Genomic DNA, 72,089 nt, shown 5'->3' with positions numbered 1-72,089 from the left:
AAACTAGTGGAACAACAGGAAACCAAAAACTAGTGAAACAGGAAACTTCAAAAACTAGTGGAACAACAGGAAACCAAAAACTACTGAAATAACAGGAAAACTATAGGAACAAATGGAAAAACTGGAAACGCAGAAAGAAACTTGAGCAATTAGTATGGCACTCCAGCGGCAAGCGTAGCAGGCAGCGGAATAACGTACAGCTGTTCGTTTCGTCCGTCGCAGCAGTCAGCAAGATCACGTGACTCGAGAGTACCGCCTCTCGTGGTGCCTCGCTTGCACCAGCCGACTGATCGACCAACTGACAAATTGGACGTGTGTCCGTGCTTTGACCGACCGACCGACTAACTTTCATTGTCGGGAAGTCGGGCGCGTCGGACCACACATACATTAATTCATTAAGTTTACATGAACATAATTTATCTTATTTGTTTTGCCTTTGCTTTATCATGACATATTTCCTCAGGAAGCTATGAATCACTTTGCAGGTTTCAAGAAACATTTTAGATAATAATTGTGGGGATCCATTTCGCCGAATTTGAGGTCTTCACAAATTATGCCAATGCCTAGAAATCTTGATGTAGCTAACAGTCTCTCTCGCAGTTTACAGCTACCAGTTTCATGGAAAAGAGTAGCAATGATCCAGAATTCTTAATTTTCTATCATAGATACAAAGAGATCTATAGGAGGGTGCTGATTACTGCAAAAAAGTCATATAATGACAAAATAATATATAACGTAGAGAATAAAAGAAAAGCAGTCTCGGATGTTATAAAAAAGAAAACGGGAAGAGGCAAACAAACACAGAATAACATATTGCTAATGGAGGGGGATAAGGTAATAAATGATCCACAACACTTAGCAAACTATGTAAACGGGCATTTTTCAAGTATTGCAGAGAAGTTACAGCAAATATGCCCCTAAACAAATATAATTCCTATAACAATGTACAATGACGTTACTTCCAACCTCAGAGAATGCAGTTAATAAAAATGATCAAAAACTAAAAAATAAAAGTTAGTAGGTTTAGATGAAGTACCGATGTGTATACTGAAACAATGCATAGGTATTATACAAGGCCCCGTAACAAATATAAAAAATGAAACCTTCACAAATGGCTCTGGTTCAAATGGCTCTGAGCACTATGGGATTTAACATCTGAGGTCACCAGTCCCCTAGACCTTAGAACTACTTAAACGTAACTAACCTAACGACATCACATACATCCATGCCCGGGGCAGGATTCGATCCTGCGACCGTAACGGTCGCGCGGTTCCACACTGAAGCGCCTAGAACCTCTCTGCCACACCGGCCGGCTAATCCTTCACATCAGGGACATTTCCAGAGCAGTTAAAACGAGCAAGAGTTGTACGTTTGCTTAAGAAAAGTAACGCAGAAGGCATAGAAAACTACCATCCCATTTCCCTGCTGCCAGCATTATAAAAATAATAGAAACAATTATGAAAGGCAGATTAATGAATTACCTCAATAAATACAATCTTTTAAGCGAATCATTTTGGTTTCCAAAGTGGCAAAAATACAGAGTCAGTAATAGTAGAATTCACAAACGATGTACTTGATGCTCTCGATAAGGATGAGAGTGTCACAGGCATATTTTTGGATCTTTCTAAGGCCATAGGATTCGCTTAAATAAATTAGAAGTATTAGGAATAAGAGGGGTAGCTAATGACTGGTTTCGATCGTATCTAGCAGACAGGTTACAGAGAGTAGAGATAACACATACTTCAGATAGATCTAAACATTTAGTAAAACACCTATCAGAACCAAAATACATCAATATAGGTGTTCTGCAAGATAGTATATTAGGACCAATACTATTCCTGATATACATCAATGAGTTTCCCAGTAGTGTTACTCATGGTGAAAAAATTCTATTTCCTGATGACAGCAATATTTTAGTCACTGAGATGACAAGAGAACTCCTTGCAGAGAAAGCAAATGAAACTCTCAAGCAAGTTTACGATTGGTCAGTAAGCAATAAAGTGATATTGAACGAAAGGAAAATTAATGCTATGAATTTCAGTTTGAAGAGGGAAAAGACAATGTCAAATTAAATGTAGCTGGTACCTCTATAGACTGTGTAACAAATGTAAAATTTCTAGGAATGAATACTGAGTCTCAGTTGAAGTGGTGTGAACACACAAATGTACTTGTAAACAGAATGCCATCAGCATGTTACGCACTCAGAATCCTATCATCAGTGTGTAACGTGCGAGGTGTTTTAGTTACACATTATTCATATGTACACTCAATTCTTCGCTACTGAGCCGTGGCTGGCTCGTGTTATGCTTTTCATTAAACCTTGGTTGCTATTCTGTGATTAGTCTCCCGCTGTTATCGTGATTATGCTGATATCCTCTCTCTCCGCGAGTCGCAGCAGCAGCGTGTATCGATATTCGCACCCTTGTACTATGTTTGGCTCGTGCTTATCGTTTCTGGCTGTGCTGTGTGCGGGCTGTTGCTCGTTTGGCATGGAGCAGCGAGGAAGTCTCCGTGTTGCATGTCTGGCTAGGCCTGCTGGCGGCGTCCAAGCGCGGTCGGAGTGTGAGGGGCTGTTCCCATTGCTACGAGGTCCGTGGCTCACCGATCCCGGACACGAAAGTTTAGTCTTTACTTAATCTACCAGCCAGCCCCAACTGTTCACAATGTGTCCTTTGAATTTCGTTGTGGGCTGTTGGGACATTCCTGTGAGCAACAACGTGTGTTTTCAAGTTGACGAAATTCTAGCCGCCCTCCTGTGGAGTTTAAATTAATTTGATTATTTCGGAATTGAAGTGCACCAGCAAAATCTTCTGCCTTGTGGCCGTTAGCGTTCCAGTTACCTGCCCTGGCAGGCAGAATATTTTTCTCGTCGTGTTGTAGCTGTCCAGCATGGTATGTAGTTTGACAGCTGAATGTGTAATTCGTTATGAGTGCCGATACCTTCTGCGTTGTTCCATTGAGCTGCCTATAGCGTGCTGGTCGGGTGGAGCGGAAGTTATCCTGTCGCTGGGACCGTTGACTGTCTGTCAATTGGGTTGCCATCAGATTGAGATGGGCCGACTGCCTGTCTCAGCTAAGCGAACGGTAGTGTTTGAATTCCAGGCTGACCTTTTGGAACTTCTGAGCGCCGTTTGATGTGCTGCCTTTTCTTATTTATCCATGTTGTTTGCTTCTGTATGGCTTCTAGCCGATTTTAAATTAAAGTTGTTTTGGCCTTACGGCGTGAGATTGTTTGGGCCTTCAGCCTAATTGAGAGAAATGTTTTAAGTGAGGCCTTCTGCCTTTTAAAATTCTAATTCTTATTTTTCATTCTTAAGTGATTGGCCTTCAGCTGGTTTTAAATTAGTTGTTTTGCTCTTGAAGCGTGAGATTGAAAGGCGCATTTAACAGGGAATTAAGTTCTAAATTTAATGTTTGGCTTGCTCTGTTTTTAATGTTTTCTTATTCCTGTAATGTTTGTCAAATGAATAAAGTAGTATGTTCGAGTGTAATTGACAGCCACTCATTTTGGCCCCTTTCCACAAATTAAACTATCTGTCCTGTGCTGCGGGTATAGCAGGGGATCTCACTGATTGGTCTTGGATTATTCCGGGCACACCTTTTCCTTTACATTCGCTCCTGAGCAGAAGTTTGGCCTTTCCGAATGCGCTAAGCCTATTGTACATCGAACTGTTGCCGCTTTGGCCGTTAAGGCTGCAGCTGACGACTATGATCTGGCCCATCTATTGCCCCATCAGGCTTCTCAGTTACGCGATTTGTTGCACAGTTTTCCCCAGCTCCTGAGTGGTCACTTGGGTGTTACTAACTGTTTTGGTTGGCAGGAGAGCCAACACCATGTTACTAGAAGCAGGCCGAAATGCACGTGTTTTAGCTCACTCAGGCTGGCGTGAGGTCTGGAACAGGACAGGGAAATTAGAATTTAGAAAAACGGACGTAGCTGGTGGAATACTTAACTTTAATCCATTAATGGTGAACGTCAGTCTTGACGGTACATGATTCAATATCAATAGTAACTGATAATGGCGCCTTGCTAAGTCGTAGCAAATGACGTAGCTGAAGGCTATGTTAAACTATCGTCTCGGCAAATGAGAACGTAAGTAGGTAGTGAACCATCGCTAGCAAAGTCGGTGGTACAACTGGGGCGAGTGCTATGAAGTCCTTCTAGACCTGTCGGTGGTGGCGCTCGGTCTGCAATCATGATAGTGGCGACACGCGGGTCCGACGTATACTAATGGACCGCGGCCGATTTAAAGGCTACCACCTAGCAAGTGTGGTGTCTGGCGGTGACACCACATTCCTCCCCCGCAAATCGGCGTACGGTGGTGGCATAAGGCTTCCGCCCGCCGTGGGGAGGGCCCATGTTGATGTATGCGACGAGGTGGCTGCCTAACAACAGGCGAGGCTGTGCCACCCGCACCCTGCCAATCGGACCGCGGGGAGCTAGGAAACGCCTGAAAACCTGCTCCAGGGTGCACGCTAACATGCGGTGTATGTGCCCGCTGAGAGACAGGAGGGTCCGAAGGGTCGACTTCCACCGGGCCGGGGCACCCGACGGGCGAAGACGACAGAAGGTCCGGAGCGGGCAAGAGTTCCATGTCGGAGGACATCTGGTCACGGGAAGCGATCGGCAGCGCGTGACCCAGGGAGGCGCCCGGCGGTTGCAGCGACGCGTCCACTGCGGGCGTCGCCGGCAGGAGAACAGGCGGCGGCGGCGAAGGCGGCGCGTCGCCATGGGGCAAAATGGAAGGCAGCGTCGGTAACATCTGGGGCTGAGACGAGCCAGTAGATGGGTCCCCAGGGTGCTGACCGGACGGCACCGTCGCTGAAAGCAGACGGGGAGCGGCAGATCCCATACGACGACAGAGGCGCAGCTGGTTGAGATGCCGGCGCACCTCACCAGAGGCTCCCAAAACCAGATACATAGCGCGTCCGATGCAGCGAAGAATGCGCCCTTCGAGCCAACGCCGTGAACCTCGGTAGTGACGATAGTAGACAACGTCGCCTGGAGCAAAAGCAGGTGTCTGCCGCTGCACAGGAACCTGATGCGGCGGATGTAGCAAAAACATCAAAGTTCGATGATGACGACCGTGGAGCAGCTCAGCCGGCGAGCGATCATCTCGGAGTTGAGAGCGATACGAGGACAAAAAGAGCAATAACGCGTCCTCCCGAGAATGCGACTCTTTTAACTTCAACATCTGTGACTTGAAAGTCCTGACCAATCGTTCAGCGGCACCGTTTGACTGTGGCGAAAACGGCGCGGACGTCAGATGTCGAATACCATTGGCGTTGCAGAATGACTGAAATTCTGCGGACATGAATTGTCTGCCACTGTCGGAAACAATAGTCTGTGGAAGACCTTCAATGCAAAAGATAGCAGATAACGCTTGGATGGTGGCAGATGACGTCATGGAAGACATCCAGACAACAAAAGGAAAATTTCTGAATGAATCTACCACAACCAACCGTCGAGCATTCCAGAATGGACCAGCAAAATCGATGTGTAAGCGTTGCCAAGAGGAAGTGGCTTTTGGCCATGCAAAGAATATCCGCGGTGGGGCTGATTGTTGTTCCGCACACACCATGCAAGAGGAGCACATATTCGTAATCGCGGCATCGATTCCGAACCATGTACAGTGCTGACGAGCAAGTTGTTTTTTTCTCACTATACCCCAATATCCTTGGCGGAGAAGCTTTAAGACAGAGGACTGTAACGAACGTGGGACCACGACCCTGGACTGATCATTATCAGAACGCAACAGCAGAACACCACGTCAAACAAAAAGTCTCTCCTTATGAGCAAAAAATCGGCGAACCAACGTGTCCCCGATCCGTGACTTTGACAAGGGCCATTGCGTAGCAACAAAACGCAGAACGGTAGCAAGGACAGGGTCACAGCTGTGGCTGTAGCTACAAGACGAAAATCAATCAGAAACGATTCGACCACGTCATCGGTTCCTGCATCAATGAATATGCAAGCAAGTTCGGAGGAATCGAAAGCTCTATCCGCAGCAACAGGCAAACGGGACAACGCATCAGCGTTTCCGTGCTTAGCAGTGGACCAAAACAAGATATCGTAGCGGTACTGCGAGAGGAAAATAGACCAGCAAATGAATTTCTGCGCTGTACGTGGAGGTACAGGCTTGTTCGGATGAAAAAGCAATGTCAAAGGTTTGTGGTCTGTGATGATGGTAAAGTGACGACCATACAAGAAATCATGAAACTTTCTAACACCAAATACGAGAGCCAATGCTTCTTTCTCGATCTGTGAATAATTTCTTTGCGCAGACGAGACCAATTTGGACGCAAAGGCAACAGGGCGACCGTGCGAGCCATCTTTGTGCGCAAGCACAGCACCGATCCCGAATTCCGATGCATCTACCATCAACAAAAGGGGCTTCTGGGGATCGAGTGGCGTAAGGCAAGTATTGGAAAGCAACGCGATTTCAACTGGCGAAAGGCGCGTTCGCATTCCGTCGTCCAGACGAACGGAACACCTTTACGGTGTAAGCGATGAAGCGGAGCTGAAATGGAAGAGGCATGCGGCACATATTTAGGATAATAATTGATTTTTCCCAGCACACTCTGTAGCTGCTTCAAATTCTGTGGCGAATGCAAGTCTTGTATATCACAGAGGTGCTCGGGACTAGGATGTATGCCTTGGGCATTGAGTACATGTCCCAGGTAGGGCAAGTCACGAGCAAAAAACACACATTTGTCCTTCCGCAAGGGAAGACCATTTTGTCGCAAGAACTGAAATAATGTTCTGATATTGGCCAAATGTTCTTCTTCCGTCTTTCCGGAGATCACAATATCGTCCAGATAATTTGCTGTAGTAGGGACCGACGCACAGTTTGTAGATATTGCTGAAACAATGCAGGGGCGGATGCACACCCGAATGGCAGTCGTTTGAATCGATACAAATCAAGATGCGTGTTAACCACCAAAACGGACTGGGATTCTTCGTCCACCATTATTTGCAAGTACGCATCTGCGAGGTCCAACTTCGAAAAATATTTACCCTGGCTCAGTTTGTCAAAAAGATCTTCCAGGTGGGGTAAAAGAAAAGTTGCAATCACTAGTTGTGGATTCACTGTTGCCTTGAAGTCCACACAAAGTCTCAATTTTCCCGAAGGTTTTGGCAAAATGACTAAGGGTGATGCCCAGAGAGAAGCCTGCACACGTTCAATTACACCTTGTGATTCCAAATCGTGTAATGTTTTTGCGACCTCATCACGCAATGCGTGGGGAACATTGCGCGCTCCGAAAAATTTCGGTTGCGCGTCTACTTTCAGTTCCAAATGTGCTTTATAGTTCTTAGCGCAAGCAAGGCCCGGTGCAAAAATGTCTGCAAATTCTTCACATAGACGAGAAACACTGTCTGAAGGCACAGTCTGGTTCACTGATTGGACCTGATTTACTATAGACAAGTTAAACAACTGAAATAAATCTAAACCAAACAAGTTCGCTGCAGAAGATGAACGAAGGACATAAAATGACACAAGTTTTGTTTGTCCTTTGTATGTTGCAAGAAGGCTGCACTGTCCTAACACAGGGATCTCTTGACCTGAATAACTAGTTAACTTAACATTTGCGGCACGCAACGGAGGTGTGCCCAGCTGTTTGTACGTGTCTTGATTCAGCAGTGAAACTGCAGCTCCGGTATCGAGCTGAAATGGTATCACTTTGCCGTTAATGTCCAAGTCTACAAAAAGTTTATTGTCCTGCTGATGACAAGAGCAACTGTCTCGTGCGACGTGAACTGACACTGGTACATAATCACTTGCGACTTGACGGGATTTCCGGCGATGTCGACGCACACTGTTTGTGGGACGAACACAGTCACTGTTAGAGAGAGTGGCACTGAGCGGTGTGGAATGTACTACATGAATTTCCATGGGCGAAGTTTCACGAGCCTGAGTATCCTTGGTTCGAATTCGGCGAAAAGCAAAGGGCCTGGAATGGTTGTGAGTTTCCGATCTGAGCTTTTTCTGGCAAACACTCTGAGCATGTCCTTCTTTATCACAGAAAAAGCAAATAGCCCGGCGTGACGGGCAATTCTCACGCGAATGTCTAGTAGCACACCACGGGCATGATTTTAGCACTGCATTTCCTTGCCTGCGCGGCACACGTGGCTGAGAGCCTGGCGGCAGCGGCGCAGCGACGGCTGTTTACTGCTCCGTGCAGCTCGCCCGGCGGGCCGCTTAACCTGACACACGGCTGGTGAAGTTTCAAATGATTCCTGAGCAAAGTCAAGTGTGTCCTGCCAATCCAATATGTCCATCACTTGTAGAAAGGAGGGATTGACTAGTTTCAAAATCTGTTCCCTTATACTAAGATCAGAAACGTTCTGTGCAATTGCATCACATACCATAGTATCTGAATAAGGGAATCCACATTGACACTCAAAAGCACAATTCCTAGTAAGGCCTTGCAAGGTTGAAACCCACTCCTGATTGGTCTGACCTGCCGTACGTTTTGTACGAAAGAAGGTATACCTCTTCGCAAATACATTGACTGATTCTTTGAAATATGCATCTAATGCAGACAAAATTTCGTCGTAGGACAAAGTTGCTATATCGCGTCGGGGAAATAATTTGTCTATCACACGGTACGTGGTCACCCCAACGGATGATAACAAAAAAGGCTGCCACTCGTTACCTTGAATTCTGTAGGCGGCGAGATGGAATCCAAATTGGCGTGACCACTCCGTCCAGCTTTCCAGTGCAGCATCAAATGGTCGAAAAGTTGGTGCAACAGCGTGTTGTGGCTGCGTTAGCGGTTGAGCAGCTGCTGCCACATCGTTTTGCATCGGACGTTGACCCTGGACGAGGTGTCCAAGGGCGTCCAAGGCCTGCGTCTGCTGATTCTGTAAGCGATAAAATTCGGCCAGTACATCTGGAGATTGTGGCGAAGCCATTACACAAGTAAATCAGGGCAATATCGATAAGAACGCGGTTGTGCCTCGTCGCAAATGTTTTGGTTGGCAGGAGAGCCAACACCGTGTTACTAGAAGCAGGCCGAAAGGCACGCGTTTTAGATCACGCAGGCTGGCGTGAGGTCTGGAACAGGACAAGGAAATTAGAATTTAGAAAAACGGATGTAGCTGGTGGAATACTTAACTTTAATCCATTAATAGTAAACGTCGGTCTTGACGGTACATGATTCATTATCAATAGTAACTGATAATGGCGCCTTGCTAGGTCGTAGCAAATGACGTAGCTGAAGGCTATGCTAAACTATCGTCTCGGCAAATGAGAGCGTATGTAGACAGTGAACCATCGCTATCAAAGTAGGCTGTACAACTGGGGTGAGTGCTAGGAAGTCTCTCTAGACCTGCCGTGTGGCGACGCTCGGTCTGCAATCACTTATAGTGGTGACACGCGGGTCCGACGTTTACTAACGGACCGCGACCGATTTAAAGGCTACCACCTAGCAAGTGTGGTGTCTGGCGGTGACACCAGACTAACTTTCTTGATTATCATATCCATCTGTGCGACAATATTCCGGTTAGGCAGTTCCCATATCGCTTCTCACCCCCTTGATTATCATATCCATCTGTGCGACAATATTCCGGTTAGGCAGTTCCCATATCGCTTCTCACCCCCTAAAGTGAAGATACTCAAGTCTAAAATATGTCAGATGCTCCAACAAGAAGTGATTAGGCCTTCTACATCTGCGTATCCTTCCCCAATATTTCTTGTACCTAAAGATGAGGGGCGCGATTTCAGACCTGTAGTTGCCTACCGCCGTTTAAACGTTAGGGTTGTCCTTGCTTTGCCGGCGCTAATTGATTTACGGTCCTTGATTTGAATCAGGCCTATTATCAGATTCCTTTGGCTGAAGAATATAAACATGTTACTGCGTTTTGTACTGATTGGAACTTGTTTGAGTTTAACAGAGTTCCTTTTGGGCTAGCGACTGGTGCAGCTGTGCTTACTCGTTTTCTGGATAATATCCTTGGCGACTTGAACTTGGTCTGTGCGTACAACTATTTTGACGACTTAGTTATCTATATCTGTTCGTTTCAGGACCATTTGGAGCATATCTAGCAAGTTCTTTTAAGTTACAGGCAGCCGGGCTGACCGTTAAGCCTAGTAAGATGACGCTAGCCAAGCAGCAGATAGCTTTCTTGGGTCATCTAGTGTCAGGTCAGAGTATTTGCATTGACCAAGAGCGAACTGAAGCCTTGCGGGCTTTGCCTTCACCTACTGATAAGCGAAGAATTGCTAAATACACAGGCATGGCGAACTACTTTAGGCGTTTCGATCCCAATTTTGCTCAGTTGGCGGCACCCTTAAATCAGTTACGGCGGAAGGGTAAGCGTTTTGAATGGGGACCCGCCCACGAAACCGTCTATGAGCACATTAAGGAGCAATAGCCAGTCCTCCGGTTCTTGGAGTACCCGATTTTAATAAAAGGTTTGTTGTTCAAACTGATGCTTTTATTGCCGGTATTTCAGCTGTTCTCCTCCAGGAGTTTGAGAGGCAGATACAGCCTCTAGCCTACGCATCGGTTAACTGATGCCGAGCTTAGGTACTCTGTCTACGAGTACGAGGCTTTGGCCGTTTTATTTGCGTTGGAGAAGTACCACTTCTACCTTGAACATCGGGTTTTCCAATTAGAAACGGACAAGTAGACTTTGAGCTGGGTGTTGGCTAGGCCACGTAAAACTGGCCATATTGCCAGATGGGCGGTACGTATTTCGGTATTTCAGTATAAAGTTAAACGTGTGAGAGGCTCTGAAAATATCCTTGCGGATGTCCTCAGCCGGATGTTCGCCGAAACTACACCTAGTAAGGGAAACCAGCTGGTAGAGGGAGTCAGTCTTAATTGTAGAGTGTCGGGTGAAATTCCCCTCTTGTTTGAGGATGTTGCTGAGCATCAGGATCAGGACTTTGTTTTGGCCCAGATTAAGCAACGTGTGTTGGCAGGAGAGCTGTCGGATAAGTATGTTGTTAAGAGTAGTATTCTCTGTAAGAGGGTGGGCGATGCTAAGCAGTGCAAGGTCTGTTTGCCTGTAGCTTTGGTGCGCCCTGTTTTTCGTTATTTAGGACCTTTACCTAGTAATAAGAAGGGTCATCGATATGTGCTAGTTATTATCGAGGCGTTCTGCAGATTTACTTGGCACCTCCCGAGCCATAACGTTATCGCTCCCACCACTATTTCTCTTTTAACTAATGTCTTCAGTGTTTTTGGCCCACCTAAATAGCTTGTTAGCGATAGTGCTCCTGCTTTCCTTTCGGCTCCTTTCAAGGCCTTCTGTTTTCAGAACGGTGTCAAGCATATCACAACCACCCCATATTATCCGCAGGGGTCCTATGCGGAAAGAGTTAACCGAAATCTTAAGTCCGCATTGATTATTTATCATCAGAAAACGCCTAGTAAATGGGACTCCAGTCTTCCTTGGCTTAGTTTTGCCTTTAATACCGCCAGTCATGAAGTTTTGCGAGCTACGCCCGCCTCCTTGATCCTTTCGTATCCCATTAATTCCCCTCTTTTGAACTTGTGGGGAATTCAAGATCTTATTCCACGAGATATTAGTCCTCAAGTTATCAAGGGAAACTGGAACCAGGCCAGACGAAATATACTCCGAGCACATAATAAACAAGCTGAGCGTTATAGTAGTAATCGAGAAATCTTTAAGGGGAGGCCAGGGGATCAAGTCTTATGTCCGCAATTTCCTGGGGAGGCAGGTGCGTGGCGGGAATCTTAGTAAATTTACTCCCCGTTTTCTGGGGTCTTGCACCATGATGCGTACGTTAGGCCCGGTAAATCTGTTGGTCAAGGATACTGTTCGGGTAAGCAGTATCGGGTTCACCTTAGCCAAGTTAAGTTCAGTTAGCTTAGGGTTTGAGTCACCCCCTCCCTGTGTTGAGTTTAAGGGGGAAGGTTGAGCTGTGGCTGGCCCGTAATATGTTTTTCATTAAACCTTGATTGCTATTCTGTGATTAGTCTCCCACACTTATCGCGGTTGTGCTGTTATCCTCTCTCTCCACGAGTCGCAGCAGCAGCATGTATCGATATGCGCACTCTTGTACTATCTTTGGCCTCACGGTTATCGCTTCTGGCTGTGCTGCAGCGAGGAAGTCTCCATGGTGCGGGTCTGGCCGGGGCCGCTGGCGGCATTCACGTGTGGTTGGAGTGTGAGGGGCTGTTCCCATTGCTACGAGGTCCTTGCCTCACCGATCCCATACACGAAAGTTGAGTCTTTACTTGATCTACCAGCCAGCCCCAACTGTTCACATTGTCTCGTTAGAATTTCGTTGTGGGCTGTTGGGACATTCCTGTGAGCAACAATGTGTATTTTCAAGTTGGCGAAAAACTAGCCGCCCGCCTATGGAGTTTAACTTAACTTAATTATTTTTGAATTGAAGTGCACCAGCGAAAACTTCTCCTTGTGGCCGTTAATGTTCTGGTTACCTGCCCTGGCGTTGGCGTAAATTCAGGTAGTGTATTTTTCTCGCCGGCCAGAGTGGCCGACCGGATCTAGGCGCTACAGTCTGGAACTGCGCGACCACTACGGTCGCAGTTTCGAATCCTGCCTCAGGCATGGATGTGTGTGATGTCCTTAGGTTAGTTAAGTTTAAGTAGTTCTAAGCTCTAGGGGACTGATGACCTCATCAGTTACGTCCCATAGTGCTCAGAGCCATTTGAACCATTTGTATTTTTCTCCTTGTGTTGTGGCTGTCCTGCACGGCATGTAGTTTGACAGCTGAATGGGTAATTCGTTGTGGGCGCCAATACCTTCTGCGTTGTTCCATTGAACTCCCTGTTGTGTGCTGGTCGGGTGGAGAGGAAGTTATCCTGTCGCTTCATCAGGTGACTGTCTGTCAGTTGGGTTACTGTCGGAGTGAGAATTGTTGGGCCATCTGCCTGTCTCACCTAAGCAAGCGTTAGTGTGTGAATTCCAGGCCGACCCTAGGAAAGTTCTGAGCGCCGTTTGATGTGCTGCCTTTTCTTATTTGTCCTTGTTGTTTGTGTATGGTTTCTAGCCAGTTTTAAAGTAAATTTGTTTTGCCCTTAACGTGTGAGATTGTTTGGGCCTTCAGCCTAATTTAGAGAAATGTTTAAATGATGAGGCCTTCTGCCTTTTAAAATTCAAATTCATGTGTTTGATTCTTAAGTGATTGGCCTTCAGTTGGTTTTAAATTAAAGTTGTTTTGCCCTTGAAGTGTGATATTGAAAGGCGCATTTGGCCGGGAATTGAGGTATAAAATTAATATTTGGCTAGCTCTGTTTTTAATGTTTTCTTATTCTTGTAATGTTTGTCAGATGAATAAAGCAGTATGTTCGAGTGTAATTGAGAGCCACTCATTTTGGTCCCTCTCCACAAATTAAACTATCTGTCCTGTCCTGCGGGCATAGCAGGGGATCTCAGCTATGTCATATTTTTTTGGGGAACAAAAATGGCTCTGAGCACTATGGGACTCAACTGCTGTGGTTATCAGTCCCCTAGAACTTAGAACTACTTAAACCTAACTAACCTAAGGATATCACACACATCCATTCCCGAGGCAGGATTCGAACCTGCGACTGTAGCAGTCGCACGGTTCCGGACTGCGCGCCTAGAACAGCGAGACCACCGCGGCCGGCGTTGGGGAACAAATGAACAAAATATGAACACAATTTTCAAACTCTAGAAAAGAACCATAAGAATAATAACCAAAAATAGTAGTCGAGCTCATTGTAAAGATCTGTTCAAAACACTGGGGATTTTACTGCTCGATGGGAATACATTTACCAGTCAGTTGTACACATCAAAAATAACGTTGGTAATTACTGCACAAACATCTTTGTCCATGACCATGGAACAAGAGCTGAGCTCAACTTACATTTGCCAAGAAAAAATAAACATAAAAGTCAAAACAGCATTTTCTAACAAGGAATAAAACTGTACAATAAAATACCAAAAGAGATTAAAGAAATTGTAAAAATACACTTATTAAATACGGCAGCTAAAATGTACCTGTTATGCATTACATTTTATACAGTGAAGGATTACTTAGATAAAACGGTAGTGGTTTAATAAAGAACAGTTATACAAATAAATAACAATAATGATTATAAAACATCCAACATTCCATATAACACCTACAAATTATGTTTTTTCCTTATTTTTTCCTTTTCTAGAAATACTTACCCCCAAGCTATGCATAGCACAATACTAACACCTCTTCCTCTTTCTGAGCTCAACATTATAGAGGGATGCTGACTCACTTTTTCAGGATTGCAGATGGGAAGTTGCAGTACAGAAAATGGCTCAGATATCACCAGTGTGTGTGTGTGTGTGTGTGTGTGTGTGTGTGTGTGTAGTAAGTGAAGTGTTATGAAACAATGTATGTATAGTGTGTGCAGTGACTGATAGTGAAATATGAGTGATCAGTGTGGCATATCATTATTTAATAATTTTTTTAAAGTATTGTATATCAGGAATAAATCTAATGATTGTCTGTGACTAGAAGTCTGTAAATGTATGTGTATACGAATTAGCTTATTTTAAATTGGTCGTAACTTGTAAATAGTTTGACATGTCCCATATCCATGTAAAACTAGATCTACAGATGAATAAAGCTACTAACTACTACTACTACTACTACTACTACAACTTCTCGACTGTATCTTCTGTATGTTCTGAAAAGCAGTTTTCATCCATTCCAAAAATCTTCGGGTCCCAGCTCCATTAGTAACACAGTGTAGGTGCATTTCTTCCATTGCATTATCCATTTCTTTACCTGCAGCTTTACCACAGCTTTTTCTGGCATTTTTCGTTCGTAAACAGCCAAGCCAAATCCAAATTCTTTTTCTGTGTAACACTAAGCGATATCTCGTAGAACATAACGTCACAACCAGCGAAAGGTGCAGGGCGGCGCTGCAGTCGTTGAGTGTAGTCGGCCGGGACGTGCGTTGTGTGGGCTGCCACGAAATTTGTCGGTCGGTCGATAAATTGTGCGTGTATGCGTTTGTGTGTGTGTGTTTAAGGTCCTTGAGGAATTCAAAACGTTTGATTCTAGAGAGAAGCGTGTGAAGAACTGTGGCTCAGGTTTAGAAGAAAAGCTGACCATGTGTTTCATGGACATGTGCCTTGTGGAATATAAGAAGTATTAGAGATAAAGTTAGTGAACTGCTTATAGATGTTGACTCTGAAATTATTGGTATATCAGAGCACCACTTAAATAATTTGGCAATTCAGAGGCCCTCCTTTACCAGGCTACGGATTAGCTGGCTGTTTCTCAAGGAGTTCCTTGTGTACGTGAAAAACAGTATTCCATTTGAGTCCATAGAAGTATCAACACACTGCACTGAACAGATATTTGAATGCTGTGTAGAGTTAGTTGAATTCAGTAAAACTAAACTTCTAACTGTTGTTGTTTATAGGTCCCCTAACTCCGACTTCAGAGCATTTCTGATCAAGGTAGAGAGGGTTTTTGATTCACTTTGTAGGGAGTACCAGAAACTAGTTACATGTGGTGACTTCAATATTAATTTTGTATATGATTGTGCAAGAAAAAGGATGTTGGTAGATCTAAATTCACACGATCTGATGCAAACTGTGTTTTTTTTCAACTACGGTGCTGGGGAACAGTAGCACAGCCATAGACAATATTTTTATTCATTCTTCATTACTAGATGGTCATTCTGTTTGTAAGAGCGTGAATGGTCTTTCAGACCACGATGCACACATTTTAGCACTAATAGGCTTTTGTACTCAAACCAGTGTCACATTTAATTACAAACTATGTAGGAAAGTTAACCCAACGGCAATAGCGAGTATTTTAAAAATTGTCAAGGAACAAGAGTGGCAGGATGTTTATAGTGCCGATAACATAGGTGATAAATACAGTTCTTTACTTAACACATTTCTAATGCTCTTTGAGAGTTGCTTTCCATTACACCATTCTAAACGGGGTACTAGCAGTAATGGTCAGCCCAGGGGGCTCACTAGTGGGATAAGGATATCATGTAGAACAAAGAGGGAATTATATCAAAATATTGTAAGTAGTCACAATCAAGGCTACAGTAGCCCATTACAAACAGTATTGTAAGGTGCTTAAAATGTTATTAGGAAGGGAAAGAGTATGTGGTATGCAAATAGAATAGCTAATTCACAGGATAAAATTAAAACCATAAGGTCAGTTGTGAAGGAAGTGTCTGGTCAGAAGCACAAGGTAGACGATATAAAGTCAGTTCACAGTAAAAATATTCCTGTTACTGATAAAACAGACATATGTACAGTATTTAACAATCATTTTCTGAGCATTGCTGGTGAATTAAATAAAAATTTAGTTTCCACAGGAAATCATATAACTTCCTTGGCAAATGTCTTTCCGAAATTGATGTCTGAAATACTCCTCTGTGATACAGACAAGAGGGACACTGAGTCAATAATTAAATCACTGAAGACTAAGGACTCTCATGGTTATGATGGAGTGTCTAGCAGAATATTAAAGTACTGTGCTGCGCATGTTAGCCCTGTATTAAGCCATATTTGTAATTTTTCCTTTACGAATGGTCAGTTTCCTGAGCGATTAAAGTAATCAGTAGTAAAGCCGCTTTATAAAAAGGGAGAACAGGGTAATGTAGATAATTTTAGACCCATTTCTATGCCACCAGTGTTTCCTAAAGTTATTGAAAAGGCTTTGTATGTAAGGATAATTGATCATTTTATATCATACGATTTGCTATCAAATGTACAGTTCGACTTTAGAAGTCGTTTAACAACCGAAAATGCTATATTCTCTTTTCTCTGTGAGGTACTGGATGGGCTAACCAAAACGTTTCGAACGACTGGCGTATTTTTTGATTTAACTAAGGCATTTGATTGTGTTGATCGCAAAATATTGCTCCAGAAGTTGGACCATTACGGAATACGGGGAGTAGCTCACAATTGGTTCATCTCTTACTTTAGCAACAGGCATCAAAAGGTCATTATTCACAACGATGAAAACAGGTGTGATGTGGGATCTGAGTGTGGTATTGTCAAGTGGGGGGGGGGGGGGGGGGGGGAGGTGCCCCAGGGATCAGTGTTGCGGCCACTCCTGTTCTTTATTTATATAAATGATACGCCCTCTAGTATTACGGGAAACCCTAAAATATTTCTGTTTTCTGATAACACTAGCTTGATAGTAAAGGATGCTGTGTGCAGCATTGGCTCGGATTCAAATAGTGCAGTACATGACCTCAATTCATGGCTTGTAGAAAATAAACTAAAGTTAAATCACAGTAAGACTCAGGTATTACAGTTTCTAACACACAATTCAACAAAACCTGACGTTTTAATTTCACAGAACGGGCATATGGTTAGTGAAACTGAATAGTACAAATTTCTAGGTATTCAGCTAGATAGTTAGCTGTCGTGGAAAGACCACGTTCAGGACCTTATTCAAAGACTTAATACTGCCATTTTTACTATTCGAACGGTATCAGAAGTGAGTTATACTTCGACAGGAAAATTAGTCTACTTTGCTTATTTTCATTCGATTATGTCTTAGGGTATTATATTTTGGGATAGCTCTTACCATTGTAGAAGGATATTTTTGGCTCAGAAACAGGCGGTTCGGGCAATAAGTGGTGCGAGTTCACGAACCTCCTGTCGACTTCTGTTCACGAGTCTGGGTATTTTGACATTCGCCTCTCAATATCTATGCTCCTTATTGTCACCAATATTAGTTTATTCTCAAGAATAAGCAACTTCCACTTGGTTAATGTTGTGTTGGCAGAAGAACCAACACCGTGTTAGTTGTGGAGGCCGAAATGCACGCGTTTTAGCTCACGAAGGCTGGCGTGAGGAGGAAAGAACTATACTGACGTGAGGTCTGGAACATGACAAGGAATCAGAATTCAGAAAGCGGACGTAATTAGTTTGATACTTAACTTACATCCATTAATGATGAACGTCGCTCTTGACAGTACATGATTCACAATATTATCAGTTCAGAATACGTTATTGAAGAATATGGCGCCTCGCTAGCAAATGACGTAGCAGAAGCCTATGCTAAACTGTCGTCTCTGCAAATGAGAGCTTATGTAGAGAGTGAAGCATCGCTAACAAAGTCGGCTGTACAACTGGGGTGAGTGCTAGGGAGTCTCTCTAGACTAGACCTGCCGTTTGGCGGCGCTCGGTCTGCAATTCACTGATAGTGGCGACATGCGGGCCCGACATATACTAACGGACCGCGGCCGATTTAAAGGCTACCACTTAGCAAGTGTGGTGTCTGGCGGTGACACCACATTCCTCCCCCGCGAATCGGCATACGGTTGTGGTATAAGGCCTCCGTCCGCCATGGGGAGGACCCCATGTTGTCGTGTGTGACGAGGTGGGAGCCTAACAACAGGCGAGGCTGTGCCACCAGAACCCTGCCGTTCGGACCGCGCGGAGCTAGGAAACGCCTGAAAACCTGCTCCAGGGTGCACACCAACCACGCCAACATGCGGTGTATGCGCCCGTAGAGAGACAGCAGGGGTCGAAGGGTCGACCTCCATCGGGCCGGGGCACCCGACGGGCGAAGACGACATATGGTCGGGAGCGGGCAAGAGTTCCAAGTCGGAGGACAACAGGTCACGGGAAGCGATCGGCGGTGCGTGACCCAGGGAGGTGCCCGGCGGCTGCAGCGACGCGTCCAATGCGGGCGTTGCCGGCGGGAGAACAGGCGGCGGTGGCGGCGGCGCGTCGCAATGGGGCAAAATGGAAAGCAGCGTCGGTAACACCTGGGGCTGAGGTGAGCCAGTAGATGGGTCCCCGGGCGCCGACCGGACGGCACCTTAGCTGAAAGCAGAGGGCGAGCGGCAGAATCCGTGCGACGACAGAGGCGCAGCTGATTGAGATGCCGGCGCACCTCACCAGAGGCCCCCAAAACCAAATACAGTTTGCTGCAGTAAGTACCGACGCACAAACAGTTTGTAGATATCGCTGAAACAATACAGGGTCCGACGTATACTAATGGACCGCGGCCGATTTAAAGGCTACCACCTAGCAAGTGTGGTGTCTGGCGGTCTCACCACGGTTAATACTCCGCAGAAATCAAATCTTCATTTGGATCGGACTTCCTTAACCCTAGTGCAAAAAGGTGTGCAGTATACTGCTGCATCCATTTTCAATAAGCTGCCACTCGAATTCAAAAATCTTAGCAGTAATCCACGCGCTTTCAAATCGAAACTGAAGAGTTTCCTCATGGGTCACTCCTTCTGTTCTGTTGAGGAGTTCCTTGAAAAGTTAAGCTGATTCTTACTGTATTCCTGATAGCGTTTACTTAAACATATGGACTGACTTTTTTCAGGTTCGTTTACATTTATTTTTATCTGTTATTACTTTCATGTTGTAATATCATGTACTGACTCTTTCCGTGAGCTTGGAGATTTGCTCCTCAATTTGGTCCTACGGAACTTGACGTGTAAATAAATAAAAATAAAAAGTGGAGACGTCGGTGATGGGACAGACCAGTCCTGCATGACCGTGTAGTCGAGCACAAAATGTGAAGTGTGCGTAACCGGACAGTCTGCCCGCGCTAGTTATAGTGGCCGAGCGTAGAGGACGTGACCGTGTCCAAGGTAATGTTTGACTATAAAAACGTTAAACGTGTCCTTATCCCTCCGCTACTACATCCAGAACAGGCTTCTCAATCGTGGTGTGTTAATAATCATGCAGAGTGCGAAAGCAAGTGCAGTAATAAGTAAAACTGTAACCAATGCGTAAATGCAGAAGAAACTATTGGGTCTAAAAAGCGAAATAAGAAATAAATATTTGTTATAAACGAAAACAGTAAGTCTACAGGATACGTCCCGTGCCTAAACTGATCTACATCTACATCTATACTCCGCGAGCCACCTTACGGTGTGTGGCGGAGGGTACTTATTGTACCACTATCTGATCCCCCCTTCCCTGTTCCATTCACGAATTGTGCGTGGGAAGAACGACTGCTTGTAAGCCTCCGTATTTGCTCTAATTTCTCGGATCTTTTCGTTGTGATCATTACGCGAGATATATGTGGGCGGTAGTAATATGTTGCCCATCTCTTCCCGGAATGTGCTCTCTCGTAATTTCGATAATAAACCTCTCCGTATTGCGTAACGCCTTTCTTGAAGTGTCCGCCACTGGAGCTTGTTCAGCATCTCCGTAACGCTCTCGCGCTGACTAAATGTCCCCATGACGAATCGCGCTGCTTTTCGCTGGATCTTGTCTATCTCTTCTATTAATCCAACCTGGTAAGGGTCCCATACTGATGAGCAATACTCAAGAATCGGACGGACAAGCGTTTTGTAAGCTACTTCTTTCGTCGATGAGTCACATTTTCTTAGAATTCTTCCTATGAATCTCAACCTGGCGCCTGCTTTTCCCACTATTTGTTTTATGTGATCATTCCACTTCAGATCGCTCCGGATAGTAACTTCTAAGTATTTTACGGTCGTTACCGCTTCCAATGATTTACCACCTATGGCATAGTCGTACTGGAATGGATTTCTGCCCCTATGTATGCGCATTATATTACATTTATCTACGTTTAGGGAAAGCTGCCAGCTGTCGCACCATGCATTAATCCTCTGCAGGTCCTCCTGGAGTACGTACGAGTCTTCTGATGTTGCTACTTTCTTGTAGACAACCGTGTCATCTGCAAATAGCCTCACGGAGCTACCGATGTTGTCAACTAAGTCATTTATGTATATTGTAAACAATAAAAGTCCTATCACGCTTCCCTGCGGTACTCCCGAAATTACCTCTACATCTGCAGATTTTGAACCGTTAAGAATGACATGTTGTGTTCTTTCTTCTAGGAAATCCTGAATCCAATCACAAACCTGGTCCGATATTCCGTAAGCTCGTATTTTTTTCACTAAACGTAAGTGCGGAACCGTATCAAATGCCTTCCTGAAGTCCAGGAATACGGCATCAATCTGCTCGCCAGTGTCTACGGCACTGTGAATTTCTTGGGCAAATAGGGCGAGCTGAGTTTCACATGATCTCTGTTTGCGGAATCCATGTTGGTTATGATGAAGGAGATTTGTATTATCTAAGAACGTCATAATACGAGAACACAAAACATGTTCCATTATTCTACAACAGATTGACGTAAGCGAAATAGGCCTATAATTATTCGCATCTGATTTATGACCCTTCTTGAAAATGGGAACGACCTGCGCTTTCTTCCAGTCGCTAGGTACTTTACGTTCTTCCAGCGATCTACGATAAATTGCTGATAGAAAGGGGGCAAGTTCTTTAGCATAATCACTGTAGAATCTTAAGGGTATCTCGTCTGGTCCGGATGCTTTTCCGCTACTAAGTGATAGCAGTTGTTTTTCAATTCCGATATCGTTTATTTCAATATTTTCCATTTTGGCGTCCGTGCGACGGCTGAAGTCAGGGACCGTGTTACGATTTTCCGCAGTGAAACAGTTTCGGAACACTGAATTCAGTATTTCTGCCTTTCTTCGGTCGTCCTCTGTTTCGGTGCCATCGTGGTCAACGAGTGACTGAATAGGGGATCTATGTTATTGTGTTTCTAGTCGGGAGCAACTCATTTAAAGAAACACAGTTGTAAGATATCCCACACTGGCACACGTCCTTCAGGGATGTACGTATTAATAATAAAAAAAAACAGTTCGTTGCAATGTGCGCTAAAGAGATGATGCTTTGGGAGTAGTTTCTGGTGAAGGTTTCAACGAAATAGGCCTACAATTAATTTATTTAGGCGCATATTATCGAGAACTCAGCGTTCCAGATGTTATGTCAAACCTCTCTAGTGTAAGTAGACATGTCGCAGAAGAGGTTGCTGCAGCCCGGAACCGATAAGGCCTTCTGTTATTAAGTAAGTTATTAATAAAACATTGGCTACGACAGTTGCTATGTGGAATGATTTGTAAAAAAGTTTCATTATTTGACACAGCACATTACATAAACACAGATTGGTGTCTTGTCAATATCGTTTTACTTACAACCATATTCCCAGGCGTTAAGCTGACGGGAGTAAATATTACCAAAGACACACAGGAGAGGATGACTGATACGAATATTTTGCTTTTGTCTCCGACCAGGTTTTCAGTACAATAACAGATTTGGAATATCGTGAAAGCGTTCCCTGTTGTGTTCCTCCTATAACAGTACTTAGCCACATTTGCGACGTTAAATGACACGAACAAAAGCGGCTTCTGCCCATGTTTGGAGCCAAAGTTCCCACTCGTCTGAACAGCTTGTGTACTACGCGAGAATCCGTACACGCACTGTAAAACGAAGTTGCTGCTTTCGTGAAGGACAAGAATTCTGCTTACAGATTAGAGGGGTGTGAGAATGAACTTGCAGGAAGAATTGTAGATTTTCCGGAAACCGTTTAAAGGGGGCAGACATGAATTAAAATCCAGGTACTTCTTCAGTTTTACAAACTCGGGAAAATCTGTAGTGTCAAAGAGAATGATTGTGATGTCAGTTGAATTACCGCAGTTGCAAGTGCCGTTTCATGACGACACGGGGAAAGAATAGATTCGTAATCAATTAGTGTAGCTGGTGCATTTTGGGAGATGTGTATTTTCGACTGAGGTACAAGGAATTAAAAACAGGGTCCTGACTTGTCACTTCCAAACATAAAATTGCTGCTTTCGTTAGGCTGTGTTTCCCTTACCTCAATATGTTTAACACAAAGGGAAAACACGAATTTCTTACCACTGTGTGATGAATGTGTGCAAGCTGTTCAGTTACAACCTGCGACCATTAACGTAGTTTTTCTGCACTTAGTGTACAGTGTCTCATAGCGAAACGGAAGTACTGAGTGCAAATTAAAATACAGCTGCCCACAGAGGACCAGTGCGGACTGCAGTTACCGTATGGTAGCGAAATGTGGTAGATATTCTAATGAGATAATGAGGAATCGATTTACGCTGGAAAAAAATACTTCCAGTTCCGGCTACCACGTGCAAATCTGGCGTTGTAAATGCGAGAAAAGGTTATGGAAATGTTTCCGTAGGTAACGGATTAGGACGAGACATGGGCGGAAAAGTAAAACAAGTAAGAAAGGCTTAGCTTTGATATTATTGTTAACCGCCGCCCACACAATTTGTTCAGTATGAGCATCCGTAGAAAGACGTGATTAACAGTTGCTCACAGCAATTCCAGTGGAATCTCAGCAGCGTGTCCCTGTGTACCGGCATTCAGATCAGGTTGAGACCGAACGTGTCTCTAATAAGAGCATTCTCTTAGATATCCCAAAAGCCAAAAGACACATGGATTCGGGTAAGGTGACTTGCAGGCCGTACATCACGAAACAACACTCCCGTGGAAGGTGCATTAAGCAGATTTTTCACTGGACAAGCGACTTCAGGTGTTGCCTCATCTTGCATGAAAACTCTGGTTTACAGACAGTTGCGCTTTCTCGAAGTAGAAATCACATGCTGTACAAGGAAGTCTCGATAGCTTGCACACGTCTCGGTACATCTGACAGGCTCTCTGCGCTTGTCCTCTTCAAAGAAGTACGGACCAACAATAAAGGTGGTTGTGAATCCACACCACACAGTCACATACGAAGAATGCAGTGGCTCTTCGTGTACAAAATGCTGTTCGACAGTAGGCAAATTCGGCAGTTCTGTGAAATCACTACACCCTGTACTGTAAAATGTCCCTCGTCACCCCATATGTCACAAACTTCGATCTGTGCCAGAAACAGAAGAGCTAAATGAGGTGCTGCACTGTCTGAATCTTCTACATGTACCAGTGTCCGATATATTGGAACACTTTCCGCACTGTGGACTATTGCATGGACAATTCTCATGACACACGTGCACTAGTACTACTCAGGACACGTGCTGCGCAGTCAACTACAGCAACAGCAACCTCGTCAGTAACTTCTACAGGGATAGGACGCCTTCCTTTTCCAGATGCCACATCAAGCTCACCCGTGTTTCCTAATTTCGTCATCATTTAATGTATACTATTTAATGACAACGGGCCTATCCTCAGACTTTCAGCCGGTTTTATCTCTCAATGTTGCACTCTACCTGTCGTCATTAGCATAAGACAGTTTCACTAACATTGCATGGTCTCTCTTCTCTAGAGTCATAATGTTCACTCACCTTATGGCTTGTCAGATGACAGCGTGAGTAGTGGGGCTGTGCCGTTTCTAGCTCACTCTGATGACAAATTGATATTATATTAACTAAGGAAATTAATTGATCAATTAAGTACCCCTACTCCTAAAAACGTCATGGGTATTCCACGGCCGGCACATGGGGCCCACTCAGACAACTCCCAGCCCCCTCCCCTCCAGTGGTGTAATACAAGATGGTCGCCTCAGAAAAAATGGTGGGAAATTCGTTCAGTCTGCGTCGAGCCGATGAACTAGAAGATTATCACAACAGCAGCTTAATATAATGTAAATCATAATGCATCAATCAATTTTCATAGCTATTATTTATTTATTTTTAACATGCCTCGAAATTGATGCTGGAGTTGAAACAATTTGCAAATATACTGATTATGCAGAATATTGTTTCACACATACATACACAAAAATTCGCAGCTAGTAGCCGATTGACTATAAAGATTAGAACTAAATGTTGTATGGACTATTTAAACAATTTGTGGGGATATTGTTTATGGAATATTGTACATTGTTTAAACAGTTTAAGCATGGTGTGGTAAATTCACATAGTTTAGAAATTGAAAATGTCACAGGAACTAAATGTAGCACTGCACACAGAGAGAGAGAGGAAGAGAGAGCCTTTGCAGATGACAGAACAATATTTAAACAATTTGCGATATAATTACACTTGTTATTCCGAGAAATACAGCCACACTTGAACACAGACTCTAAAAAGATCGCAGCAGGTTCTGCCACACCTGTGAAAACTCCCAGTCTTTGTCCAGCCTTCCTTCTTGGGACGTTTTGTCCACTTTTGTGGGAAATACTAAAGCCTACCTCCCTGAGACACTTCGTGCACTATTTGACCCCTCAATACCCTCGAAAATGTTGCTTTACACAATTTGTTTCGAATACACTTGCACACAAAACACTGCACTGTAGTTGGAAAGTGTTATATACCTGTGCTGAAAGTTCTGATGCACCAAGCCATGGCCAGACCTCTCTCAAATCTTCAGTTCCAGTACTGACTTCTTGTCACCACTCACAAGCAGACCAGTTTTCTCCAGTGCATGGGGAACGAGAATATATCGCGCCAAATAAATTAATGCAAATACTCTTGGAAATATATTGCACGGGAATATTGTTTATAATCTGAAACTAAGTTAAATGAGCGCCAATAAACGATGTCAAAACCTTAAAGACAATTATAATACGTGTAGGAGAGTTGTTTAAACGTTTTCCACTAAAATAAATATATAAAAATAACAATAAAAATCATGTCAAAACTCTAAAGATGATCCTGCATCATGTAACAATATTGTTAAATATACTAGCACAGCAGTTTGCTGTATGAGGCACCATCATAGCCTGGCACTGGCGGAGCAATATGTGCATCAGCGGCTGCAACTCTCCACAGAGTGAACCAGTGACCGGAAGTGGGCTCTCCTGCCAGATCGTCGAACATGTCTAGCACAAAGAACGGATCAGTGGAACACGTGAGTATTTCCAGAATGCGACAGAACCCACATACAAAAGTGCACGAAATCTGTGGCTAGCAGACCAGTACCAACTTGTCCTGCATGCTGCGACCAGCACTCATCAGTAGGTGGGGAGGAACATCGCACTCCTGTTGGCTCCCTGGGTGAAATGGTAGGCAGAAGGGTAGAGGTTATGTAAAACATCATCGTCCCCTCATTCTTCCATTGTAAGTTCACCTGTGTCTTTGCTTGTTTGTATTTGTCAGTTCTTTTTTTACTGGGGGGGGGGGGGGCGGGGAATGAAGTGCTCAAATTCCACCTACAGCATCACCAGTGGTAGGAGCAACAATGCCTTCTTCAGGACAGCCAGCCATGTAAGTTAATTGCTTTTTTTCTGTTCATACAATGTACCTGTGTGTTCTAAAATTTGCTGTAGGAGCTTGCGAAAATTACAGGCCATCGATGGGAGAGGCACTCCTCCATACTACCGAGCTTTGAACAGTTTGCTGATGTAACTTTTTTACTACTTCACCCCCTCCCAGCAGTTGTTTAGCCTGTAGATGGCTAAGCACTCCTTTGTACTATCGAGCTTTGAAAGGTTTGCTGACCTAATTACTTTAGTACCTCCCCCCCCCCCTGCTAGCAATTGTTCAGGACATAGGTGGCAGAGGCACTCCTCTGTACTATCGAGGCTTGAATGGTTCGCTGACGTAATTTTTTTAGTGCTTCACCCCCTCTCAGCAATTTTTTGGCTGTAGGTGACAGAGGCACTACTCTATACCACCCAGTTTCGAACGGTTTGCTGCTATAAGTTTAGTGTGGGACCAATTTTTATTCTGTAATGGCTATTACAATCCTTCTTTTTGTTTATTGTCGTTGCAGCTCTCATTCCCGAGATGGTGGCTGCGCTGGACCGCCAACTGGAGGCAGAGTGGGCACAGCAGCAGCCTCCAGCAATAATATGCAATCCAGATCAGCAAGAACGAAAGCGCATTTTATTTTCATAAGGTGTAGCAGCTAGAGAATTTTTGTTCATGTAATATACTGTGGGTCTAATGATGAGGGCATGTAATGTATATACATTTATTTTTCATAATATGTTGCATTCTGTTGGAGAATACGATTTTAGTTTGTATTTCTGTGAGATAAAGTATACGATTTTCTGTATGATTTTTTCTGTATGTCTCTAACATTTTCAAGAAATAATTACATTCATTATCTTATTGTTGTAGGCAGCGTTAGTGACCTAGATAGATGCCTCCAAGGAGAAGGCGCAGCCAGCATTGAATAAATGAGAAGGCAGCTGCTGAGGAAGTTGAAAGGCAGCGCCATCTCGCCCTTTTGAATGCAGAGGAGGAAATACTGGATTGAGTTGGAGAACTACCAGAAAGTCCAATTCAACTGCCGGTGTGTAAAAGGTGATTATAATGCAACTGTCGTCGTTACAGTGCATTATTATTATTATTATTATTATTATTATTATTATTGAATGTTGCTAGTTGTTTCGGCATTTCCTCCTTAACTCTTGAGCACTGCACCTAATTTTTTTGTTATTCGTATGTTACAGATGCACCACAGTCATCACCAGCACAACAACAGCTAGCTGAGGCACAGGTACCTAGATTAGTGGTTGTGGGGCTGGAATCAAAACGCACCTGAGCGGTATGCACTGCTATGCAAATCACCACTTGTGGTTGTGAGAGAGACAACTGTGGTCACTGTGGCCTCCCTACAACAACAATCCACTGCCGCCGCTGCACTGCCAGCCCCGGCACTACCACATACCGTCTGGTGACTGTGGACAGTTCAGCCTGAGGAAGAAGAACGGCAGCGATCTCCCAGCCCCCAGGCTGGTGGTGTTGAATGTTCCAGCATGCAGCAGCACTGCTGGACACTGTCACCTGAACCTGGCTGCTCCCACTGGACCTCACCACTGGCCCCTCCTCCTACTCCAGCTCCGACTGTTCGCCTGTGCTGGCAACAAAAGGTATGTGTGCCTCAGTGCAGACCCCTCACACCAGGAGGTGCCTCCTCTCCAACGCTGTCATCCACCAGGTAGACACAGTTGTCAGCTTCATTTTCTGCACACAGTAGCGGTCGTACGGTACAACATCAGATTAGCGGCATCATCACCACTCTAGAATACTCGGCAGTTGTCATGGCCATTGAGGATCGTATCTCTTTCACTAGAATTAAGAATCCGGCTGTCAGGTATTCCGACCCAGTCAGAATTCTAGAAGCATGACTCTGAGTGCTTGCGAATGAGCTCCTGAAAACCACAGATTATCCTAGATTTAATGACCAGGTATTCCGACCCAGTCAGAATTCTAGTAGCATGACTCTGAGTGCTTGCGAATGAGCTCCTGAAAACCACAGATTATCCTAGATTTAATGACTTTAAATGTAACTCAGTACTATGCTGTGAGTTGACTTACCTTCCCATACAGCAGGGTGTTGCTCAAGAGAAAAGACTGTACTACATCTGGAGCATCTTGTGTGATAATGGCATTACATCTCAGAGCACATCAGTCGGTGAATGGTATCATGAACCAATCTTGGTTGCTATACTGCCCCAGTTTCCCGAAATGGAAGTTAGAGGGTCAGGTAAGGCACTCAGCCAAATACCACGACAGTACTATGCTGCAAGTTGACTCATTCTCCCATGCAGAAGAGTGTCGCTGAAGAGAAAAGATCACACTACATCTGGGGTGATAATGGCATTATATCTCAGAGCACATCAATCGGTGAGTGGTATCATGAATCCACCTTGGGCGCTTTACAGCCCCAGTTTCCCGAGATGGAAGTTGGGGGGTCAGGTACGGCATCCAGCCAAATACCACACCTCAACATCCATATTCATGTCTGTGATCCACTAAATGGAGGATCTAGTTATATCGACCTCCCTAATGATGTAGCTGATAAGAAGGCATCCAAAATGAAACGATCTGGCTTGTTTTGCAAGGTCAGTCCTGACTCTCCAGAGAAATTAGAAGAAACATGAACAGTGCACATCTCGATATGGAATAGGTCTTGACATTCGTGGATGTTATAACTTTGCTGGCACTGAGTTCCTCATATAGATTCAGGACATACCTAAACTTGACGCAGGAAATTTAGGAATACTGGTTCACATTTCTGGCCTGAAGACACAGAAAAGCAAGCCAGATGAAGCTGATGACAATGATGACAATCAGCATCAGAAGCATGACAAGCATACTGTAGTTGGACCACCCCACTTTTCTTCATGTAAACGTACTGCTTTTCTGTGAATTGAAAATCATCACTAAATATGGATAAAACACCTTTCCCAAGGAGAGGTATTTAAAAGTAATCTGAAGGACTGTAAATCCAAGGAACCACTACATGTTGTTACACCTACAGAAGAAAACAAGTCCTTCAGGAGCAGTGTTTATTTGTTGTATGTGCTCACTTAAAATGCCACCTTCTTGCAAAAACGTGTTCTGTATACCAGAGTGTACCAACTTGTATGCTCTAACAATTCAAGTCTTAACCACTACGAATCTTGAGTCAGTAATAAACCTGTGGCTTGGTTGCTCAATGAGCTTGAAAAACTCTCATGGGATTTTGAAAGTCTTTACAACACCTAAACCCCTCATGAACGAACCAGAGGAGAATAAAAATTTATACAGTGATGAAGTTAACTCTCATATTTGCGGGCTGCCTTTAAATAGAAAAGCTGAAACTCCTAGAGATCATTATCATCTTATGGGGAAATTTCGTGGTGTAGCTCACAATGCACACAATTTTAAGTATAAGTTACCATGACACATATCCACTTTCTTTCATAATTTAAGTGGGCTTCTAGTTGAGCAGTTGGTTAATTAGGGTATGAAGAAGGATCACGTCAGTGTCTTGAAAATTTTTCTTTTCTCAGAGCGAATGGCGCCAAAAATTACACTTTCCATCGTCGACACCTTACGTGTCATGCAGATTTCACTCCAGAAACTTGTTAACAATCTACTTCAGGAGGATATGCACATCATCTCATCTACAGACCCCAATGAGGAAAAGTTTCAAGTTGTGACTAGGCGAAACTCGACGAAATCAGGCTAGCTGACATATCTACATTTACCAGTTCTCTCACAGGCGATGCCACAACTAGTGCCGATTACGAGCATGCCACGGATGACTGGCAGGAATTCAACATTCCAAATTTGGGTGAATACGCAACACTATACGTGAACACAGAAATGTGCTTGCTACCAGATGTTTTTGAGAAGTTTGAGATTGTATGCATGGAAACATACTCTCTCGACCCTGCCTTTTATTACGTGGCACATAGTTCGTCCTGGAATGCAATGCACAAGAAAATGAGGGGCAGCATCAAACTTTTGGCTGATGCTGATATGCTTCTCTTCTTTGAGTAGCCGGCCGCGGTGGTCTAGCGGTTCTAGGCGCTCAGTCCGGAACCGCGCGACTGCTACGGTCGCAGGTTCGAATCCTGCCTCGGGCATGGATGTATGTGATGTCCTTAGGTTAGTTAGGTTTAACTAGTTCTAAGTTCTAGGGGACTAATGACCTCAGAAGTTGAGTCCCATAGTGCTCAGAGCCATTTTTTTTCTTTGAGTGCGGGATTCGTTGGGACTTTCCCAGTGTGTCGACAGACATGACAAGGTAAGTAATCCACAGATAGGTGGAGGGTTCAACGCATCCCTCTGTTCAAGTTATATTCTGTATTTGGATGTAAAAACTTATACGGGCACGCCATGACGCAGCACTGTCGGTTGGTAGATTTCAATGGGTGGCCAAAAATGAATAAGACACATCAGGTGTAAGACTAATGGGTCTGGCGGGTGATTCTGACGTTGGAAATTTGGTGGACCACATACCATGTTAGTATGCATGAAATGACAAGTGACTTGCCATTAAGTCCGGAGCAACAGCATACGTGAGGAAGCACTAGCCCTAAACAGATGCTCACTGTTGGATGTAAGGGGAGTCTGTTATCCAACATGGCAGCGAGTGAGTGACATGCATTAGCTTGGTTCGCAAGTTTACGTGAAATCTGGAGTTGTTTTTAAGCAGTTAGGCTAGTCTACATATGCTAAAGCCGTATATCTAGTGCCAAGTGTCGTATTTTGCATCACATACTGAATACTAATTACACGAAATCACACTTAAAATGGAAAATCATCGAACAACGCGCAGTGCAGCCAACAGCCGGGCTGGCGGTAGCGCACAGGTGGAGCCTACACCAGGAGTTGAGGCCGCTCCGCCCAGCATCGTTGACGTCACCACACTCGTGAAGGCTCAGGAGACGCTAAGGAGACGCTCAGGCTCATTGTTCAAACCATCACTGATGCTGTCACTGGAGCAGTGACGGATAAAATACAGATAACTCTAGAGGCGAATGCGAGCGAGATACGTGCCCTGGACACATTGTTAAAAGCAAGTGAGGAGAGAGCATGACTGCTCTAACAGAAATTGATTGATAAGTCGGATGAGCTCTAACAATATCAGAGACACAATAATATCAGATTGTTCGGCATTTCAGAGAGCAGCAGAGAGAACACAGATGAACTAGTGATAAACCTTGCCCAAGAAAAGCTAGGCATGCAGGTGACTGCGAGTGACACTGACAGAAGTCATAGAGTGTGTGGGTCGTAGTTCGCCAGTTTCGACAAAACTAAGACCTATGCTAGTGAAATCTGTGTCCTATAGGAAAAAATGATGGCATTGAAACAGAGGATGACACGCTTAAAGCTGAAATACTGAAAACCTTTTTCCAAAACTGTTTCACAGAGGAAGACCACACTAAATAAGTGTCCAAGGAATAGAAAAGCAATTGAAATCACACAACAGAGGAAATTCCACTGGACCTGATGGGATACCAATTAGATTCTAGACAGAGTACGTGAAAGAACTTGCCCCCCTTCTAACAGCCGTGTACCGCAAGTCTCTAGAAGAATGGAAGGTTCCAAATGATTGGAAAAGAGCACAGGTAGTTCCAGTTTTTAAGAAGGGTCGTCAAGCAGATGCGCAAAACTATAGGCCTATATTTCTGACATCGATCTGTTGCAGAATTTTAGAACATGTTTTTTGCTCGCGTATCGTGACATTTCTGGAAACCCAGAATCTACTATGTAGGAATCAACATGGATTCCGGAAACAGTGATCGTGTGAGACCCAACTCGCTTTATTTGTTCACGAGACCCAGAAAATATTGATACAGGCTCCCAGGTAGATGTCATTTTCCTTGACTTCTGGAAGGCGTTCAATTCAGTTCCGCACTGTCGCCTGATAAACAAAGTAAGAGCCTACAGAATATCGGACCAGCTGTGTGGCTGGATTGAAGAGTTTTTCGCAAACAGAACACAGCATGTTGTTCTCAATGGAGAGACGTCTACAGACGTTAAAGTAACCTCTGGCGTACCACAGGGGAGTGTTATGGGACCATTGGTTTTCACAATATATATAAATGACCTAGTAGATAGTGTCGGAAGTTCCATGCGGCTTTTCTTCGATGATGCTGTAGTATAGAGAGAAGTTGCAGCATTAGAAAATTGCAGTGAAATGCAGGAAGATCTGCAGCGGATAGGCAGTTGGTGCAGGGAGTGGCAACTGACCCTTAACATAGACAAATGTAATGTATTGCGAATACATAGAAAGAAGGATCCGTTATTGTATGATTATATGATAGCGGAATAAACACTGGTAGCAGTTACTTCTGTACAATATATGGGAGTATGCATACGGAACGATTTGAAGTGGAATGATCATATAAAATTAATTGTTGGTAAAGCGGGTGCCAGGTTGAGATTCATTGGGAGAGTCCTTAGAAAATGTAGTCCATCAACAAAGGGGGTGGCTTAGAAAACTCTCGTTCGAACTATACTTGAGTATTGCTCTTCAGTGTGGGATCCGTACCAGGTCAGGTTGACAGAGGATGTAGAGAAGATCCAAAGAAGAGTGGGGTTTCGTCACAGGGTTATTTGGTAAGCGTGATAGCGTTACGGAGATGTTTAGCAAGCTCAAGTGGCAGACTCTACAAGAGAGGCGCTCTGCATCGCGGTGTAGCTTGCTGTCCAGGTTTCGAGAGGGTGCGTTTCTGGATGAGGTATCGAATATATTGCTTCCTGCTACTTATACTTCCCGAGGAGATCACGAATGTAAAATTAGAGAGGTTCGAGCGCGCACGGAGGCTTTCCGACAGTCGTTCTTCCCGCAAACCATACAGTAAAGGGAGATAATGACAGTGGCACGTAAAGTGCCCTCCGCCACACACCGTTGAGTGGTTTGCGGAGTATAAATTTAGATGTAGCTGTAGATGTAGATCTGAAATCTTCTGAGCAAAGAAAAATCTCGCGAAGTCAGATCTGACAGTATGCGAGGATCTGACCTCTGAAAGAATAAACATTTTGAAGAGCGCGATTTCGAAATTCGGGCTACAGAATGTATGGACAAATGACGGCAGGATAACGGTCAAGACTGGGAACGGAAAGAGAACAATTTGCCGTGTTAATGAACTCTGTGCTTTAGAAGCTAAATGTTGTCAAATCTTGCTGCCACTAACCTGTATGTTTATATTGTTTACATTGTCAACCATAACTTAACTTTTTCTTTTCTCCACCTAACTATTTTTATCTCTAATTGCTTTCTCATGTAATTTTGTTATTATTTGTATTACCAACTTTTAGTTTCTCCACATAACTATTTTTATCTGTAAATGTTTCCTCATGTAATTTTGTTAATTATTACATAAGTTAGTCTTACTTCCATTTTTAATTAGCAACCCACTACCATATTTTATTTGTTATCCTCATAAGTGCCATTAATATCACACTCTGTCTCGAAAACCGTTACATGCAGATTAATCCTGTTGTGATAGCGAGCTAATTTCAGAGACGTTGCAAACCTCGCTGACCTTGGCCACTGGTCCCATCACCTCCCAGTGGAACTACCCTCCCCCCCCCCCTCTTGGCTGCTTTCCCTGCAGAGAATCGGGAGAACACCCCCTCCCCCTCCCCCTCATGCCAGACCCTCTTGCCAGAGCAAACCTCTACCCGCAACCAACTGTTGGCAGCCTCCATGGGCAATCAACACCTGAACACACCAAGCTGCATATTGCACAAGCAAATGTCCAATCTCTGCCAGCTCACATTGGAGAGTTCAAATATATATTTCAAACTACTGATACACATCTAATACTTTTGTCAGAGACTTGGCTCAAACCAAGTATTCCCACAACTTCCATAAAACTAGATGGCTATATCTTTCTCAGGCAAAACAGATGCATCAGACGAGGGGGTGGAGTAGGGCATACGTACACTCTGATTTATCACCTACTGTGCTGCTTACATCCGACAATAATGTAGATAAACAAGAGGAATATACGTTCATAGAGATCAAATCCCTTAACAGAAAGTGCTTAATATGTGTCCTTTACAAACCTCCTAAAGTAGGTTGGTTTGCCTGCTTCGGAACTGCCCTCTCAAGTCTCGAATCGTCATATGAAGATGTAATGATAGCAGATGACACTACGATTAATTTTCTGTGCGATACTCCTTCCAGTGGGAAATTTAAGAGGATGCTTTCTTCCTCATACATGACGCTATTTCAGCTGGCACCCACTCATCACACGACTACTAGTCACACTTTCGTATATATATTCGCTACAAAATCTCCAAACAGAATTGTTGTGGCGTAACAAGACAGCTACGCCACACTGAAGTAACCGAAAGGCACGCGTAATCTCACGTAGGCTAGATAGAGGTCTGAAACAGGATACGTAATGAATGGTAGGAAGAAAAGTACGTTGCTTTTGGAATACTTAACTTTAATCTATCCTTGTTGTATACAGCGTTCTTGATGAGACATTTCATACGATAACTATCAAACTATGTAAGGCTAATGGCGCCTTGCTAGGTCGTAGCCATGGACTTAGCTGAAGGCTATTCTAATTATCTGCTCGGCTAATGAGCGATGCTTCGTCAGTGTAGTCGCTAGCTACGTCGTCCGTACAACTGGGGCGAGTGCTAGTCCGTATCTCGAGACCTGCCTTGTGGTGGCGCTCGGTCTGCGATCACACAGTGGCGACACGCGGGTCCGACATGTACTAAGGGACCGCGGCCGATTTAAAGTACCACCTAGCAAGTGTGGTGTCTGGCGGTGACACCACAAGAATAATCCGCACCTCTCAAATATCTGCGCCTGTCATGTCTGCCCATGACATTATTTTCATGATATATTCACTAGAATGTCCTAGAAAGAAACAAAAACTGTCTACATACAGAGACTTCAAACGCATAAATTTGCCTGAACTCGATACCGAGGCACAAAAAATAGTTTGCGGGATGACCTCTACTCCCCTCATGGACACAAACGAGAAACTTCAGGATTTCACTAACAAAATTACTCAACTATATGACAAATATGCTCCAATAAAGACCAGAAAAGAAAAAGGAAACCTGCACCTTGGCTGACTGATGAACTAAAGCAGCTGAAGAACCTGAGAGACCCTCCACATCGAGCATACAAGATACACCCTACATCTAAAAATCATTCTGTACACAAACAGAAACGAAACATAGTCAGTCAAGCGGTGAGAAATGATAAACTGAGGCATGCCCGTACATTAACTGACAATAAATGTAGACCAGCTATCCTGTGGAAAAATCTCCATAGTCTCGGTTTAGGCTAAATAAAAGTTGCAGAAAATCCCCATGGTCCCTGCTGAAGGCCTAACTGATTCTTCACATTACCTACAACCATAATTGAACCGCGAAAACCAGACAATCACTGATTACTTCATGGGGATGAACGACTGTAGCAAAGAAAAATTGCATCTACAGCATGTCACTTGCAATGCTGTCAAGAAAGCGTCATGCGGATTAGATCAGCATCTACTGGACATGATGGCATCACTATCCATATGGTAAAACTTATTACTGATCCGCTACTGCCCTCTATAACAGCCATTTTTAACGATTCCTCAATCACATATGTTTTCCCTGAAGCCTGGAAACTGTGACAAATTATGCCACTGCCTAAAAAGGACATTGCCACGGCACCCTCTGACTACCACCCCATCTGCCTTCTTCCTGCACTATCAAAAGCCTTAGACTATATAGTCCATGACCAGATCACGAACTACCTAACTACTAACAACCTACTAGACGAATACCAATCAGGTTTCCATAAACATCAAAGCACAGTATCTGCATTAATAAAGCTGACACATGACCTGAAACTTGCCATGAATAGACAAGAAGCGACTATCATTTGCTTCTTAGATTTCAGCATAGCATTGATACTGTCGACTTCGACATCTTACTTGCCAAACTTAGCGGTCTAAATTTCTCACCACGTCCAGTGCAGGGGTTTCTCTCATACATGACGTCTCATCAGCAATGCGTCTTGTCCAGGAATATAAAATCACAATGGCGGCAGGTAGTGTCAGGCGTTACCCAAGCCTCAGTATTAGGTCCTATACTTTTCTCTCTATATATCAATGATGTGTCATCGGTTCTGACCTATTGCAAATATCAGATGTGTGCTGATGACCTTCAGTTTTTCAATTGTTCCAGGCAAAACCAATGAATCTTAAGGAAGCTATTGAAAATTTCAATACAGACCTCGATGTACTATCAAAATGGGCAAAGAACATAGGACTAAAACTCAACCCATTTGAAACCCAAGCGTTACTTGTTGGTCACTCTAAGCTCATTAGCCCAAAACATCGGGAATCCGTACCATCTCTAATCCTAAATGGAACAAATATCAACTTGAAACTTCCTGACAGACAAAAACTGTGTGCCAGACCAAGACGAACTCAGGACGTTTGCCTTTCGCCGGCAAGTGCTCTACCAAATGAGCTACACAAGCACGACTGACGACCCGTCCACGCATCTTTACTACTGCCAGTACCACGTCTCCTACCTTCCAAACTTCACAGAAGTTCTTCTGCGAACCTTGTAGAACTAGCACAGCCTTGGGGATGTTTCCAGAATGAGATTTTCACTCTGCAGCATAGTGGGTGCTGATATACAACTTCCTGGCAGATTAAAACTCTGTGCCGGACCGAGACTCTAACTCAGGTCCTTTGCATCATTCTGGAAACATCCCCCAGGCTGTGGCTAAGCCATGTCTCCGCAATACCCTTTCTACCAGGAGTGCTAGTTCTATAAGGTTCACAGAAGAGCTTTTGTGAAGTTTGGAAGCTAGGAGGCTAGGTACTGGCAGAACTGAAGCTGTGAGGAGGGGTCGTGAGTCGTGCTTGGATAGCTCAGTTGGTAGAGCACTTGCCTGCCAAAGGCAAAGGTCCCGAGTTCGAATCTCGGTCCGGCACACAGTTTTAATCTGCCAGTAAGTTTCATATCAGCGCACACTCCGCTGCAGAGTGAGACTTGTCGTTGCTTTTGCACAGAGGGTATAAATTGTTGGACACTGCCTAAATAGCGGGGCTGCCTCCAGACACGTGCAGAAAATGGCTCTCAGTACGCTACAGTACATTGTCCCAGAGGCTTTTACAACTTCTTTAGCAAGAGTCACGATGGACAGGCTCCCTGACAACTGATCATTGTTGAGGACACTGCACTCTTCAGATTTTGCAGGTCTCCATGACGACGCTTTCCATGGACATTGAGATCAGCAGCTGTAGGATCATGAAAAAATTTCCCATCGTTGGCCGAAATGGGTTGGCACAGTGAAACGCCTCATTAACCGTCACAGGGAATGATCATTGCGTTTTTTAGAAGTCATGCAGGCACTCACATCAACTGCTATCTTGTGTGAGCAGAGAAACAGCGTTTCCTAGCAGCAGCAGTGCATCAGAGTATCGTCAGGTCAAACAGTTTCTGAGAAGAAGCGACTTGTTTTACATTTCCTCTGGCTCCTTAGCTTGAACTCTTACATTTCGTCCATGTTTGTGTACTTATGCGCCATCTTTAGTATGGACAGAAAATGTGATTGCTGTGTTCAGATGGGATTTAAGTTGGTGACCCTTCACTCACAGATGCAGGCAGTGTCGGCTTTGGTTACGCAGCTTAAGGCTGCTGCCAATGGGCCTCACTGTGGAGGACAGACGTGAGGATGTGAGGGATGTCCAGCACATCCCACAAGTCCCTCAATGGGCCAACTACCGTGGCCACCCCAGGTACTGCCTGCATTGAGGTTGCACCCCCACCCACGGTCGAGTGAGAGTCGTTCCCAGCTGCGGCAGGTTGTGAAACACTTTCTGGTGAATGATCGGATGGCCTACCCAGGTTGTCTGAAGAAGAGGTTTCATGTGCTGTTTCTGGCTGACAAAGTACATGAGCGAGATGAAATCGTTCACCCTGTCCCTCGGGAAGTCTCTCAGTCCACAAGGTCATGGCACTCACAGAGGTTTGGATTAATGGTAGTTGGGAGATCCAAAATTAGGCAAATAATGGGGCCACTTACAGACATGTGTGTGATTCTTTGATACAGAGCAGAGTGGTCGGTCTGGATCGCAGGTTCAGACGGTTCTGCAACCTTGTAGGTTCCAGATTCCTCGACTTACGCCACAGGGTGGTGGGTTTCTCGGTTCTGCTAAATAGATCCGGGGTCCACTACACATAGGAAGCAGCTATATGGGTAGCAGGGACATGTGGAGAGTACTGGCTGGTGTTAAGGTTGGACACTCCCAGGAATCTACATGAAGTGCATCAGGACGAAGGTACACCTAGCAACAGCATACTGTAGTTGTATTTTGCACCAGGACGTGCCGTATTAAAACTTCGGTGAGAACATTCCAAATGACTTATTTGTTTCCACTACATAGCTTTGTTCACCTCGGTCTGTGTCACATGGCCCCGCAATGCTGAGGAAGCACCCCAGTGGCCTGTGCAATGCAACGCTGTGTCGTGCTGGCCTTGTACGCCAGCAGAGTTGCAGCGTCGTCAGAATGGCGCAGTTGACTCAGCGGTCTGCGTCCCTGCCGACTCAGCACCACTTGGTGTGTGCCGCAGGCAGCCAGCTGCGTCCTTCTCGCCGGTGTGGCTAAGAACAAAGTGACAACGAGCGCCCGCTATCCAGCATCCGAACCTGCGGCCCTCGCCCCGGAAGTCCTTGGCGTGTGTTGGGAGCCGAGACGACTGCCCGTGGTAGCGAGCCAAAGAGTGCCCGCCGCTGGCTGGCTGTGGACCCCGTGTTGGCCTCAGAGGGTCGAACCAGCGACCCACTGTGGACTGGGAAGCTGTCGCCCCGTCTGTTGCTGCGTGTAGCCCAGTGGTGTGATACGTCCTACCGTTCAACAGAGCTGCTACACTTGAATGACTCTCTTTAGAAAACAACACATGTTTATACTTGGCCGCGTGCCTCTGTTTTGCGAACATGATGCTCCGAGTCACATACATGAAACACGCTAGGCTGGCCAGTGGCCCCCTTCTGCCTGCGACTTGCGCTATGCAAACAGCTGTGTGTGCGTTCTCCATCAGTTCTGTGCCCCTGTGACCTCTATTTGCTTTCGCAACTGCTGGTATTTGTAACTTATTGCAATCCGGCCAACACCTGTTGTAACTCATGCTCCGAATATCGCACAAAACTAACTTTCCCTATCCTAAATGGTGGTACCGCTACATTATCCCCTCTTCGGAAAGACCCGGTCCCCAGGTCGTCCTTTTACTAACTCTTAAACTTGTTTGGATTGGCACTTACGACATACTTACTCACTATTAGAAAACTTAGACATGGTCCAGTGCTCCTAAGCACATGACATGAGGGTAAAAACAAAAAAAAAAATCCTTAATGGATGACCACTCCACTGAACGCTCCTTCAACCCCTTACCTACGCCCTCGGTATCCAATCTACTGGGACTACCCTTGGGACGCTCTGGGAATTGGTTCTCCTCCTGATCAGAAAGAAAACAACATATAACATAGTTAAGGCTGCCATGACACTAGGCACAGAGGTGCTCAAAATGATCGTTATTTGCCGTTGCCTTTCCCTATACTGAGCGACACGTTGAACAAGCTGTTCGGCTGATATGCGCCCCTCTTGCTCTATAATGAACTGGTTTACATATCTCAACATACCTGGCTCCAGAGTTTGATTTAATAAGGTCAGATTTTGCCTTGGCAAAAACTCTAAATGGTTTCTGAGCAGTACAGCTGTGGCTGCGTAACATTCACTTGTGTGACTCCTGAAATTGACGCTGGCAGGTGGAAGGTTTGTCCTATTGTGTTACACTTAGTCCCATTGATTAAAATTCCTCTTAATTCGAGCTCTACACATTTCGCTTGTGTAAACACTCCTTGCTCAAAATAATATGCTGCTACTACTACCAAATTCTCGTAGGTGGAGAAGATCCAACGCATTCCGACCCGTTGCAAGCTGAATTTTGGACCCACGATGTCCCTTGCACGATCTATTCCTTTCCCCCTGGCTAAAAATAAGTGCACCTTGCATGCGTCCCATATTTGTATCTCCACAGATTTTCCTCCAACATTCACTATTTTTGATCCAAACTCAACACCGATTGTGGGACTACTTTCATCCTTAAATTTACATTATATGAACTGGTGCAATAAACACGACTTTCTTGACCCAGCACTTTCTATAACTAAAAATTTAAACAAGAAATCGTACCACTCTGACATCATTCAATACATATTTATTACGGCTTTACCGCAAAATTTACTCCGACGCATTTATTTCTCCAGAACTGCATTTGATTTCTCCTCTAACAACACTCCACATATGTCAGATGCTACACTTCGCTTTTCAGTGACCTGAGGACAGGGATCACCATCACCCTTCCTCCCTCTTCTAAAGGACTGGTCTCCCTAGCAGGCTCACAATACTCGAAAACACTTATAAAATACAATGCCTAATTAATCTAAGCAAACCCAATGATACATGACACGAAAACAACAAAACTACAAATACTCTACTACTTTCTAGATCGCAAAGCATACGATACTTCATGCTGTACTCTATCTTCCTGGTTTTCTCTGCGCCTAGCACCTCTCTTCACTCTCTTTCTTTCTCTTTCCTTCCTGTGGCACGCCTGGAATCACATGCAGGCAACCCTTAAATGGCCGTAACCGCCCATCGTGCACTATCGTCTTTGTAGTTGTTAGCTGAAGCTTGATATTAACGGGAGATATGGTTTCAACAACTTTGTATGGCCCTTGATACCTCATGAGGAATTTCATCGTTTTCCCTTTATGTGTATAGGGGCTGGACAGCATTACCCATTGCCCCACTTTATACTGCAGTAAACTTCCTTTCTGCTTTACTGCGTCTTCCTGCCTTTCCAAAGCCTTTGTATTCGCCTTTTGTACCCGTTTACAAACATCCCGTATTGTCCTTGGGAACTGACGTACAGATTCATCAGTCCTTCCTTTCTGTAGCTTCACCAAATCAAACTGTTACGGTATTTTCCGCCCGTACACTACCTCATATGGAGACAAACCGATATTTGTATGGACTTTTGCATTGTATGCGCATACAGTATGCTTCACATACTCGTCCCACTGATAGTGATGCCAATCCACATAAAAACTCAGCATCTTACCGATTGTACTGTGTACCCATTCTGTCCTTCCGTTCGCCTGTGGATGCAACGCGCTCTTCCTCAACTTTTTTACGTTCAGCAATTTACACAGTTCCTTTATTAAATGCGACATGAAGTTGGTCCCTTGCTCAGTGATTATTGTCTCTGGTACACTAAACTTCAAAATCCAGTTATTTACTAAAGCTAGCACGACCATTGCTGCCTGTTGATTTGGCATAGCCACCATCTCCACATACCTCGAAAAATGGTCTGTTATTGCCAGAAGGAATCTGTTCCCCGATGGTGTTCGCCTAAAAGGTTCTAAGACATCAATCCCCAGAAAAAAAATGGACATGTTGCTTCCAGTAATCGTTGTAGCTGTATCTGTTTCTGACTCAGATCTGCTCTCTGCGCACATTGTATACAATTCTTAACATCCTGATCCACATCTCCTTTCCTACCTCTCCACCAATACCTCTCCGCCACTCTCCTATTCGTCGCTCTACACCCTCCATGACCGGATAACACGTGATCATGTGCTTCCTTGAAACCCTCATCCCTCAACTTCGCTGCCACTACTACCCCTGGTCCTAACTTCGTTTCTCTGCACAGAGGACCATCGTACGCATTGAACTGTGGCTGCGTCCGATATAATTTACAATAGTTGTCCACGACCTGTAATTTTTGCCATACTGCAAGGTCATAACCTATGACTTCTAATTTTGCCACCTTCCTACTTAGTGCATCCGCATTATTGTGCTTCTTCCCAGGCTTGTCCACCACCTCGTACTCGAATTAAATAAGCCTCACAGCCCATCTAGCGAGTCTAGTTGAAAGATCCTTCAACCGCAACAACCACTTCAATACTGCATGATCTGTCACTACCAGAAATCTTCTCCCACATAAATAACATTTAAAAGATGTGATTACATAGATTACGCTAAGCATCTCCCTCTATGTTGCTGAGTAATTCTTCTCTGCTGCATTCAACTGCCTAGACGCATAGGCTACAGGATGTTCTTTCCCATCAATTTCCTGACTAAGAACACACCCTAATGCTTGCTTCGATGCATCGCACACTTCTTTCAGTTTGTCAAACGCTTTCTGACACTCTTCTGTCCACTCAAATTTCACACCGTTCCGTAACAATGGCGCCAACGGCTGTGATAAATCTGCAAAACCCTTCAAGGACTTTCGACAAAAATGGCAAATTACTGCACTTCCCTAATTGTTTTCGGTGCCCTAAAATCCCTTACAGCCTGAACCAATCTCGGATTTGTTCGCACCCCGTCCTTACTGATAATATGACCCAAATATTTTACTTCTTCTAATGCGAAATGACACTTTTCCAGGCTCAACGTCAAACGAGCTCCTGTTAACCACACAAAGACTTCCCTTAACCGCTGTATATGTCTTGAAAACACTATAGTGTCATCCAAATAGACAAGACACTGCCGTGGTTTCAAACCCCTCAAGACGCTAACAAAATCGAATGGCACTCTAATGTACTGGTAGTGGCCTGCTGGTGTACAGAAAGTAGTTTTTGGACGATCCTCTGGAGCCACCTCTAACTGATGATAGCCACTTGTCAAATCCATCGTAGAAAAGTATTGGCACTGTCCTAAGTGATCCAAAGTCTCCAATATGTTTGGAATTGGGTATGCGTCCGTTACTGGCTTATTATTGAGGTATCGGTAGTCACAACATAACCTGTATTTCTTAGTTCCACCCGCAGTTTTTTTTTGGCACAACGGCAATGCCTGCTCCCAAGCAACAATTACAATGCTCTACAATTCCGTCCGCAAGCTGCTGATCAATGAAAACCTCCACAATCGGCTGCAAATACCTCGGTATTCTGTATGGTTTTCGGTAAACAGGTGCTTCATTCCCTGTTGGTATCCTGTGTTGAACTAATGGAGTTGCTGGCAACGCCCCTTGTGGAAAAAAAAGTCCTTCAATTCCCACAACAATTCTTCCATATGCTCTCTTTCTCCTTCTTTCAAATGTTAATTTTTGTCACGCAATGCAGTTCTATTGGCAGTTAGTGGTTTATCGCGTCACCTTCCTCGAACACCAGCTTTCGTCATCTGGCACATCCAAATTTGCTACTGAAACTCCTTTCCTCAAATTCGCGTCTACAGCGCTAAAATTATCCACGTTCACGGGACCTACTCGCCCGTCGTTCCCCTCCTGTACGCGTACAACACTACGTCTCAAAAAACAACCCAATGGACCCAAAACTTCAATAACACATACTGTACCCACAGGTAGAGTCGACTCCACACTTACCCAAAGCGACTTCCCGGTGCCCAGTAGACACACACTCATTCAAATTAAGCCTTAATGTTAATGTACGCGGCTCAATTGGTTTGTTCATTACGTTGAGCGCCCCTCGCGTCAGCTCTGCATTGACAACAGATTCTCCTAGCGGAAATAACGTTCCACAAAGTTTCACAGTTCATTGTCCAAGGTCAATTTTGGCATGATGTTGATGCAAGAAATCTACTCCTAGGATCATGTCGTAGCCCTCGCTCACCAATGGTACCACCTCCATGCATGTATTAGTTGACTTTCACATAGAGAGAGTCCGATTTGTCACTGACCCCAAAGGTGTGACCTCCTTATCCCCCACTCCACGCAACCTATAACGTGGTGGGTCTAACTTCCTTCGTCTCATTACATTCTTAGTAGCCACTGACACTTAGCCCCTGTGTCCCACAAAATCTTAAACATTTTAGTTAATACAGATTCTACCACTGAACATTCCACCTCTGCATACGTATTCGTAGCATTGAAATTAAACGGGAGCTCCCTTAGGTGGGTGTTGGGCCCCCTCTGCCGTTTAACGCTTGTCCACCTCTCCCACCTCCACTTCTCCATCCTCCACGCTGCTGCTTTCCACCCCTTCCTCTATTCCATGGTGACTGGGTACACAGCCTCTACAAATGTCCCATACAATCACACAAAACATTTCACACCCGCCGTAAACACTGTTTGCATCTCGTGTGCCCCTGCTGCCACGTCTATTTCCTCACATTGAATTTCCAGCTGAATGGCCGAATACAAATCTTTCAGAGTCCTTCGCGCATTTTTCGTGACATATGCGCCGGTAACCCTCTCAAAAATACATCAAATGCCCTTTGCTCGGCCTCCTGCAACAGAACACTATTCGCTTCATCGCTCTGACACAACGTATATGTATACTCATTAATTTCCTTATCCTGTCCGCAAATTTCTCCACCGTCTTCACCTGTCTCTTTGCCATTGTACTTAACCTCGCTGTAAAGTATCGAGCACTATTCTGTTTCTTGTACCTTCGTAAAAGCCCTTCCTTTAACTACTTGAACTGTCCTGCCATCCTTAAGGCCTCAGAACACGTTACATATGTTTCGCTTCACCTGTTAATCTAATCTTGACTATATGTAACAACTGCTCATCAGACCAACCATTCATCACCGCTGAAGTCTCCAAGTCCTCCACAAACGAACGCACATCCTCAGATGCCTTGCCAGAAAACGGAATAATCAAACTTGCGGCGGCTGGATCAATCTCATGCATCCTAGGCAACAACGACTGATCAGATGCGGTTTCCCGCTCACTTCTAGATGCAAATTAATTTCTCAACTGCGTATTGTCTGCTGTCAATTTTCCATCAAAATCCGCACCGCTTATGGTTCTGACACCCCTTGCATTCCAGACTCTGCCATTGTGTTGCTATCAGTCGTTTTGTTTCAGGACTAAGTACAAGAATAATCTGACTTCCTACAGCTCCATATCATCATACTCAGTAACATCATACTCAAACCAATACAAAAGTAATCGAATGCCATGAAAGAGAGCTCGTTTACCACAAGGTTTACTTGAACATTCAGACCTAGTGGAACAAGTGCCCAATTTTAAAATTATGTTGCTGAAAGACTCGCCAGTACTATTTAGAAATGTGTAAGAACGTGGCTAATTTCCAGGATGCAGATGACACGTGTGTCCACGTCAAGCGTACGCTTGCCAAGCGGCCGCACCAGAAAATGTGACAATACTATACGGTCCTTAATGACGTTCTTTTCCACCACCAACGCAGACAACGAGTGTCAGGGTGTGTCTGCATGCCGGACAGGCATAAGGAACGTGTGATATGGTACACCCATATCGCATGTGGGCACTTTGGGCTCGAGCAGAATTGAGCAGTACTGTTACATACTGAACCTGCACCGATGTGTGCATAAATCACTTCGCATCTGTAAAGTTTGTCAGCGTAGTAAGCCTCCTAAACTTTCCAATGAAATGGCACTGCATGCGATTATCACTAACAAACCAGGAGAGGTGGTGCCATTGACGTCTCCGGCCCACACCCCCGGCGAGAGTAGGGATCAAATACGTTGTCGCCTTGTACGGCTTCTTCTCGAAATATGTACGTTTGAATGCCACTAAGTCAGCACCGCAAGATATTAATAACCAAATTCCATCCAGAATCAAATAGCAAGGCTACGATTTTCCGGGAATTCAATAGGTTCATTCGGACATATATAGCGAATAAACAAACCAAATGGGTGGTACTTGTTTCACAATTCGAGCAGCTGGTAAACAGTCTTCCCTAGACAACGACGCAACTTACGACAGCGTCTATTACGTTAGACACTAAAGACAGGAATGAATGGGTCAATCTTCTGCCGAAATATTCTGATAATGATTTGTCCAGAGAGGAACGAATCAGAGGAGCGCTTATCGCTGTTAATGGCTCTGAGCACTATGGGACTCAACATCTGTGGTCATCAGTCCCCTAGAACTTAGAACTACTTAAACTTAACTAACATAACGACATCACACACATCCATGCCCGAGGCAGGATTCGAACCTGCGACCGTAGCAGTCATGCGGTTCCTGACTGAGCGCCTAGAACCGCTAGACCACCGCGGCCGGCATCGCTGTTAACGCCGTTGCACAGAATAGTAAGCGTCCTTACGATAAGAAGCTTGCCAAAGTGCAAGAGTATAAAGTCAGAGATCGTATCCTCCTGAGATACACCCAAAGTCTTCTTTACTTCTAAGCCAGAACAAGAAATGACAAACTTCGTACACCGGCCCATACGAAATTGTACGCATTCCTCACGAAGGCAGTTATTTGCCTGCCTACTCGACATATCGGAAGATCAAATGTTCTAAAGAAATATGGACAATAATAAACAGAATACATATTTAACTATGTAAACAATGGCATACAGCATATTATATTATTTATTTTTATATTATTATTATTATTATATATTATCTAATGAATTTCGTATTCACATATTTGTCAAGATAGAATACGCACTATAAAAGGAACAAAGGGAGACTATACAGCTCGCGGTTCTAGGCGCGCAGTCCAGAACCGTGCGACGGCTACGTTCGCAGGTTCGAATCCTGCATCGGGCATGGATGTGTGTGATGTTCTTAGGTTAGTTACGTTTAAGTAGTTCAAAGTTCTAGGGGACTGATGACCATAGCAGTTAAGTCCCATAGTGCTCAGAGCCATTTGAACCATTTTTTAGACTATAAAGTCGCACAAAACAAATAAACTGCATTTGATTAATTAATGAGGAAACACTATACATGTCTAATGCACAGATTACTACTAGTTTTGATATTCATTTCCTGTGTTTAGCTGTAAAGTATTTCTTATGTTTTATCGTTGTTTGCTTTTTTATGTTTATTCCTAGATTAATAAGCGGTTCAAATGGCTCTAAGCACTATGTGACTTAACATCTGAGGTCATCAGTCCGCTAGATTTAGAACTACTTAAACCTAACTGACCTAAGGACATCGCACACATCCATGCCCGAGGCAGGATACGAACCTGTGACCGTAGCAGCAACGCGGTTCCAGACTGAAGCGCCTAGAACCGCTCGGCCTCTCCGGCCGGCCTTCCCCCTTACATGAGAGCCGGTTACGGGTCTGTGACAGTTACAATGGTTGACCCTAGTCACTCTTAACGACCAATTCGAAACACAGAAAGTTTTTACTTTGACTATCATAGAAGGCGACCAACATTTTGTGTTTTTTATTTAAAAAAGGGTCTTAAAACTAATGGAAGGTTGAATTCTCATTTTAAAAAATTGATCGTGGTATATACAATAGCGGCAGGGGGAACAAAGTTTATGTTTTTACTTTACAATATCATTATCACAGAATTGTCCTGTAAGAGGCGTAATTTGCAATTGAAGAAACCAAGTATCAAATATTTTCATTACAATTAGCTAGTTCGTTTTTACTCCTGACATCCGAAAACTACTTTCCCGTATGCAGAATGAGATTTTCACTCTGCAGCGGAGTGTGTGCTGATATGAAACTTCCTGGCAGATCAAAACTGTGGGCCGGGCCGAGACTCGAACTCGGATTTTACTTAACCGTACATTGTTTTTCACAAATTTGCTTAAAACGTGAATAGACAGTTATACAGAACTCTGTAGCTTAGCCTAATGGGAGGCCCATGCCTGTGAAGTAATGTGACTCATCAGACGTTACTCACGATATTCGCCGTCTGGTTTGGTATCTGGTACAACCTGTGGTGGTGACTCGCGGGATTTACAGTAGTCATATCTATACCATATCCACGCAATAGTGGGAATGATCAGTAGAGCTACAGGCACAGACGTAACGCTCGAAATGACCACTCGATTGGAATAATTCCGAGTGTGCCATTCAGCAATGTGCACAATAGCAAAGAAAGCAGTTTCGTGACAATCGACAAGCAGTGAAGTTATATTTCTAGCCCTTAAAATTAGGCATGCGCTACAAAAGTTGAAATGTTCAACATCTTTGTAAGGCTTTGCTTTTATTAGGACACTGTGGATGCCTTAGAGCAAGAACTGGAAAAGTGAGACGGATCACTGCAACAAGAGAGGAGCTATAATTCAGTATAAATGAGGCTGGAAAAGAATGTGACAGTCTGTGTACTGTCAGAGGACATAGTCCCGATCAATTCTGCTAGCTCCTCACCGACAGAAGAAAGAAATACAGACTAGGGCTGACAACATGGCAAGAGGGTAAGTAATGAAAGCAGATGGGTCAAAAAATTGACTGCAGCTGAGTGCCATCATGGGCGCCCACTGACAATTCCAGCAGAATGGACGCACGTGCATTATGCCCCGCCAGTAACGAAAATAACCGCATCATCAGAAGAGGTACTCGGTCTACCGCAGAAATCGATAGGTGTCTAGTCTCACGTCAATCGATAGATTACGCCTTTCGGTGTATCCGTGGCGTGGCCACTAAGCTATTGTTTCCCAAGTCGGTGTGCCTTATTTTGGTATACGCGACAGAGCTTTGGCATCACAGTTAGTGACAATACTTCTGAATATATGTCAGCTCAGGCAACGACTAACATTTTCATCAGGTAATCTTTTCCTACCTCCTGTTACACTGGGGATTGGTACTGTACCTAAATTATTAAAGTAACACGTGTCACTGCGTGCACACCGTGTTCGTATTGAGCACGAAAAGTATACATCGGGTAGAGTGCACTGCGTGCACATCTCTCAATGACAGTAAACAATTATTTACTGTTCTGGCATAACGTCGAGCGCCGGCACGCCAGGTGCGAATGTTAGAGCAGAGAGGGCTGTGAGATGGCGTCAGCCAATGGCGCGTTGACCGACCCCTCTCCAGGTCGACAACACGACAGTAGCGCCGTCTACACAAACAGGAAATAAGCGCCGCGCCGCGTGGCCGTGGCCAAGTTAAAGACTAGCAGTTGGCCGACTTCCACAGTGGCATCAAACATAGGCACTTGTATAGCAGCGACTTAGGAACTGCATTCCTTCTCTTTTATTTGCGATTGTATATGCTAAAGAGATTTCTTGTTTGTCTGTCACCCTTTCCTTGAACACATCTGTATCTCACACACTTAAGTATTGTAATCATCTCCTTTTGTAATAAACTTCATTAATATGATTTTCTCGAATTGTCTAGCGATCCGAGAAAGCAGGTTTCCTGGGCAACCCATATTTGACAAGTAGACAAGACGTGACATTGATGGAGAGTTGGTCAACGGATCCCATGGCGGCAGCCACCACAGCTTCTCTGCTTTCCTTCTTTGTGGGTTTTTGTGTTTTGCTGGCGCCTAAATTCTCTCTTGTCTTTTCTTTGTAGGGGTGTGTTTGTTGCTTGAACAGTGTCTCTTAGAGTGTTTTTTGCTAATCAGTGTTTTCAGGTGGGCATTGCAGAAATTTTCTTTGCTTTTATTCTTATTTTTATTTCTTGTCATGTCTGTTTATTGCATTTCTCTCTTGCAATATGAGCACCCCCCCCCACCTGCCCCCCCCTCCTTTTACACACACACACACACACACACACACACACACACACACACACACACACAGGCGCCTCAGCTGCAAGCGATAGATGCAACACAGCTAGTACTGATGTTTCAGTTGCAGAGCCAACAAATATCAATTGCATCAAACACGGTGCAGGACTTACTGGCCAACGCTGTGTGCCCAATAGAACAACAATCTACAGTTCAAATGGTTCAAATGGCTCTGAGCACTATGGGACTCAACTGCTGAGGTCATTAGTCCCCTAGAACTTAGAACTAGTTAAACCTAACTAACCTAAGGACATCACAAACATCCATGCCCGAGGCAGGATTCGAACCTGCGACCTTAGCGGTCTTGCGGTTCCAGACTGCAGCGCCTTTAACCGCACGGCCATTTCGGCCGGTAATCTACAGTTACTGTAGCTCCGAGTGCCATACTGTCTTTTCGCCAGTTTAATGACAAAGAAGAGGAACAGCTCGAGTGGTTGCAACAGTTTGAAGCCCACATAATTACTCACAACGTAGCAGGTACAATGAAAGTCTATCATTTTTTGTCTGTGGTAGGAAGTGCAGTGCTTCTACTCATTCAGAAATTATTCCGTAACGCCACTCCGCCTGATCTTTCGTATGACCACTTTCTAGATTTGCTAACTATTCTGTAATGTCGTGTGCACGGGGATCCTTGTGTATCTCTTCCCCTAGATCATGGAACCCCAGGACAGCGCAGCCATAGCAGCCGCTGAATTGTTGTCTACCGATCCGAGGAAGCAAGTTTCCTAGGCACCCCATATTTTACGAGTAGGCAGGATACAACATGTACAATATTTTGATAAGGAGGTACGTCTTAATTTTTGGAATGTTTTCGTCGGCCGTAGTGGCCGAGCGGTTCTAGACGCTTCATTCTGGAACCGCGCGACCGTTCCAGTCGCAGGTTCGAATCCTGGATCGGGCATGCATGTGTGTGATGTCCTTAGGTTAGTTAGGTTTAAGTAGTTCTAAGTTTTAGGGGACTGACGACCACAGATGTTGAGTCCCATAGTGCTCAGAGCCATTTGAACCATTTTTTTGTAAGATCCTATGAATTACTACGCTGCATCGAAGATTGTCGCAGGGGGCGTCAGTCGATTTTCGAGTGACGAACTGACCTCGAAATCTGAAAACCGCAAGTCAGCTTTGTAAATCATAAAAAGTAGCTTGGAGTGTGTTTCTTTGTTGTTTTTTTGTGTATTTTGTGAGGACACATGTAATTGTGCTCGGTAAAAACAATATGCTATTTTGCTATGAGAAGGGAAGATTGTGGCTGTATTCCAAAGTTGTCTAACTGCTGCACGCTGTAGCCAAGCGAGGCTCGGTGTGGTGTCACCGCCAGACACCACACTTGCTAGGTGGTAGCCTTTAAATCGGCCGCGGTCCGTTAGTATACGTCGGACCCGCGTGTCGCCACTGTCAGTGATTGCAGACCGAGCGGCGCCACACGGCAGGTCTAGAGAGACGTCCTAGCACTCGCCCCAGTTGTACAGACGACTTTGCTGGCGATGCTACTGACAAACTACGCTCTCATTTGCCGAGACGATAGTTAGCATAGCCTTCAGCTACGTCATTTGCTACGACCTAGCAAGGCGCCATTACCAGTTTATATTGAGATTGTTATTAATGTATCAACAAGAGCGATGTACACCAATTATGGATTAAAGTTAAGTATTCCAGCAGCAACGTACCTTATTGGCTATATTAATTACATTGTCCTGTTCCAGACGTCACGCCAGTTTGCGTGAGCTTAAACGCGTGGATTTCGGTCTCCTCTAGCAACACGGTGTTGGCTCTTCTGCCAACACTTCACTCGGCGCATTCGCTGTGGCGTTATACCAGGTGGCACGTGCTGTGGTCGCCAGGAGCCGGCGTCGCGTCGTACCTGTGGGGGGGCCACCTGCTCGCCTGGTGCCTCTAGGACGAAACAATATTGACGCGGCTGAGAAACGTTAGAAAATCTATCTGGCTCGTTGGCGCAGTGGTGATATCAATATCGATTTGTAATACTCGATTGTTTTCTGTTATTGTTACGTGTGCAAAGCACGTAACCCACTTCGAATACATTTTGTGACGTAAGGATACGACTGAAAACACTGCAGACTGACAAGCTGCTTACGGATAGTCACTTTCAGTGGCTCGTCCTTATACCGTGATTGCAGCTACAAAATAAATAGCAGTTATCGCCCTAATTTCAGTGAAGCATTATTGTACACGATCGATAATTGGTATTATTTAAGAAAGTACCCCTATGGTGTCCTAAGTAGAACTTCACGGTATTTGTATTTCAGTATGCAGTTTGTGCTTAGTACGAAATCTCAATTAGGAGTACGTTTACTAGGGCAGGATTCGACTATACTGGTGTATTATATTGTCTCTCTCTTTCTCACGTAGCAAGGATTTCCACGAAAATGCATACCGTAGCGGGCGCCCTTACTAAAATATCGATCTCCGTTACCCACTCGTGCTAAAGCGACAGATAAGACGGCCAAATCTGCCGGGAAGTGTTAACAAGTTCGAATGGGGTTGGTAGATTTGGCTTTACTCGAAACTACGTCCATGTTTGTTCTGCTTCTTCAATCACACAACGGAGTCAGGTTGCGTGAGGAACTAGAAATAATTTCTTTTATCCAATGAAAGCTATTAGCGTTAGCATGCGTGCTACGATTGATATGATAGATTGTGCAGAACGGTTTCAGGTGAGCACTGAGCTGTCCAACATTGGACTTAGTTTAACCATTAGGCAAGTGTGTAACTGTTCTTTTAAATGGATGTACTGTTGTATTTTTAGATTTCAATAATTCTTTGCCAAGTTGGGATATAATGAGTGTTTTATAAAGGGGACTTTCGGTATGCTCCGTTTAGTACAGAAACGCACTGTGCAGGTCATGAACAACAAGCGTACGTGGCCGGACAGCTGAGCGCCGTATCACGTCAGAAGGGGTGGGGAAGCCGGCGCGCATTCGAACCTCCGCGCGCTGGCGACAATGCGACGTCGCTCGCCGTAACGGCTACGTTTTTCCGATGTAACTTCGCTAATACTTCCGATGAAAGTGACTGAAAACTTCCAATTGTATGTTTCATATTCTCCATTACGGCAACCCACGAAGCACGCGCAACGACACGAGCTGATTACGGATGGAAAATCGCATCTGCGAGTGCAGCCGTCAACGACACGCCTAACTCCGGGAACCTCAAGATGACGTCAGAAACCGTACGGAAGGTAGGAAATAACCGACTTGCGTTACTATGGCTCGGACATATATGTGTAAAGACATTTTATTATTGGTTGAACCTCGTGGCGCTTCCTTTTAATTGTGTGGATAAATGAGGCAAGTCCGTGACAGACACTGTATAACTAGTTACAGTTACATTTTATTTATTGTGAATTATTATTTTGGTGTTATTCTGAGAGTTTATATTAATACAATGCAACGGAGTACCGTTTAAGATCGAATCTGGATACAAGTCTAGGGACTTTGGGGAGAGAAGATAGGATGTAAACCACGTGGAAAATTTAAATATTAATTTGATAGAGGATTTGTTGAAACCTGAAATGTAAAATACGAGTAGAACTAGTTTGGTGAGGAGTAATGACCATGCCGAAAGTGACGAAGCTGAAACTATAGGTACCTTCGTGAAAAGTAAGAAAAAAAATGGTTCAAATGGCTCTGAGCACTATGGGACTTAACTTCTGAGGTCATCAGTCCCCTAGAACTTAGAACTACTTAAACCTAACTAACCTAAGGACATCACACACATCCATGCCGGAGGCAGAATTCGAACCTGCGACCGTAGCGGTCGCGGGGTTCCAGACTGTAGCGCCTAGTACCGCTCGGTCACCCCGGCTGGCGTGAAAAGTAATCCTATCAGTGTGGTCATTATGCCATCTGCAGATATTAGTATCAATAAGCTTGTGGTTATCACGGAGGATTAGTTGAGAGATAACACACACTAAGTATTCAGCACACATTTATTAATAACTCGTATATAACAAATATCGAAGTTGAACGTATTACGCGCCGAGAGTTAACACTGGAACTAAACAGTCCAAAGTAGACGGCGGCTGGCGCGTGGGAAGCGGGGAAACGGGGGCGTCAGTGTCGGCAGTGCAGGCGTCCCGTGGGTCCAACGGCTGCACAGGCGGAGACGTGTCAGCCGAAGGCAGGTCGGCTGCGTCGGGAGACAGATTGGTGAGTGACCACGCCGGCTTCAGTCGATTAACAGACACTGTCTTTGGCCGCCCGTGTAGGTGGATGACGAACGTGTTCGTACCACGGCGTAGCACGCTGTGAGAGCCAGAATAAGGCGGCTGCAGGGCTGCTGGCACAGTGTCGTCCCGCAGCATTACAAAGTCGCACGAAGCGAGGTCCTCGTGGACGAACTCAGGCAGGGTGGTGTGGGGGTGGGGAAGTGGGATGCAGAGGTGTGTGATGGCAGGAGTATCCTCAGGTGCGGCTTACGGTGAATTCTTGACGAACTCGGCGGGAAGAAGGAGCGGTTCGCAGTATAGAATCTCACTGAACGAGGCACTCGTATCTTCTTTATGGGCCGAGCGAATACTCAGCAGGGGCCACGAGAGGGCCTCTGACCGTAGGCCACAGTGGCACGTTGAGTGGCCTCGAGTGTGCGGTGCCACCGCTCGAGCAGGCTGTTCACCTGCCGGTGGTAAGCCGTGGTGTGAAATTTTGCTACGCCGTAGAGTTTTCAGGGTCGTGCAAAGAGGGCGAACTCAAACTGGCGTCCCTGGTCGGTCGTGAGAGAAAGGGGACAGCCAAAGCGAGCAACCCACTCCGAAGCGAAGTCCTCGGCCACGGTGTCAATAAGTGAGACCACCTCGACCCAGTGGGTCACACGGTCGATGATTGATAAGACGAATCGGCAATCCTCAGAAGGGTTGAGGGGACCAAGAACGTCGATATGGACGTGCCGAAAACGCCCCTTTGGAATGTCAAACTCGTCAAATGGAGATTGAGCGTGCCTGCTGACCTCGTTGCACTTGCACGGGACGCACACACGGTTCCAAGTGTGACAGTCATGCTTCATACCAGGCCACACGAAGTGCTCCTTAACCAACGGCGTGGCTCCCGTTCCAGGATGGTGTAAGCCGTGCAAGGCAGTAAAGACCCTAAGACAAAGGGCGGTAGAGACCAGGGGGCGGAGTGTGCCCACAGAGGTGTCACAAAGGGTGGGGAACGTCGACCCAGGTAGTATATGGGGCTGGACAGAAAGCAATGATTTGTTGTCTGATAATATTCGCTGTATATCATTGTCTTCGGCTTGGTGAGCTCCGCCAGATTCAGCGGTGGATTTAGCATTCAGATGAGGGAAAGGTAGTCTGCCACAACGTTCTCCGCTCCGTGGATGTAGCATGTGTCTGACGAGTGCTGACAGATGTAGTCCGTATGGCGGAAACACCTTGGCAGAATGTCCTCAGCCAGATTACGAACAGCATCGACGAGTGGCTTGAGATCTGTATAGATCGTGAAAGGCCACCCCTCAAGGTCCATACAGAAATGTTTAATCACCTCATACACAGTGTGTAGGTCATGGTCGAAAGCCGACCAGCTGCACTGGCTCTTAATCAGTTTCTTGGAAAAGGAGAGGTTTGGTGGAGTCGGCTGTGTGCTGTTGTAAAACAGTGCCCACAGCTGAGTCACTGGCATCAGTCGTGATCGAGACATGGGCCTCAGGGTCAGGGTGGGCAAGTGTGATAGCTTTGGCGAGGATAGCCTTACAATTACCAAAAGCATCGAGCATGGGTTTGGTTCACTCCAACTTCCGTTTCCCAGTGGTGTTTTTGCCAGAGAGAGTGTCGATGAGGGCTATTTGATGGAGGCGCCTTGAGGAATATGGTGGCAGTAAAAGTTTGCCACACCCAGAAAACGATGGAGCTGAGTATAATCCTCAGGAAGAGGACAAACAAGTACGGTTTCGACATGAGAACTTGTTGGTTGGCAGAGACATTAGGGCCTACAAAGGTAACTGATGTGGAAGATTTCTCATGGTTGATCACCACGCCATTGGCAGCGAGGGCCGAATGGACTGCATCGAGGTGAATTGATGCTCCTCAGTGGAGGAGGAAAAGATCAGTACATCATCGAAGTAAGCATAAGCAAATGGCAGAGGGATGAAAATGGTTCAAATGGCTCTGAGAACTATGGGACTTAACATCTGAGGTCATCAGTCCCCTAGACTTAGAACTACTTAAACATAACTAACCTAAGGACACCACACACTTCCATGCCCAAGGCAGGATTCGAACCCGTGACTGTAGCAACAGCGCGGTTCTGTACTGAAGCGCCTAGAACCACCCTGCCACAACGGCTGGTGGAGTAAAATGGAATCAATGAACCGCTGCCACGTCTGAGCAGCATTATTCAATTCGTGAGGCATGTAACAGTATTTGAAGAGGTCAAAGGGTGTGATGATGGCCATCTCCAGAATATCCAGTGGGTGCATAGGGATCTGATGATACATCTTGGAACAATCTAAAAATGGAGAAAAAGCTACAACCATGGAGTAATTGCATGAAATCGCGAGCATCAAGGGGTCTGTGGTCCCGGCACATGTGTAAGATGCCGTCCTTTTTGGTAACAAGATGAATAGGTGAAGACCAGCTGCTATCAGAGGGGCAGAGGGTGCCCGAAGCCAACAGATCCTGAACGAGTTCCTTTGCGTGCCGAAGTTTGGAAGTGTTAAGGCGCCTGGCCTTATAACGAACAGGTGGGACATCGGTGGTGTGAATCCTATGACAAGTGCCATTACTGATGGCTTAAACTACACTCCTGGAAATTGAAATAAGAACACCGTGAATTCATTGTCCCAGGAAGGGGAAACTCTATTGACACATTCCTGGGGTCAGATACATCACATTATCACACTGACAGAACCACGGGCACACAGGCACAGGCAACAGAGCATGCACAATGTCGGCACTAGTACAGTGTATATCCACCTTTCGCAGCAATGCAGGCTGCTATTCTCCCATGGAGACGATCGTAGAGATGCTGGATGTAGTCCTGTGGAACGGCTTGCCATGCCATTTCCACCTGGCGCCTCAGTTGGACCAGCGTTCGTGCTGGACGTGCAGACCGCGTGAGACGACGCTTCATCCAGTCCCAAACATGCTCAATGGGGGACAGATCCGGAGATCTTGCTGGCCAGGGTAGTTGACTTACACCTTCTAGAGCACGTTGGGTGGCACGGGATACATGCGGACGTGCATTGTCCTGTTGGAACAGCAAGTTCCCTTGCCGGTCTAGGAATGGTAGAACGATGGGTTCGATGACGGTTTGGATGTACCGTGCACTACTCAGTGTCCCCTCGACGATCACCAGTGGTGTACGGCCAGTGTAGGAGATCGCTCCCCACACCATGATGCCGGGTGTTGGCCCTGTGTGCCTCGGTCGTATGCAGTCCTGATTGTGGCGCTCACCTGCACGGCGCCAAACACGCATACGACCATCATTGGCACCAAGGCAGAAGCGACTCTCATCGCTGAAGACGACACGTCTCCATTCGTCCCTCCATTCACGCCTGTCGCGACACCACTGGAGGCGGGCTGCACGATGTTGGGGCGTGAGCGGAAGACGTCCTAACGGTGTGCGGGACCGTAGCCCAGCTTCATGGAGACGGTTGCGAATGGTCCTCGCCGATACCCCAGGAGCAACAGTGTCCCTAATTTGCTGGGAAGTGGCGGTGCGGTCCCCTACGGCACTGCGTAGGATCCTACGGTCTTGGCGTGCATCCGTGCGTCGCTGCGGTCCGGTCCCAGGCCGACGGGCACGTGCACCTTCCGCCGACTACTGGCGACAACATCGATGTACTGTGGAGACCTCACGCCCCACGTGTTGAGCAATTCGGCGGTACGTCCACCCGGCCTCCCGCATGCCCACTATACGCCCTCGCTCAAAGTCCGTCAACTGCACATACGGTTCACGTCCACGCTGTCGCGGCATGCTACCAGTGTTAAAGACTGCGATGGAGCTCCGTATGCCACGGCAAACTGGCTGACACTGACGGCGGCGGTGCACAAATGCTGCGCAGCTAGCGCCATTCGACGGCCAACACCGCGGTTCCTGGTGTGTCCGCTGTGCCGTGCGTGTGATCATTGCTTGTACAGCCCTCTCGCAGTGTCCGGAGCAAGTATGGTGGGTCTGACACACCGGTGTCAATGTGTTCTTTTTTCCATTTCCAGGAGTGTATTTCTGAGACAACATTCAGACTTGATTTCATTAATGTAGAGGTACTTTGATACATCGATATGTTTATGTTGCAATGATATTATTCTTATGTGTATTCTTTCTTTTGTCACTATTATCTTTGTCGTACTTGTAACTCTGATTTTATGGACACGTAAGCGGTTATTAGAGTGTCAAGTTTTGGTCGTCATGTTGAAAAGACGCAGACTGTAGTCAGTTTATAAAATGTGAACTTTAACAGTGAGGAAGATATTTGCAAGTATGTTTTATATTGTGAAGTGATGTTTTGTGAGTTACGTGATATTGCAACAAAAGTAACAAAATAGAAGTGTAACTTAAATTCGGAGTGCCGATTACTTCTTTACATCACCATTGTGCTAACTTGCAAAAGTTTAATCTTCAAGAATGGTTTATGAAACACATCTATAAAACTTTTGAATATCGCAGAATAACACCCAGACCTCTTAACATCCGAGCTTGGAATCATCACTACCTAGATCTTCGACGATTGAGCCACGAGTTCACAACGAGACCAGCATGGGAAACACGAAAAGATGAGTGCCTAGTTTATCCATTATTTCATGAAATGACTTTATTAACTGTGCTCTAATGACACCTGCCACATAATATAACTTTGTTGTTGCCCGAAAATGCAATATTTAGTAACGTGAGCAACACTACAATCATAATTAAATTTTACCTTTGTTGTGGTAGGGTTGTTAGAACGTGCAGCAGATCAGAGAGCCATGTAGCAATGCGCTCGACCTGGGACGCAAAGCATAGCCGAGGAGGCAGAGACCGAAGCCGTGCCGAACTCGTGTGAGCACGAAACTGTCGAGCCAGATGTGTGGTGGAGCACAGCGGCCTGCAGGTCTGGTGAAACTTGGTAATGTCAAAAATCCAACCCGATCACAGGTTCATCCACATCGACAACATGGAAGGTCCGAGGGTAGATGTGAAACGATGATAGGAGAAGCAACATCTCGATGGAGCCACAGACCGCAATAGGAGAACGATTGGCGGCGATCGAGGCAAGGGTAGTGCGTCGGCAGCGCACTTGGCTGGCAGTGTCGACGAGAAAGCAGATGCCTGTTGACACGTCTGTGGCACAGATGCGTTGCATTGCCGAAGCGTGTGGTGCAGTGCCGAACCACAGGCACCACGGAGGAACGTGGTGGGATGTGGCGCCTAAACATGGCCACAGGTCTCGTTTGGGTAGGCGCTAGGCGCACGGCAGTTGTGGGTGGCATCCACGAAACCAGCACAGCAGATATGCCGGTTGACGGGGTAGTGCGGTGTGGGAGGTGACCCAGCTAACTGCTATGGGCCTGGTAGCCGATCGGGTTGCTGCTGGGGCGAGGTCGGTGGCTGTCAGGATCTCGCTGGCAGTACCTCCTGTAGGCTTCTAGGTGGCAGCTCCTGACTGGCAGCTGAGGCGATGAGGTGAGCGTGCTGGCCTCTGCCTGGAGGGCGCAGAACCAGAACCAGAGGCTCAGGCGTACCGACTGAGGGTGATGGAGATGTCGTTCGTGACAGGCAGTGTCGGTGACGAATGATAGCATCAACCTGGCCCGCCACGCATAAACGAACCTTTACTGGGTCGGCGACATCAGACAGTTGATGAAGTTGCAGATACGAAGTCATGTTAACGATTCACAACGTCCATAGCACAGCATCAGGCAATGCTCGACTGTCGGTTAATGCACGTAGGCGCCGCCAAAGCAGCGAAAGGGTGCAGTGGTCCAGGTGCTCACCACGAATAATGAGGTGGATAGCCTCCGCCGGACGAAGGCTCTCGATAAGCATTGCTTTCGCCGTAGAACATTTGTATGGGGCAGGTGGTGAGAGAAGCGAGTTACTGGTGAGGCCCGTATGAGTGAGGAGGTAGCTCAGCAGGCAGACAAAACGGGTGTCGTCGTCCGAAGTGCTGTGGATGTCCAGTAGGTGATCAACTAAGGCGAACCAAGTCTTTGGGTTTTCTTTTTGCAAAGCAGGTAGGTTAGGAAACCTGCAGGTAACACATGTTGAGGCAGCACCAGCAGGCGGAGACCGGTGCGAGCAGAGTGGGACGCCTCCGACGCCAGAAGTGCGGTAGCAGCGAACGGTGCGTCGGCCGAGGTCTGTGTGGCACGGTGGCCACGTGCAGCACGGTGCGTACGGAGTGGACGTATCGGTCGGCACAGTGTGTCAAATCTGCAAGCCCGGTGAAGAACGCGGCGCAGGTGTAACGGCCGGTGCCGTTGCAGCAGCGGGCGAGAGGCGGCCGCGGTGAAGCCGCGGGGGGCTGATCCGGTAACCGGCGCAGGTGGAGCGGCGGGCGCCATTACGAAAACGAGCAGAAGGCAGTCGTGCTGCAACCACAGTGCGACGGTTGCAGAAGCCGGCGCGGTGTCCAGGCGATCGGCTCGGCGTCGCCAAGACGGCGTGCTATCCCATGCGTACAATGTCTTTAACAACTAGAAGGTCGTCCACATTGTCGTTAGGCGGCGTGCACTGTCCATGTTGTGGCTGCTGTTGTACTGCCACGCTAGACGGCGGCCATATTGTGCCGGGTAAGGTTAGGTAGCCGCCGGCGTGGCCGGGCGTAAATAAATGTTCAATTGTAACCAAATTCGAAGTAGGTACACTTGTCCACTAGTGGCCGCAAGCATAGTTAACGGGGCCTGTTAGACTGGCACCGAAAGACACTGGTAGATCCATTGTGGCGGAAGCAATGTCAGCTGGCACTAGAAATTCGTAAATCACGAAAACAAGCACAAAGTAACGCGCGATGAGACGACGACGACGACGGTGTCTGGATTACCACTGTGGTTATCACGTAGGATAAGTTGAGAGATAACACACACTAAGTATTCAGGACAAATTTATTAATAACTTATATATAACAAATATGGCAGTTGAACTTATTACTCGCCGAAAGTTAACACTGGAACTAAACAGTCGAAAGAAGCCAAGTCCCAAAGACAGGGCGCTCTGCGAAAGAGTCGCCACAAGCAGTTTGATTTCTAGCGAAATCAAATCAGGAACAAATAGAGCTAAATTAATAACGTGATGTTAGTGATAAAGCCTTCAGAGAGGAAATTTTAGAACAAGAGAAATGACGCGAACTTGCGGAAAATGCTTTTCGGGAGGACATGTTTGAATTACTCTTAGAGAAACAACGAGATCATCAAGACCAAGAATTTAAGAAAGAGGTATTAAAGATTGTTAATGATTCAAAAATGGTTCAAATGGCTCTGAGCACGATGGGACTTAACATCTCAGGTCATCAGTCCCCTAGAATTAAAACTACTTAAACCTAACTAACCTAAAGACATCACACACATTCATGCCCGAGGCAGGATTCGGACCTGCGACCGTAGCACCAGCGCGGTTCCAGACTGAAGAGCCTACAACCGCTCGGCCACAGCGACTGGCGACTGTTGATGAACTAGTATCACGTACTAAGAAAAGGGATGAATACTTATCTGCCGAGGTAGATAAATTAACATTAAGTGTAAAATCTTCTAATGAAATGTACGAAACACCGCAAACTTCGGTCTCCAAATTAGAGCCGGCCGCGGTGGTCTAGCGGTTCTAGGCGCTCAGTCCGGAACCGCGCGACTGCTACGGTCGCAGGTTCGAATCCTGCCTCGGGCATGGATGTGTGTGATATCCTTAGGTTAGTTAGGCTTAAGTAGTTCTAAGTTCTAGGGGACTGATGACCACAGATGTTAAGTCCCATAGTGCTCAGAGCCATTTGAACCATTTGAACCAAATTAGAGGGGAATGCGGAGGCAATATATAAAGAGCAGACTAAAATAGTTGAACAGATCCATAAAGTAACTAAACAAGCCGAAGATTTAAAAACCACAGGGCAGGAGTTTATTGACGACTATCTTAGTAAACAGACGGCAAAGGTAGAGGATTTGTCAGAATGGTCAGAAGCAAAGGCGGGAGAAGTTCACAGGCAAGGTCAGAATGCTATCGTGAAAGCGACGCAACAGAGTAAACCTAATGCAACGCGACGCGAGGAGGTAAACAGCGTGGAACAAATGAAAGCAGAATTTAATCTTCTTAAGGAGAAAGCGTTATCCGATATACCTATGTGGCAGGAATATGGAACTAATCGTTTGTCTAAGGATGAAGGTAGTCCTAAAAGACAACACCAGTTTGAAAGATATCAAGAACCATATAGAAATCAATCGCCAGTTAGGAAGCGAAAGCGGCTATAGAGCGATCATCGTAACGGTAGAAGTAGCGATGAGTCGGATCTTGAAGGTCGATATTATGATCGCGATGGGACTGTTTCATCCTCTACGGTTGAACACAGTATTTTGAAAGCTACGCAATTTCAAATATTTTCGAACCACAAAAATTCCATATACCCAATGGTGTTTCTAAAAGGTTTCAGAAATGTATTTCCCCGATCTTGGAGGGAACAAGATAAAATACGGTTTATAGTGTCAAAGACCAGATGAGAAGTTTCATTGTCGGTATCTGTAGAGATTATTAAAAATTATTCATCACGAAATATTGGTCGCAAAGCAAAGAAAATCGACTAAGGAATGAAATTTATAGTCTGAAATTTTACAATCCTAAATAAGCGACTTTACGAAAATACTTTGAGAAGTACATCAATAAAACTTAATAATGGGATAATCCCATTAGTCACAGAGAGGTTATTAGAATTCTCAAGGGAAAATTACCTATTTGTTTACTCGAGAAATTAATAAACGTGCCAGATGTCGATGTTCACCAAGTTTTCTCAATTACTGATTCCCCGGACGTAGTTCAGGAAGACTCTATGAGCACGGGGACTCAATTTTACTGTACTAATTGTAACCACTCTCAACAAAATAATTGTTGTAGTGGCAATAACATAATAGTAACACGAAGGGCACTGGAAAGTGTCACTATGTTAATCGAAATCAGAATACTAAGTATAACAATCAAGATAACGGTAATCAGTCTGCAGATAAAAATTATAAACAGACTAATTCTAATAACAGTTACGTAAGTAATGGACAAAATCGTGGTAATAACGCTGAATATAGCGATAGAAATCAGCAGAACCAGAATGGACACAATTCAGATGGTTTTAATAGCAAACTGAAGTAGGAAGAGCAGGCGAGACAGCAAGGACAAGCGCAAGACAAGCGTGTTCAGTGGGGTAGTCGACCGAATATTCTGTGGGAGGCTCCCACTAATGTTCTTACAACTAACGGATAATTTGTAGCAACGCCCGTAATGTCTATACCTGGGAATCTCTCTACTAACAGTAAAAATGAATGGTCAGAATTCTCCGTTTCCAGAGGTGATAGTCAATGAAACGGGTAAGCACCAAACAGATGCGACAAACTGAAACCAGCTGCGCTGAGCCTTCCCAGTGTAGCACATCTTAAAGATGTGTGTACGGAGGTATAATGCTGGTATGGGTATTAGAGAAGAACTCTTAGATAATCCAGGAAAATTAATTAATAATCCCATTGAAGTGGTGCAAGCCATGGTTAGAGTTAAAATCTTACAGGGAGATATTTGCATCCCGTCGGACACTGACGCAACTTTTAGTATGACGAATATGGGAAGTTACTGTACTTTGTCTGGAGCATTAGGAACCAATTCTGTACCCATAAAGGCCCAAGTACAGGTAGAAATAGTAGCGCAAGGGGAACGTCTTATTAGCACCTTCTTGTTGGCTCCTAATTTAACTTACAATGAATTTGGGGATGGAATTTTGTGCTTGAACGAGACGTAGCGCTCGACACTGCGAAGGGTGTGTGTCCCTTGTCGAGTTACCGTTTCGACACAAAATGGAATTTCAAAACAAAATATGCAATCAAATTAAAATAAGAAATAATGAAGCTAAAATTATTTCAACAGTAAGAATCCCTTATATTCTTTAACTGATCAAGAGGCGTCGGACGTCAATAAACTTAGGTTATTCCAAGTCAAAGAGCCTGACAACTTGGGAGATATTAAGGTCATCTCATTTGCAAGCCGCACACTTTCCAACTGTCAGAGAGCATACACTACGAGCGAGTGGGGATAATAGCTGTGGTGTGGGCGTGGGCTCTTAAGAAGTTTAGATATTTTGTATACGCAAAAACGGTAGTAGTATATTGTGAGCACAAGGCTTTGACCTTCCTTAAGACGAGCAAAATTCTTCATTCAAGGCTACTGAGATGGGAAAACTAAATAGAAATAAAATATATTAAAGTTAAAGACAATATTGTATCTGACGGTTTATCTCGATTACCTCAAGGTGATGAGGGCCAGCTAATCGAACCGAATCAAAATTTCAAAATAATGGTTAGACAACACATACCTATGAGCTTCATTCAAGTGAAACCTGGTCAGTGAGTCTACCTTTCCCCTGCACGTAAGGTGGCACCACGTAACTGCGCGTACGATGGCGCCATCTATTGGAAGAGAGAATGATGCGTGCGCACCGTTTGATGCTGCGTAGCGCCAGTGTGGTTCCACGCTGAAGAGAAGGTGGTCACACAAGTTATAGTCCACTAGCGGGCATGCAGGCGAGTAAGCAGGAACAACGAGCAGTGATTCGATTTTTGGCGGCGGAGGGAGTTGGAGGCCGCGAAACGTATCGACGGACGAAGGCTGTGCACGATGAGTACATCCTGAGTCGTCCAAGTGTTGTGGAATGGCGCAAACGATTCCTTGAGGGGCGCGACTCACTGGAAGACGATGCCCGTCCTGGACAGCCTCATCGTGTCATCACACCGGAAGTGGTTGCGGAAGCGAATGCTTTAGTCTTGGATAACTGCAAAATCACTGTGGACGAGATCCATCGGTTACTGGGTATTAGCGAGGGCACCGCCCACACCATAATTCATCGAAAAATCTGTGCGCAGATGGTTCTCCACCAACTGACCGCCGAACAGCGCAATACTCGAACGGCACTGCCTTTGAGTCATCTGCAACGTTATCACCAGAAGGAATACGGCTCTCTGTCGCGTATTGTCACAGGTGGCGAAACATGGTGTCACCATTTTGAACCGGAAAGCAAGCGTCAGGACGGGCAGTGGAAACATGCGACTTCACTACCTCCAAAGAAATCAAAGGCAGTGCACAGCAGTTCTGGTTGGGTCATGATGTCCTTCTTTTATGACCACAAAGGCCCACTGCTTGTCGAGTTCCTGGAACGAGGAATCGCCATCAGTGCCCAGCGTTATCAAGGCACTTTACAGAACCTTAGACGAGCCATCAAGTCGAAACGCCGAGGCATGTTGTCCAATGGCGTTATCCTCCTACACGATACTGCCTGCCCGCACAGGGCCACTGAGGTGAAGGCGACATTGCAACAGTTTCGGTGGGAAACGCTGCAACATCCACCGTACAGTCCCTACCTTTCACCGTGTGACTTCCATATGTTTGTGTGACTGTGCCCAGGCCTGGATCTGACAGGAGCCTACTAGCTTCTTCTTCAAGGATGGTATCTAACGGCTAGTGTTGCAATGGGATAAATGTGCCAACAATTTTGGAGACTATTTTGAGTGTGTGTAGTGTGTATAACTACATTTTTGAGTTACTTTACACTAATGACCGGATTTCATTCGAATGCCCCTTTTATTAAGAACGAGGTAGAATATTTATGTAAAAGTTACAGCAACAGGGCCCATTCTTGAATAAGATTACCTGTAATCTATGGAATAACATTAGTAATTCACATATGCTAAAGTACAAGCTGCATCTAAATATACTATTTCGTAAGATTATGGATGGGGAAGATAGATGGAGAGTGTCTATTCCAACGGTAATGTTTCCACAGCTTATATGGTACAACCATTACTCGTGGGGACACTTTAGTCCTAATAAGTGTTCGGAGAAAGTAAAACGATACTGTTTTATTCTCAACATGAGGACGAAAGTATTTGAAATATTATGTAAATATAAACTATGTCAAAAAGTTAAACACGTAAAGTATTGCAATAAACTATGGTTGCAGCCCACAGTACCTTCAAAACCCCTTGAACTTGTGTCATGTGATGTCATAGGGCCATTACCAGATTTAAATATGTAACAGCATTTTATGGCGTTTTCTCGAAGTTTCTACGACTGTATCCTTTACGATCTACTAATGCGAAACCTATGTTAAGTAAACTGGTAAAAGACTACGTTCCAAATGTGGGCAAACCCACTGCTATATTGACCGATAATGCTTCGTATTATGCTAGTGAAACCTGGCATGAATGTGTGGATAATTTAAATATAAGACACATCTGAGTATGTCGTTACCATGCCGAGGATCACCTGTGGAGCGAGTATTCCGGGGCTTCAATAGGTTTCTTACAACATATAAAGAGAAAAAGCAGTATAGATGGATATAATACGTAGTTGTGTTTACTGATAAGTACATTTCTGTCTATTACTGGATCACTTATTCTCGGTAACTTCTTAATTCATCACCAGGATGCTTCCTTGTGGAACATTATTTCTACAGGACTACACTGGGTGGATGAATGAGGCAATTCGTTACAGATATTTTCAAACACACCTACGTATTATGTCCATCTATACCTACCACAACAAGATAAGTAATTTATATGAGCACCTTAAGTAAAACACATTTATTGTAGGAGAGCAAGATTTCCCTTAGATGTAAGTTAGTTTTAAGTTAATTGAGCCATGAACGGCCACAGCCGAAAGAGCTGACAAATAAATATTATAGTAGTGACGTGCTAAGTGCCACCTGCTATCACTAGTTTTAAGTATAGCAAAGCTCTCTCCTCTTGAAAGAAATAAATTAAAATGATCATTCAGACGAGAATGATTGCTCGTAGGTTAAAAAAAAATTGATTAAGGTCGCTTACTCTAGTGACGTAAATGTTATGTTATGCATAAGGAGTGTGTGACAACAAATTTTATGAGACCACCTATGAAACGCAGCAGGCAAAAAAAAGCAGCAGCTTAGCATATAAGAATCAAGTAAGTCAATAACGATCCAGGTAGCAGGAAGGAAGTGCGCTACTCAATTATTTTATTATAATACGGAGAAAACGGTATATTCTCATAACAATTTTACGGCACAGTGCAGCTGAAATACTTACAAAGATCATTTATAAATAAACTAATTTAGTACCAGAAATATCTACACTCCTGGAAATGGAAAAAAGAACACATTGACACCGGTGTGTCAGACCCACCATACTTGCTCCGGACACTGCGAGAGGGCTGTACAAGCAATGATCACACGCACGGCACAGCGGACACACTAGGAACCGCGGTGTTGGCCGTCGAATGGCGCTAGCTGCGCAGCATTTGTGCACCGCCGCCGTCAGTGTCAGCCAGTTTGCCGTGGCATACGGAGCTCCATCGCAGTCTTTAACACTGGTAGCATGCCGCGACAGCGTGGACGTGAACCGTATGTGCAGTTGACGGACTTTGAGCGAGGGCGTATAGTGGGCATGCGGGAGGCCGGGTGGACGTACCGCCGAATTGCTCAACACGTGGGACGTGAGGTCTCCACAGTACATCGATGTTGTCGCCAGTGGTCGGCGGAAGGTGCACGTGCCCGTCGACCTGCGACCGGACCGCAGCGACGCACGGATGCACGCCAAGACCGTAGGATCCTACGCAGTGCCGTAGGGGACCGCACCGCCACTTCCCAGCAAATTAGGGACACTGTTGCTCCTGGGGTATCGGCAAGGACCATTCGCAACCGTCTCCATGAAGCTGGGCTAAGGTCCCGCACACCGTTGGGCCGTCTTCCGCTCACGCCCCAACATCGTGCAGCCCGCCTCCAGTGGTGTCGCGACAGGCGTGAATGGAGGGACGAATGGAGACGTGTCGTCTTCAGCGATGAGAGTCGCTTCTGCCTTGGTGCCAATGATGGTCGTATGCGTGTTTGGCGCCGTGCAGGTGAGCGCCACAATCAGGACTGCATACGACCGAGGCACACAGGGCCAACACCCGGCATCATGGTGTGGGGAGCGATCTCCTACACTGGCCGTACACCACTGGTGATCGTCGAGGGGACACTGAATAGTGCACGGTACATCCAAACCGTCATCGAACCCATCGTTCTACCATTCCTAGACCGGCAAGGGAACTTGCTGTTCCAACAGGACAATGCACGTCCGCATGTATCCCGTGCCACCCAACGTGCTCTAGAAGGTGTAAGTCAACTACCCTGGCCAGCAAGATCTCCGGATCTGTCCCCCATTGAGCATGTTTGGGACTGGATGAAGCGTCGTCTCACGCGGTCTGCACGTCCAGCACAAACGCTGGTCCAACTGAGGCGCCAGGTGGAAATGGCATGGCAAGCCGTTCCACAGGACTACATCCAGCATCTCTACGATCGTCTCCATGGGAGAATAGCAGCCTGCATTGCTGCGAAAGGTGGATATACACTATACTAGTGCCGACATTGTGCATGCTCTGTTGCCTGTGTCTATGTGCCTGTGGTTCTGTCAGTGTGATCATGTGATGTATCTGACCCCAGGAATGTGTCAATAAAGTTTCCCCTTCCTGGGACAATGAATTCACGGTGTTCTTATTTCAATTTCCAGGAGTGTATCTGTCCATTTCAGATTTTCACTCAATATTGTTTTATGTCACCAGCATTTGGTTAGTTGAGAACTATTATACTTAGTAGGTGATGTGTGTAAGATTGGGTGTGGTCGCGAGGCTTATGAAGTATGTCTTGGAATGTGAAGGGACCTAGTTTTTGTTACGATGTGTTGCTTGGTATGGAGGTAGGTATAGATACGACGTGTAGACTTGCAGTTTCAGCAAATCGACAACCATATGGGCGATGGATTTTACGGAGAAAATTATGGCAGTCATGATAATAGTGCAGATACTGATATTTCTAAAGCCACAGTGGTCAGGAGGAGGTATTTCTAATACTTTGCTTATTGTCTGATGTCATATTGGCGATACGATCGTAATGTTTAATTGTAATTACCCTGATAAGTATATGGATTGTTTTCTAGGACGATTCTGCCTGACGTGCAGGTGCGTGACAGAGATAGCCAGTGACTGCAACGAATTGAAATTTACGGCTTACACCAGAAGCCATCACTTAACCACCCGAACTGGACAGGCTGGGGTTCCAACATGCAGCTGACCTAACCGTGTCGCCCTCTAGGTGGATGAATAGCGAACTACCATTCAGTTCCTACTGGGTAACCTTCATAGTCGCGTGTGTTCGGTGTGTGCTCTGTGTAAATCTGAAAAGATTCAGTATGGGAGAGTGTGTGCGCTGGGCAGTTACTCCTCCCCATGTAAATTGAGCTGTTGACTGCTTGTACCGCCATTCTACGTATTTCCCACCTTCATTTGGTTGAGGGAACATCGGTTGTTGGGTGTGCATGTAAAGGTGAAAAACAGCTGGAGGAGAGGTTTGCTGGTTCTCTATTTATTAGAAGCACTTACGATTATAAGTATAAAACTTTAGTTGAATTCATAAAGTGCAAGGATTATATGTAATCTGTTGTATCACTGACATTGGTATCCGTTAAAAATATGAGTGGAACAACCTTCCCCTATTATCAAGTATTCATGTAAAGATCTTCACAGACGAGATGACTTTCTAGTTACTCAGTGGACTGCAGCATGACTCACATGGCTTCGCTTCAGTTTCAGACGACACTGAAACTACTGTATCGATTTAATTATACTATTTGTTATGAAAAACTAAGGTGATAATAATTTATGGTAAGCTCATCATATCATACGTCATTAACACTGTGTCTTCAAATCTCTTCACTCCATAAAAGTCTTTTGTGTTTTCCTCTAACCAGTATCCTTACCATCCTACCTTATCCAGTAGAGAAGTGAATTTTACGAGCTGGTTGCATGATTGGTACATACAGGCTATACGAATGGATAGTCGTGACACATTGCGGAGAATAAGCATAGCCCGTCGACAACCAAATTGCGAGTTCAATTAAGATTTGTTATGTGCAATTGCACGGCAGGGAACACCAAGCTTCCCAGTTTCCCTAATGGTAGTTTGAACACGAACTGTTCATCACGTAAACGAAGCCACCTTGACTATGTCTTCAAACTAACGACGTAATAGAGAGAAAATAAAAGAGAAAAGAGTAACTATTGTAAAATGAAAAGAATAACAAGATTTCGAACAAAGTGTAAACTTAAAGTGTCTTGGAAGCACAAACTACGAACAAGAGACACGCTTTTCGTCAGGCCTTGTAGGCACACAGACTAAATATTTCTTTGTAAATAATTTTTAGACATGATATGTATACTAAATGTTAACTGTACATTGTAGTAATAATGCAGTCAGTAATAAATGGACACGTATGTGCTGCCTAGTGTGAACCGACTATAGACAAGTAATTAAAGGACACGTATAAAAGTGGTGCGTGTGAACCTTAACATGACGACCAAATAAATGTGAACACGAATTAACAATAACGTGTGAACGGAAAAGGTGATAACTCCAAGGACACGTGTGAAATACCGCGTGTAAAGTAAAGTTATAAGTACTTGTACCACGAAACCGCGATGTAGAAAGCCGAAGAGTGAAAGTGAATAAGTGTTGTACTTACCACAAACGGTACTGTACGCCTTTCCACGGACACATTCTTCGAAACAGCTGCGGGAGTCGTCGCATCTGGCTGCTTCCGTAATCCAGAGTCGATGAAAAACTGTGTAAAAACTCACACCACAGCTAGTAGACACCAAACGCTCTACTTCTCGCAGAATACTGCTGCTAGCGTTGTGGAACTGTCAAGTTATTATCACGTGATTGTGACCAACGGACGTAACACTGTGTACGCTGAGCGCTCAACAATCAATTGTTCTTTGCACAACGAGCGCGGATGCCAAATGTGTTTGAAATGCATTCAAAATAAAATATGATAAAGCAATGAATTAAGCACTCATGTACCTTGTGAAATTATAAAGACACTAATCGGAAGAGTCTTAAGCTCGATTTTGACAATTGCCGAATTTATTGACCAGGCAGAGTAATGACGAAAACGTGTCGAACCAAATAAAGCCATAAAAATAGATAAATATGAGAACTAAGCGTTCCTAAGAGAATGAGATCCTATGTACATAAACAATTGTTATCCTTACCTAATCCAATTTTCTTTTAGACTAAGTTATTAGTAAGTAAGCACATTCTAATATAGATTTTTTTTCTGTATTTTTCATATACGAAAACATAAATGGAAGCACGGACATGTGTCAAGCGAAATAGAGACCGCCACCATACGGCTCAACATGTTGCAGAACCAGTCTTCCAGTTCCTGACCCACGACGTATTTCCAACGCAACGTCACACCCCGACAACTACTCCAACTTTCACAGTGGAGGAAAAGTAGGGCATCACTTTCACTGTGGAAGTGTAATCAATTTCCCCACTCAAGTGCAGTGCTATCATTTATACCCGAAGTTCTACTACACCCAGTGCAACTCATACCTACCCAAGGGTAGTGAAACATTTTTTTTCCAGGTCATGAAAGCCACAAATAAGTAAAGTGCTACGTATTTACTGCAAGAAATCTTCGGCGAAACAACGACAAAAATATTCCTGTAATATGTCATTGTAAAACAAGAATGTCAATTTTTTTGTAACATATTTCTTCCACGTGTACACACAGCACCCAGACTTCCTGCGAAGTCAAGTAATTTATTCCTTTGTTATTTTTTTAATATTTATTATACCATGTGTAATGCATCTATGTATGTGTATCTTTATCTTAATTTCTTTTACCGAGAAATGAACATTTGTTATCCTTGTACAATACATTAGAAAGAGCACAGTTCAATTGTCATGTAGTTACCCTATGGACAAGTTACTATCAATTTCAGTCGTACGAATATACTTACCTGATACTCTGTATGTTAACCACTTTGCCTGATGTAGTGTGTAAAATCTATTGTAAATAATTTTTGCAAGTAATACTAACTTGTTTCACGAAAGCAATAATATCACGACTACGCGTGAGTCGCGATAATCCTGACGGAGTCATAGCTCCTCACGCGGGAAGGAATGTGATATTATTGGATTACAGACATTTTTGCATATGAGAAAAGGACAGCCATCGAGCTGTAGTTTGTAATGATACTAAGCATGACAACACGAGAGTAATGAAACGAAATCTGTTTATAACGTGCGCCTATACCAAGACGCGCGGCCAACGTTTAAAAGGTACACTATGACTCGCTGGGCGCAGATATTTAAAATCACTGCCGCAGCGCTTGATAGCAAGAAGCTGCGAAACAGAAGAAAGAACAATTTATCATTTGTTAGGAAAATTCTAGAGTCTTTATAGTTAGTTGTACTTCTGGTCGCCGATATGTTAACATGTGCTTCATTACTTTTGATATTTGGTCGCCGACTTGTTAAGACGTGTTGTGTAGTACCGCTACTAGTTATATTTCACTTAGTGTGAAAAACCACGTTATCACCAAGAAACAAAACGGTCTTGTAAACCTTGTGACGATAAAAAATACTTACGCGCACGCCAGGACATTTAATTTTTACAAAATATCACACATACAAAAGCAGCGATTGTTGGACTGCTCCATGTATGAGAAAAACATAAAAATGTAAGTTTTGTATTCATTGTAAAT

At 45.0% G+C, this 72,089-nt stretch overlaps 1 non-coding gene across 1 annotated transcript; it reads left to right on the top strand.

Annotated features, from left to right (window-relative positions):
- Window positions 1–36,767: 36,767 nt before the first annotated feature.
- On the top strand, window positions 36,768–36,842 carry Trnaw-cca. Its single transcript has one exon. It is a non-coding gene; the product is annotated as a tRNA-Trp (tRNA).
- Window positions 36,843–72,089: the final 35,247 nt, after the last annotated feature.

Source organism: Schistocerca piceifrons, chromosome 1 (genome assembly GCF_021461385.2).
Source record: "Schistocerca piceifrons isolate TAMUIC-IGC-003096 chromosome 1, iqSchPice1.1, whole genome shotgun sequence".
NCBI lineage: Eukaryota > Metazoa > Arthropoda > Insecta > Orthoptera > Acrididae > Schistocerca > Schistocerca piceifrons.
Note: the sequence above shows the minus strand (reverse complement) of the source record. Positions and strands in the feature narration are given on the sequence as shown.